The sequence below is a fragment of the Hypanus sabinus genome, chromosome 10 (genome assembly GCF_030144855.1).
Source record: "Hypanus sabinus isolate sHypSab1 chromosome 10, sHypSab1.hap1, whole genome shotgun sequence".
Lineage (NCBI taxonomy): Eukaryota > Metazoa > Chordata > Chondrichthyes > Myliobatiformes > Dasyatidae > Hypanus > Hypanus sabinus.
In genome coordinates, this window is record NC_082715.1 from 135,051,737 (window position 1) to 135,105,656 (window position 53,920).

The window sequence follows — 53,920 nt, forward strand, 5'->3', positions numbered from 1 at the left end:
AGTCCAAAATAGCCTCGTTCCTGGTTGGCTCAAGCACAAGCTGTTCCAAAAATACATCCCTTAGACACTCCACAAACTCCCTATCCTGGGGTCCAGCACCTACCTGATTCTCCCAGTCCACCTGCATGTTGAAATCTCCCATAACGACTGCATTACCTTTAGCACATGCCAATGTTAACTCCCTAATCAACTTGTACCCAATATCCACGCTACTGTTTGGGGGCCTGTACACAAGACCCATAAGGGTCTTTTTACCCTTACTGTTCCTCAGCTCAATCCACACAGACTCTACTTCCCCTGTTCCCAAGTCACCTCTTGCTAAGGACTGAATCTCATTCCTCACCAACAGGGCCACCCCACCCCCTCTTCCCATATTTCTGTCTCTACGATAGCACGTATACCCTGGTACACTCAATTCCCAGGCCTGATCCCCTTGCAGCCATGTCTCCGTTATCCCAACAATATCGTAGTTCCCCATTTTCATCTGAGCTTCAAGCTCATCTGTCTTATTTCTGACACTACACGCATTCAAGTATAGAATTCTTAGCCCATTCCTCCTCTCTTTGCTTAAAACACTGTCTACTGTACCTAACCCAGCTCCTTGAACTTCCATCGGGCAAATTGCACCCTGAATTTTGATGACCTTCTCAAGATCACCCAAACCTTGTACACATTTAACCCCATGCACCTTCTGACCAACCCTCTGGATCTGGATCCCTGCCCCCTGCACATCTAGTTTAAACCCCCCCCCCCGAGCAGCACTGGCAAACACTCCTGCAAGAATGTTAGTACCCCTCCGGTTCAGATGTGGACCGTCCCTTCGAAACAGATCCCAATGTCCCTGGAACAAAGACCAATTATCCAAAAACCTGAACCCTTCCTTCCTGCACCATGCTCTCAGCCTCGTATTAATGTGCATAATCATTCTATTCTTCGCCTCACTCGCACGTGGCACAGGTAGCAATCCCGAGATTGTCACCCTGGAGGTCCTGCCTATCAGCTTCACTCCTAACTCCCTGAACTCTCTAAGCAGGACCCCCTCACTCACCTTACCTACATCATTGGTCCCTACATGGACCACTACATCTGGGTTCATGCCCTCACTCTCAAGAATAGCCTGCACCCGATCTGAGATGTCCCGGACCCTGGCACCAGGGAGGCAACATACCATCCGAGACTCCCGATCTGCCCCACAAAATCTCCTATCTGCCCCCCTAACTATAGAGTCCCCTAAAACTATCGCTCTCTTCTCTTCCCTCCTCCCCTTTCTAGTTGAGGGTTCAACCTCTGTGCCAGAGGCAGGACCACTACAACTCATTCCTGGTATGTCATCCCCATCAACAGTATCCAGTACGGTATACTTATTGTTAATGGGAATGGCCGCAGGGGTGCTCTGCTCTCTCTGCCTGCTCCCCCTGCCTCTCTGGACCGTCACCCATCTGCCTACTTCTTGGTTTTTTGGTGTGACTACCTCCTGATAACTCCAATCTATCTCTGCCTCCGCCTCCCGAATGATCCGTAGTTCATCCAGCTCCTGCTCCAACTCCCTAACTCGGTCTGATAGGAGCTGCAGCTGGACGCACCTTTTGCAGGTGTGGTCATCAGGGACAACTGTGTTGACCCTGACCTCCCACATACTGCATACGGAGCACACCACTGCTCTGACTGTCTCCCCCATACCTGAACTGGATTAATAGAATAAGTCTAAAAAGCACCTAGCGACCTTACCTTCTTCCCCTCAGCGAGCAATCACACAAGCTTACCTAAGTCCCCTAACGCCGAAGCCCACTTAGCCAAAGCCCAGGACTCTGCTACCACGGACTCCGCTGCCCGCTCGACGCTGACGTCACTCGCGCCTGCACAGTTCCCCCTCCTCCACAGGTATTGACCAGGTAGGCTTAAATCCTACCTGCACGGTCGAATTCTCTGAGCTCCCAGCTGAATCACAAGCTGTAACTTGCTCCCGATTCAAAAGCCCACTTTGAAGTGGTAAACCCTTATGGTAAGCTTTCAACTGATTTGTTGCAAAGCATATGTAGTTCAAGCTCACTAAGGTTTGTATGGTGTGGGGATTTTAACACACATAGTTCACTGTTGTTCAGAGAATGATTGTAGAACTTTTTTGGGTATTTTCAATCTTGTGTGTGTTAATGATGGGAGGGACATGCATTAATAGTTATGAAATTGCTATGGATTTAACTTTAGTTTAGAACATTCTGGCTGGAGTGAATGAGAGGGATGTCATGGGAGATGAAACACTGAGTGATCATTTTCCTGTATTTATAACCTTGGTTTTGGATTTGTATAGGGGACAGGAGGCCACTTTTAGGAGGTGGAATTGTGATAAAGCAAATTGGGAGAAGTGTAAGATTTTATGTGATGAACATCTTTCAGGGCTGAATGTTGAGGACAGTGTGGATTTTTGCAATGAAAGGTTATGTCACATTATTCACCAAACTGTGGTGGAAGTGATCCCTATTAAAAAGGACCTCTAATAGGAGAAAGGCTGTACCATGGTGGACTGATGAGTGTGCAGAGGCAATTAGAGAGAGAAATAAGATACTTAGGAAAGTTAATAAGGTCACTTGGAGAGTGATACCAGTTAAGAATAAAAGGGCACAGGCTGTGGTGAGAAAAGTGGTGAAAGTTGTGAATAAGGTTTACTGGAGGTCATATTGTGTTAGCATTTGAAGGGATACTAAACTTGGAGCTGTTTGGGGAAATTATTAAGAAAATGGGCAGTGTGGATGGATTGATAGAGCTAATAACATTCAAGTATTAAAGATAATGATTGTTACTGAAATTGAGAAGGTTGAGTTTCTAGCTTGGTCAATTCATAATCAAGACCATTTAAGTGAAGAGGCTAAACAATGTAGGGATAAAGCTCTAAGTGAATACCCTGATGTGTTGGAATCTGGCAGTAGCAATGCTCGTGATGTAGAGTTTTCTTCGTGTGAATTTAAGAAAATGATTAATGATACGGGCCAGACAGCTTCAGGAAAGGATGATACAAGTATATGTTATTGTACATTTAAATTTGTGGCTGACAGTTCCATTGGGATAACAAAATTTTTGAATCGTATTTGGAGTTTAGGCCATCTTCCGTCCTCATGGAAAATGACAGTAGTAGTGCATATTCTGAAACCTGGGAAACCCCTGCTGGATCGTTCTGGTTTTAGACCAGTATCACTAACATCCTATTTGTGTGGACTTGTGTAACGTACCGTAATAGAGCAGTTGAATTATATATTTGAAACTCAAAAATGAAATGATCATCTGAAACTCTGACTTCCCCAACTTGACAAAGTCCATGATCCAGTAGCCTCTTTAAAATGTCTCTGACATGCGTGATATGCTCCACCATGGAGGACTTGGAGAAGATTAGGATATCATCCAAGTCAATGCAGGCATTCTTTTGGGAAGTGTCCCAGAGCATGAAGTTCATAATTGCTTGGAAAAAGGCTGAGGTGTTCACAAGGCCAAAGGGCATACGTAACCTGGTATTTATAGTGCCCTGTTGGTGTACTGAATATTGACTTCCACTCATTGCCCTCCTTGATATGGACCAGATGGTAGGCTCTCAGAGGTCTAATTTTGTGAATACGCTCGTAAGAAGAAGGGGTAGCAATTCTCGGTCATTATGCAGTTTAATCCGTTATAACAAATGCGCGGCCGCAGGCTCCTGTATTTCTTTTGTACGAAGAAGAAACCTGCACCCGCAGGTGAGGATGACCACCGAATGAAGCTTCCTTTATATATTCCTCCAGGGTGCATCTCTTTGGGCCTAAGAACACGAACAAATGACCCCATGTAACCTTCTGACAACTTTTACTGGCGGTTGGCAGTCCAACATAAAGTGCATTACCGCCACCAACTGGACTGGAGTGTGGTGTAGAGTTGGGAAATAAAACCCCTACTAGTTCTTTATCAAATGAAAACAAAGTTACCCACAAAATCTCTATAGATTGTAAATAATGAAAGACAATATTGTGAATTAAATTAAAGTCACTTCCATAACTTTGTAATGTATTTAAATGAATCCTATCAACCCCCAAAGATAGTAGTGCAGTCTGCATTTCCTTTCTTTCATCCTTGTATACTTCATATTGTAAAAAATGTGTTCAACTGTTTCATAATTACAACAACTTAATTACATCCCATAGTGGTGTTTTCCAAGAAGATACAAGATATACTTAAATATGCTGTGCCAAATTCCAAGTCAATATAATTTCTTGTTTTACCCCTTTTCCCATTAATCCAGCAGTTTACGTATTCTGTACAGTGTCTCCACTGATGTCCATTATCCCACAAATTTTGCCATCATCCTCCAATTCTTAGCCTCACCAACACCTTAGATTCTGGTTTGCTAAGTGGAAGGTTTACATCCACAGTTGGACTTTTAACAGCTTCTGTGGCCAAACAATCAAACTGCTTGTTCCCCTCAACACGTCTATGTACAGGGACCCACAAGGTGATTTGTAAACCAATACTTAGAATATAAAATGAAATTTGAAGAGCTTCCAGCAGTAAATCTCGCCTACTGATAGAATGACTAGTAAAACCAAAAAAGAACATGAACAAATTGCAACGTTGAAAAGACAGATTTCCTCAACCCACAGTAAGCCCAAAATTATGGCAACCAGTTCTGCTGTGGCTGTGTACACTGATAGATGGTCAAGATGTTTCTTTATTGTTACCTGTAATTCAGGCACAAAAATACCCACAACCACATTCCCTGTTAAATTATCTTTTGACCCATTAGTAGAAATGATTAGCATATAATAAAAATTTTCTTTAACATACTGATGAACCTAGACTGTCAAACATATCAGGATCTTAGATTTCATTAAATCATGCGCCACCTAAAAATCAACTAAATTCATTGGGGGAAAAAACCAAGGTAGGGTTACTGAAAAAGCTAGTGGGACATATTGCATAATCCAGCAAACCCATTTTCCTAGTGTGATAAGAACCCAGCCACGCAGAACTAAAAACTCTTCTTGTAATGTTGTGAACAGTTTGCAAAACACTTAACAGGGCGATCAGTTCTCTGCCCCCTCAAATTAATCCAGTATGTTAACAACTTCAACCTCCACAACTGTACGGGTAATTGTCTCATTTCAAACTGTAAAGCCAAAATTGGAGATGATCTTACTGCACCATAACACAGTCTTAAAGCCTGTGCTTGTATCACATCCAAGCATTTTAAATTGAAGATGAAGCTGATTCGTAAGACTTAATCAAGCAGAGATCTAATTAAACAAATAAATGATCAGAGATTTTCATGTAGCACCCCAAGAAGACTCACATAGACATCCAGGGATATTTAATGTCCTTTTTGATTTATCAATTACTTTACTGATATGGCACTTTCATGCCAGTTTGTTATCCAGCCACATGCTGAGGAATCTTACCACTGGCTCTTCAAGAGTTTGTCCAAACAATTTCAAATCAAGTGCAGGTCTATTGATCTTCTTTGTAAAACACGTAACTTGTATTTTAGCTACTGAAACATAAACACACATATAGTTGTCTACTGTTTGACTTTAACTGCAGTCAAATTGAAAATTTTACCTCTCCACTATAATACTCCATATGCAAAAATTGATTACCCACCCAAGTACCCATTTCAAAAAATATCATTAATCATAATATTAACCAATAAAGGGCTACAAATAATTCCTTGTGGGGTCCTATTCTCCATCTCATAGAAATCTAAATACATTTTTCCTACCCTTCCTGCATTGATGGTCCAAATAAAAAAAAAACTAATTTCCATAATGTAATCAAAAGACCATCACTCCATAAAGGTATCAGTTTTTTTTATCAATATCAAATAATACTGCTACTCCAACTTCTTTAATTACGCTTTCTGAATATCATCTTCCAAACACAAAACTGAATCCAATGCCATACCCCCTTTCTGAAATCTGCTCTGATAAAACACTATCATCTCTTTTCCAAAATATAATTCAACTGCTCTATTACTATACCTTACACAAGTCTACACAAATGGGATGTTAGTGATATTGGTCTATAATTGCAATGATCCAGCAGGGGTTTCCCAGGTTTTAGAATAGGAACTACTACTGCCATTTTCCATGAGGACGGAAGATGGCCTAAACTCCAAATACAATTCAAAATTTTTGTTATCCCAATGGAACTGTCAGCCACAAGTTTAAACATACAATAACATATACTTTTATCATCCTTTCCTGGAGCTGTCTGGCCTGTAACATTAAGCGTTTTCTCCTGCCTTCTCCCCATAACCTTTCAAGGCCTCACTTATTAAGAATCCATCAACTTCCAATTTAAAAATACCCAATGACCTGGTCTCGACTGCTGCCTGTGGCAACTAGATCTACAGGTTCATTACTAACTGAATAAAGAAATTCCTCCTCCTCCCCTTTCTAAAAGGATGCCCCTTTATTCTGGAGCTGCGCCCCACTGAAGGAAATCACCATTCAATTGATTTCAAGGAGATTCCCCGTCATTCTTCTGAATTCCAGCGAGTACAGGCACAGAGCCACCGAACATTTTTCATATGATAAACCTTTCAATCCTTGAACCATTCTCGTAAATACCCTTAGTGATTCCACACTTGGAATATTGCACATAGTTCCAGTCTCACAGCTACAGAAAGGATGTTGTTAAGTTGGAAAGGATGCAGAAAAGATTCGTACCAGGACTGGCGAGCTTGAGTTATAAAGGAAAGCCGGATACGCTGCAACTGTGTAAAAGGAGTGGGTTCTGACCAAAGCGAAAAAACGGCTGAAGTCGCTTTGCACTTCAGTGTGTCAAAAATTAAGCTTACAAAAATTAGCGAAAACTGCCAATATTTACAATAAGATATCTACCATGACACAATAAATAATTCCATACTATTTGTCCAGTGTGAACTCATCGCAGCTCGATCTCTGACAGCAAAGATCCCTGTCAATTATGCACAGTTAAAGGAAGACTGCACACGATTTAGACGCTGCACGCCACAATCATATTACAAAATAAACAAAAGTATCGACGTTACATACAGCACACAAGCAATATATACACATTTGCACATCTGATTACTAAAGAAAAAGAATATTCCCCTGTGTATGGCGGGGAAGTACCATAAAACCAAGACCTTATAAAAATGACAGCAGAACTGCAAGAATGTGTGTGTGCGCGTGCACCAAGTGTTCTCCGTTTCCGTCATACCTTATTTTCCTTTGAACGCAGGACGCTCAGGGTGATCGTATATAATATTATTAAGTGTGGAAGTGTTGCTATTTCAGGCCGAGGCCTGAGTTGCTCCAGCATTTTGTGTTAGTTGCTCCCAACAACGCAGAGATTCACATTTCACCGTCAGTGACCCATCGATCAACTGCGCAGGCGTAAGGGGTGCGGAAAGGTCCCAGAATTGCGCATGCGCAGGACTCAGCGGACAAACGGCCCTGGTGAATCGGCCGCAGGCGGGCTGCGGCTTGGGGATCCGTCAGTATTGGTGTCGGCACCGCGGCGAAGGGAAAACTCCTGTGAGTTCTGGTAATATGGTGGCCTCGTAAATTTGGTACAGTCTCGGTCCTTTCTCTCTGTCAGCTCCACCTCCCGATTCGGACTCCACTTTGATTTTTGCTGATATGCAATGGTGTCAACGCCATTTCTACTGCGCATGCGCAGTACTGGAAGCGTGACGGATAGATGGGTATCTTATTCGTGGGGATTTCTGGGTAAAGAGACAATCATGGCTGACAACTGGCTGATATATCCTCTTATTTACCCTTCTATCATGACCCCACTAAGGAGCACCAGGCTACTGCCTCCCATACCATCATCAACCTTATCAGCTCTGGGGATCTCTCATCCACTGCCACCAACCTCATAGTTCCCACACCCCGACTTCCCGTTTCTACCTCCTACCCAAGAACCAGCAACCTGCCTGCCCAGGGAGACCCATTGTCTCAACTTGCTCCTGCCCCACCAAACTAATTTCTGCATACCTTGACACTGTTTTATCCTCCCTTGTTCAATCCCTTCCCACCTATGTTCGTGACACTTCTCATGCTTTGAATTTTTTCAATGATTTTAAGTTCCCGGGCCCTCACCACCTTATTTTCACCAAGGACGTCCAGTCCCTATATACCTCCATCCCCCACCAGGATGGTCTCAAAGCTTTTTGCTTCTTTTTCGATTCTAGACCTAACCAGTTCCCCTCTACCATCACTCTCCAACGTCTAGCGGAATTAGTCCTTACTCTCAATAATTTCTCCATTGGCTCCTCAGACTTCCTCCAAACCAAGGATGTAGCCATGGACACCTGTTTGGGTCCCAGCTATGCCTGTCTTTTTGTTGGCTTTGTGGAACAGTCCATGTTCCAAGCCTATACGGGTATCCGCCCCCCTCTTTTCCTTCGCTAAATCGACGACTGCATTGGCGCTGCCTCCTGCACACATGCTGAGCTCAATGACTTCATTAATTTTGCCTCCAACTTTCACCCTCCCCTTTCTTGATCTTTCTGTCTCCATCTCTGGAGATGGCTTATCTACTGGTATCTGGTGAAAACCTACTGGCTCTCACAGCTACCTGGACTATTCCTCTTCCCACCCTGTCTCTTGCAAACATGCTTTTCCCTTCTCGCAATTCCTCCGTCTAAACTGCATCTGCTCTCAGGATGAGGCTTTTCATTCCACGACAAAGGAGATGTCTTTCTTTTATAAACAAAGGGGCTTCCCTTTCTCCATCATCAACTCTGCTCTCAAACACATCTTTTCCATTTCACGCACATCTGCCCTCACCCCATCCACCCGCCACCCCGCTTGGGATAGGGTTCCCCTTGTTCTCACCTGCCACCCCACCAGCCTCTGGGTTCAACATATAATTCTCCGTAACTTCTGCCACCTCCAATGGGATCCTACTACCAAGCACATCTTTCCCTTCCCCCCCCCCCCCCTTCTGCTTTCTGCCAGGATTGCTCACTACGCAACTCCCTTGCCCATTCATTCCAACCCCCATCCCTTCCTACTGATCTCCCTCCTGGCACTTATCCTTGTAAGCAGATCAAGTGCTACACCTGTCCTTACACTTCCTCCCTCACCACCATTCCGGGCCCCAGACAGTCCTTCCAGGTGAGGCAACATTTCACCTGTGAGTCGGCTGGTGTGGTACACTGCGTCCGGTGCTGAAGGTGTGACCTTTTATATATTGGTGAGACTCGACGCAGACTGGGAGACCGTTTCGCTGAACACCTACGCTCTGTCCGCCAGAGAAAGCAGGATCTCCCAGGGGACACACATTTTAATTCCACGTCCCATTCCCATTCTGATATGTCTATCCATGGCCTCCTCTACTGTCAAGATGAGGCCACACTCAGGTTGGTGGAACAACACCTTATATTCCGTTTGGGTAGCCTCCAACCTGATGGCATGAACATTGATTTCTCAAACTTCCGTTAATGCCCCCCCTCCCCTTCTAAACCCATCCCTTATTTATTTATTCATTCCCCCTCTCCCTTTTTCTCTCTCTCTGCCCCTCTCACAATCACTCCTTGCCTGTTCTCTATCTTCCTCTGGTGCTCCCCTCTCCCTTTCTCCCTAGGCCTCCCGTCCCATGATCCTTTCCCTTCCCCAGCTGTGTATCCCTTTTGCCAATCACCTTTCCAGCTCTTAGCTTCATCCCTCCGCTTCCTGTCTTCTAATACCATTTCGGATTTCCCCTTCCCCTCCTACTTTCAAATCTCTTACTATCTTTTCTTTCAGTTTGTCCTGACGAAGGACTCGGCCCAAAATGTTGACTGCAGATGCCTGGCCTGTTGTGTTCCATTAGTATTTTGTGTGTGATGGCTGACATTTTACCGCTTTCCGCACCAGTCCATAGCGTGTGTTTGGAAGTGCAGCTGGAGGGAATATGAGTGGATGGGTCTTCCAAACACTGCCGACCTCCAACTACCGAATTCGTAGGATTAGGGACTTGGAACAAAAATATCATTCCGATTTAATCCCCAATGAGGAACCTAATCTTCCAGTCACTGAAAATGCCAGTTAGTGCTGTACGGAGAAATAGAACAAAATCCTTCCTTCAGCTTTGGAATAGAGAAATGTGCTGCATAGGAACAGGCCATTCTGCCCACGTTATTCTGCTGAACCAGTGGGAAAGCAAAGCTAACTCACCTCCGACATACACTATGTCCATATCCCTCCATCCTCCTTGTTTCTATGTGTGCATCCAAACTTCTCTTAAAAGCCTGTAATGTATTTGTCTCTGCCACCATACTGGGCAGTAGATTCCAGGCATCCAGTACTCTGAGTAAAAACTTACCCCTCCCACCCCCCCCCCCCCCAACCTACCCACTCTCACCATCAATGTATGCCCTCTGGTATTTGACATTTGACATTTCAACCCTGGGAAACACAAAGCCTCTGTCCAGTCTATCTATGCCTCTCATAATCTTATAAAGATGTATCAAATCTCCCTCCCCCCCAACACTCCAGAGAAACCAACCCAAATTTATGCAGCCTCTTCTGATAGTATGTGCTTTCTAAACCATGAACTACTTGTGCACCCTCTCCAAAGCCTCAACATCCTTTCTAAAGTTGGCTGACCTGAACTGTACCCCAGATGTGGCCAAACCAAAGTTTTATAAAGTTGCAACTTAACGCACTGACTCTTGAACTCTGTGCCTCAACTAATAAAAGCAAGCATTCCATAAGCCTTCTTAACCACCTTGCCAACCTGTGAAGACACTTTCAAGGAGCTATGAACTTGGATCCCAAGATCTCACTGCTCAGCAACACTATTAAGGGTTATCCTTATATTTGCCTATCGAGGTGAAACGCCTCACATTTATCCGGGTCAAACTCCATCTGCCATTTCTCAGCCCATATCTGCAACTGATCTATATTGTGCTGTGTTCTTTGCCAGTTTTCTACACTGTCCATAACTCCATTAATCTTTGTGTTATCTGCAAATTTACTAGCCCACTCATCTATATTTTCATATACATTACGAACAGCAGAGATCCCAGCACTGATCCCTGTGAAACACCACTAATTACAGACCTCCAGCTGGAATAAGTCACTTCAACAATTACCCTCTGTCTTCTATGTGCAAACCTGTTCTGAATCTAAACAGCCAACTGGTATAAATCCCATGCATTTTAATCTTCAGGATTAGCCTCCCATGAGGGACTTTGTCAAAGGCCTTACTGAAATCCATGTAGACAACATCCACTGCCCTACTACACTCATTAATCTCTCTCATCACCTTGTCAAAAAACTCAATCAAGCTGCTAAGCCATTCTGACTCTCCCTAATTAGGCCATGGGTTTCCAAATGCTTATATAGGATATCCTTCAGAAATTTCTACAGCTATTTCCCTACGACTGACGTGAGACTCACTGGTCTATAGTTCCCTGGATTTTCCCTTGTTCCCTTCTTAAGTAGAGGTACAACATTAGCCGCTCTCCAGTCTCCAGGACTTGCCTCTTGCTAGAGAGAACACAGAAATACTGGTTAACGGTAACCTGGGGTAAGTCCCATCAGGCCCTGGGGATAAATCCACCTTAATACCCCTTAGGAGACACAAAACTTCCTCTTCCTTGACCTCTAAAACTCGGAACACAGATTGAAGATGTGCAGAAATGGCCCATTCTGATACAGACAGAAAAACAGAGAATTTGATGGTCAGTCCAGATGACTGATCTCTGCCCAGTTGGAAGAGGAGGATGTGTTCTTTCAACGTGGGTTGAATTTCGTTGTTACAGTGTGATGTCAGAGCTCACCATACAGACTAAATTTATCATTTCTAAAATTCTGTCCTTCACCTATTGATGTCTTTTATAAATTTTACAGGGTTAGGAATGTTGAAGAATTTGTGAATGGGAATCTCAAACTCGAGCACCTCAGGTTTGCTGTCTCTGTGCAGATTTTAAAGAGTGACCAGATATTTCCTCTGTAACACCAATATATTTATTGTGATCCTTGGAGATGAAGATCTATCACATTCCAGCTGGGAACGTACTTTGTGACTGAGATGAAGATTTCTGTTGTGACTCAGTGAAATCCACTAGAACTGACGTGCTGAGAACACTAGGTCTTCAACTGCATTGATTGTACAAGGTAGTCACTACGTCAATCATCTGACTTAATGAATTGCTATAGAATTGACAGTAGGGAGATATCATTCTCAGGAACTCACTCAGTTATCTGACTAACTGGCTCACTGTTCACCTTTGGTAGCGGCTGTTCACCTGAGAATGTGGGAAGGAATCTATTCAGTCATCTGACCTTCTGACACACCAATCAGTTCACACTGGGGAGATGCCGTTTAAGTGCTCGGACTGTGGGAAGGGATTTCCACGGTCATGTCAACTGAAGCTACATCAACGAGATCACACCAGTAAGAAACCATTCACCTTCTCAGACTGTGGGAAAGGATTCAATTCAGCATCTCAGCTGAAGGAACATGAGCGAGGTCACACTGCGGAGAGGCCGTTTACTTGCTCAGACTGTGGGAAGCGATTCACTTGCCCATCTCACCTGCAGAGACATCGGTCAGTGCACACTGGGGAAAAACCATTCACCTGCTCAGACTGTGGGAAGGGATTCACTTCATCATCCAACTTATCTAGACATCTGAAAACTCACACTGAGGAAAATCTGTTCAGCTGCTCAGACTGTGGGAAACGATTCACTCAGTCATCTGACCTTCTCAAACACCAGCCAGTTCACACTGGGAAGTGGTCGTACACCTGCTCAAATTGTGGGAAAGGATTCAGTGAGTTATCTTACCTTCAAAGACACCAGTCACTTCACACTGGGAAGTGGCCATTTACCTGTTCAAATTGTGGGAAAGGATTCAGTCGGTTATGTGATCTGAAAGGACATACGCGAGTTCATACTGGGGAGAGGCCGTTCACCTGCTCAGACTGTGGGAAGCAATTCATTTGGTCATCTCACCTGTATAGACACCAGCGACTTCACTCTGGAGAGAGGCCATTCACCTGTTCCGTGTGTGGGAAAGGGTTTGCTCGGTCATCCCACCTAAAGAGACACGAATTAACTCACAGTATGAAGAAACCATTCACCTGCTCAGACTGTGGAAAGGGATTTTCCGAATCATCAGACCTACTGGCACACCAGTCAGTTCACACAGGAGAGTGGTTGTTCACCTGCTCAATTTGTGGGAAAGGATGCACCTCATCATCTCAACTGAAAACACATCAGCGAGTTCACACTGGGGAGAAGCCGTTCATCTGCTCAGACTGTGGGAAGCGATTCGCTCAGGTATCCAGCCTGCAGACACACTTGCGAGTTCACACTGGTGAGAAGCCGTTCTCCTGCTCTGAATGTGGGAAGCGATTCATTCAGTTATCTGAACTGAAAATACATCAGCGAATTCACACTGGGGAGAAGCCATACACCTGCTCAGACTGTGGGAAGCGATTCGCTAGGTCATGTCTCCTGTACAGACACCGGCGAGTTCACTCTGGAGAGAGGCCATTCACCTGCTCCGTGTGTGGGAAAGGGTTTGCTTGGTCATCCCACCTAAAGAAACACCAATCAACTCACAGTAAGAAGAAACCATTCACCTGCTCAGACTGTGGAAAGGGATTTTCCCTATCATCAGACCTACTGGCACACCAGTCAGTTCACACGGGAGAGTAGTTGTTCACCTGCTCAGATTGTGGGAAAGGATGCATCTGGTCATCTCAACTGAAAACACATCAGCGAGTTCACACTGGGGAGAAGCCGTTCACCTGCTCAGACTGTGGGAAGGGATTCACTCAGTTATCCACCCTACAGGCACACCGGCGGCTTCACTCTGGGGAGAAACCATTCACCTGCTCAGACTGTGGTAAGCAATTCACTCAGATAACCAGGCTGCAGACACACCTGCAAGTGCACACTGGTGAGAGGCCGTTCTCCTGCTCTGAATGTGGGAAGTGATTCAGTCGTACATCCGGACTTACGAAACACTACCGAGTTCACAGAGAGGACACAATTTTAATATGCCTGATGCTGGATATTTAACCATCAAATTTGCTGAAGTCAGAGACGAATTCAAAAGAGACTGTTGGTGTTGAACTCCAGTAATTTTTGCTGCTGCTTATCACATCCAGTTCTACATCCTGGCCTCTGGAACTGAGAGGAGTTTCTTCTGCTGATGTTCACCTTTAATCCTTTAATGGGAATGGAAATTAATTTTCTGGATCCGTTATTAATAAATCATTTGTATTTTAAACTTTGCCTCAGGTACTTGCTGCATTTACAACTCACCCCATGTACAGTGGGGAGTCAACTCAGTCCAGCTAGACCAGGGGTGGCAAACTTTTTGACTTGAGGGCCACAAAGGGTTCTAAAATTTGACAGGGGGGCCGGACCAGGAGCAGATGGACGGAGTGTTTTGGTAATACACCTCATAAGAGAAAATAAAATATCATGGGATATGTAGAAAACATGTGCTTTAATTTCAGTTGAAAATGAACAAATGCATTACAACAAAATATCTGTCTTTGAAGTCCCATGGTATTTAGCTATTTATTGAAATGACTTTTAAAACACTGAAAATTAAATGAATAAAATAGCTTTTTTTAATAGTAACAGTTATTATTTCAAAGCACTGAAAATTCTGTTATCCTTCAAGATATTATCATCACTCTCCTCCTGACTGTCTTTATTTCAAAAACGGTAGGAGATGCAGGTCTACTTGTCCTGCTCCTTCTGATTCAATTGTCCCCTGTGCCAAAACTCAACAATGACCAGCACAAGGACAGAACAGTGACAGCACGCCAGTATGCGGAGCGCGTTATTGATCTGGAGCGCATTTTTTATTTTGAGAACGTACGTGCACCTGCGCACTACTCATGTCCATCACTTAACAGAAATGACATGTAACATGTAAGGCTTATTGAAAAAAATATTTTCAAATGCATTTTTTACATAACACAACGAAGAAACTTATTTTTAATTTCAGTGGGAACAGTGTTGTTGGTCTCCCTTTTTAGCCAGCGCATCAAAGTCTGGATTTAGTTTTGTTGTGGCGATTCTCAGGATGGATCTGAGGTGTTGGTCAGTTAACTTGGATCTGTGGCTGGCTTTGTTGATGTTCATGACGCTGAACGCCTGTTCACACAAATAGGTCGAGCCGAACAAAAAGTAAAGCGCAAATGTGGAGTAATACGCTGCACCTCAACAAAGGTCAATGTATATAGAGTGCGTCATCTATTGGGAAAACGCCAGAATTGCGGGGAAAAAACATTAACAAGGTTTATTAATATAACTTCATCAAGTTCTGCGGGCCGGATTAAAAGGCTTAACCGATATATGGCCCCCGGGCCGTAGTTTGCCCATGCCTGAGCTAGACCCTTCCAGTGTTTCTGTTCCATGATAATCCTTTTAAATCCATCCTGCTGTTCACCTCTCACTCACTCTTTGGTGATGTGTTCCGGACAGTCTCCACCATGGCTGAAGAGGTTTCCCTTGAATTTCCTGCTTGACTTTCTACAGGCTGAAGAAGAAGACAAACTGACTGCAGTTATGTTTCTCTCTCAGATCTCTTGCCTGAGAAAGAATATCCTTGTTGGCCAGAAGGGACTACAGTCTACAAATTATTGGATTTGAATGAATCAGGTACAGTGGAAGTAGACAAAAAGAACAACAGTCTACAAATCAGTGGATTCAGATGAATCGGGACAGAAATAGCAGACAATCCAAATGTCTTTGTTTCCCCCCATTTTGTGAACTCTGATCTGATTCTTGCTCGGGGATAATCTAATCAGAGCAATTGAATGTCGACATTAGGAGGTTCAAGTGATGACCTGCTGAATCTGAGATCATTCTCAGACAAGTAGCTATTTATTAAGTAAAGTTCTAGTCCTACCAAAGAAGCAATCTGTAATCATGTTAAATTGAGTGTTTGGGTCACCTTGTTTAACTGGTTTAGACCAGTCAGAGTTGAAAGGCACGAACACACAAAGGTGGGAGGGGCATTAACCATGGAACAACACTGGTTGTAGCCCTGCACTAGAGTCAGTAAGAAGGTGACCAAAGTAGGTCAGGTGACCTTGAGCCAATGGGATGGAAATACATTAGTTCAAATGATGAAGGTGTCACGTATTCAGGTAACAATAAATATATGAGTTAGGCAAGGGTTTATACAACAAATAACACGTTTATTAAACACTAAACAAACCCCCCAAAGGTAAACAAACACTAACGTAACCAGAAATCAGCTGCTGTGTGGCAGCTTAAACAGTTCTTAGAGCGATGCGGCTCAAACAGTTCTTAAAGCGATGTTGCAAAAACAGTTCTTTAAAGTAGGATTGCCACAAGTTCAAAATGCTCACAGTACATTTAAAAGGAGAGACTTTATAAGACGATTTAAATTCTCGTTCACATCGTTTTGGTTCGATCCCCGGCGTCGAACTTTTTGAATTTACGAAACGAAACGGCTTAAAGGCACTGACCTTTCCTTTATCACACTGTCCTCAATCTTTTCTGCTATCCCACAGAGATTAACACGAGAACAGTCAACAAATTCCTTCCGAATACGGATCAAACAAGGTCGAACCCGTTTCACTGTTGAAAATCGATTTTCCTCGATCTTTAACTCCCGAACTCTGATCTTCACTCTCCACTGATTCTCAACTAGCAGTATTGTAAAAAAACTGCTGGCAATGACCTTTTAAGCTTTAGGCATTAGATAAAAACTTCATTCTTCAACTAAACTGCGTCATCACATTAAATCACGCAGTGGCATGAAGTCAACATGGCAAATCCCGCCACGAACTGCCCCTCCTCACAGGGTGGGGTCTTCCTTTTATACCCTGTAAAAAAAACCTGTCACATGATCTCTACTGGTGGGGAAATAACGTCACTCCACCATCACAAGACCATTACCTCAAGTCCAGTATAGCTTCAACCCCAGTCACGTGATAAGGGTACCACTGTCATGTGTCACAAGTACATAACAAAGGAAACTATAAGGATCTGGAGCTCCAAATGCAAAATGGTGATAACTCTCCAGCAACCAGAGACCAACCATCACGGATGACGAGGACGCCACAGACACATGGAGATTGGGACACAAGGAACACCTGTCCAGCATAGACTCCTTTACTGGGTAATACCTTTTCACTTAATTGACTTCATGGAGGGTCAGGGAATTCTAGTGGATATGCACACAGTTAGCTAGTTTATGAACCACGTGTTCTTTAGTTGATACAATAAAGGCTACTTCTTGGTAAATACAGATTCTCTCTGACTCTCTTTTCGGTATTATAAGATCCGTATAATAAAATTGGCATCCCTGATGGTGGCTCGAGGATAAATCTTTCTCTTCGTTCAAGTCGGGTCATGAAGATAGGTAGTTAGAAGTTACTAACCCACATGAAAACCTCAAGGAAAATCTGCAAGCTCAAAGGTCTTGGGTTGTTTTGATTGGAAGGGATTCCTCTAGAAATTTGTGTTGAGGAAGTGGCCACAAGGGGACATCACGTGATGATGTAGGATCGAGACGTGGAAATCCAGCTCTCCCGTAAAAAACCAGAAAAACAATGTTTAAGTGAAGAAAAGTTAGTAAATACTTTCTAAAAGTTATTTATAAACTACTCAGGATTGTCCCAAGATATGTCTCATAAACAGAAGCAGAAGAAAACTACTACCTTGAAGACAACACAAGTTGGAAAAGAATCAAGGCCGGCCGCAATGGAAGGGCCGCGGGCTCAAGTGCATTTTACCTCCGGCGATACAGAACAGGAAACTGCGGCAACATCAACAGTCTCCAAAAAAAAAAGAGCAAAAGGAATTGCGCATGCGTGAAGGAAGGGGAATGCGCAAACACGAGCAATTTAAACTACAAATCCCAGCTACGATTGGAACTGAAAATGAAAGTGAATCTGAGGTAGATTCAGATTCTTTGGATAAATCAGACGAAGATGAAGAGACAAAATAAAGAAGAACAACAGGAAGAGATTGGAGGTGAAAGTTTTTCTGGAGACATAAGAAAATCTTTGGTGCAAATAATGCATGAATTAAAAGCATTAAAAGTAATAAAAATATTAAAAATATGAAGACTATGTTTGATAAAATGATAAAAAGACAGGACAAAATGGACAAGAAAATTAAAAATTTGGAAGAAACAAGTGACATCATTGATGGAATGAATAAAATGGAAGATAATATTTCTGCCTGGACATCAGAAAGAAAACAGTTGTTGGAAAAAGTGGACATGCTTGAAAATTTTAGCAGACAAAATAATATTAAGATTGTTGGACGTAAAGAAGGTATAGAGGGAGGGGATCCAATAATTTTTTTTCAAAAATGGATCCCGGAAAATTTGGAAATGGAAGAAGGAACCCAGTTAATTGAAATTGAAAGGGCTCACAGAACCTTAAGACCAAGACCTCAAGTTGATCAAAACCCACAATCAATCTTGATAAAATGCTTAAGATAGCAAGATAAAGTAAAGATCCTGAAGGCGGCTGCCCAACATGCCAGAAAGAGAAACGGGCCATTGATGATAGAAGGGAAAGCAGTTCTTTTCTATCCTGATATAAGTTATGACCTTTTGAAGAGAAAGAATGAATTTAATCCAGAGAAAAAAGTTTTATGGGAAAAGGGTTATAAATTTATATTGCGTCACCTGGCAATCCTGATAGTTTTTTTGGATGACGGAAAAAGAAGATTTTTTACTGATTATCGGGATGGGGAAGGGTTTGCACAAAAACTGCCAAATATTCGCTAACCACAGCCTAAGATTTAAAAGTGAAGTGGATTAAAGATGAAGACAGGGACAGTGAATGGAGTTGATGGACATATAAGAACAGAAGAATATTGAAATATATTAGTAATTATATGATACAGGGGGTAAAGGTTAAAATTTGAGAAATATTAATCGAGAGTAGCGATATTTTTTCTTTTCTTATACATACTTTTTTAAGTTACGGGGGAGCTGGGGGAACTTCGGATCGATTGCTACGGGAATCACGTGTGTAATCATGGCGATTGCCATGACCCGTACAACGGAGGGGGGTAATGTGTTTTCTTTTATCCACAACATTAGTAGGGGGGTATTCTGTTACTTTTTTCTTTATAATCTATTTTTCTTTTATTTTTCTTTCTTTGCCTGGATGATCACATAGCAACATGGAGAATTTTAAAAAGATTCTGAAAGTTGAAAGATTAGGTATTATTATAGATTGGAGTAACCCTGTTAAAAATAATGACTAATTTACTGAATTTTTAAAGTTTTAATGTTAATGGGCTTAATGGACCAGTGAAAAGAAAAAGAATTTTAACATACATTAAGAAAATGAAAATCGATATAGCTTTTTTACACGAAACAAACTTAACAGAGATAGAACATCAGACATTAAAGAGAGATTGGGTCGGAAATGTTATTGCAGCTTCATTTAATTCAAAGGCGAGGGGAGTTGCAATTTTGATTAATCAAACTTTACCAATTAAAATACAAAATGTATTAATTGATTCAGTGGGCAGATATGTAATTATACATTGACAAATTTTTTCAGAACTATGGACTCTTATGAATATTTATGCACCAAATGAAAATGATGTAAAATTTATTCAAGAGGCCTTTTTGAATTTGGCTGACGCACACGACAACATATTAATAGGTGGAGATTTTAACTTTTGTCTAGACCCAGTTTTAGATAGATCAACAACGGTTGTTACAAAATCAATAGTAGCAAAATTAACTTTATCATTGATGAAAGATTTAAATTTGATTGATATATGGAAAAGAATTAATCCAAAAGAAAGAGATCATTGGAAGAAAGAAATTTTCAGCTGCATTCCCCTTGAAAAAATTGCTTATAATTTAAGAAATAAATATGAAATATTTCTGAAAATTTGGCGCCCTTATTTACAAAAGTTAGGATTAAATATATAGATGCTCCGAAGATAAAGTTACTGGTTATTTGTGGAAATAAATATATATATATACTAAAGCTATTATGAACTCCATGGAGCATGTGGGGATCTTCTGATATCCAGGCATTCTTTCTTTCTTTCTTTCTTTCTTTTTTCTTTTCTTTTTATTCCTCTTCTATAGGGATATGCTGTGGGGAGGGGGGAAGGGTTGATAATTTTTTTTTCTTTCTGTAACCTATTTGAAAACTCAATAAAAAAATCTTATTTAAAAAAAGTAAGTGGCCACAAGATGAGGGGTTTGTCAGTCACCCTGGCTGCGAAAGGAAAACTACAGGGCATACCCTTTGGAAAATCACCTAAGGGAAGCTGCCGGAATTGTTTAAATTCAAGAGAATTGTTTAAACAATTACTAAAACTAGTTACAGTTGGCTATTTAATTGAGGACTTGCTACAATTACCACAGAGTGCTAAGGCAGAATGACACAGATTAGTAATGGAAAACAAATGTCAGCATAAAGCAAGTGAGATAGGTTACAACTAGAAATATTAGAAAATCGGCATAAAGCAGAAGCTGACTGAGGTAGGTTAAACGGAGAATACAAAAGGAGGTAGAAAGCTTGAGAGGGTTACTGATTTACAGGGTTAAAGGAGTATGGGCTTGATGCATGTGAACCAGTTTCAGTTGAAGTGTGAGAAATTACTTGAAGAATAATGTAAACAAGAGAAAGCAGCCAAGATAGCAAAAGGTGAAGTGGAAGGATTAAGGAAACAGTGCAGTGATTTAAAGATGGCAATGCATATGATTCAGGAATCAGCATAGGAAAGGAAGAGTAACACTGGCAATCATGCAAAGTGTTTAAAGCAGATACAAAAGCTGCAGGACCAACTTGCTGCACAGCGAGGAATAATATATGCTTTTGGATATGAAAGAGGGGAGGAAGGTGAATTTGGAGATATTGATTGGTATGATTTTGCAGATGAAGCTACTAGGTGACGGTTTTGATAATTAGGGATTTTTAAATTATGCTGAGGAACTATGACTGTCACCCTGGCAATGGCAACACTTTACATCAGTGAGATTGGGAGGGAGAAGGAACAACAGATTATGGATTTAACCAAGGAGCAGAAGAAAAATAAAGATTTCAAAAAATGAATAGAAGGAGCAGGGTCTGAAATATACAAAGACAACAAGGGAGTGTTTGTTAAAGATGAAGTAGTCCTGTATCATCTATGGGGACACCAGGGATGCAAAAGCACTCTGGAAAAGATAAAGGAAGTGTGCTGGAAGCCTAAGATGAAGGATGTCAAGAAATGCTTGATCTCTGCACCATATAAACCAGACAGAAAGGTGAAGAAAGGAGCCCTACAACACACCAGACCAGAGGAAGGGTCTTGGACTATTTTGCAGATAGATTAATGTTGGTTCATTACTCCCCACCCCAGGAGAGTACAAATACATTCTGGTAATAGTACAGACCTTTAGGGAATGGGTGGAAGGTTTCCTAGCTAGGACAAGCACAGCAAAGGCCTTTGTAAAAATCCTATTGGAAAGATATTCACTTGCTGGGGATCAAGGCAGACATTTCACAGCCCAGATAATGCAAGATGTCGTGGCAGTTTAATCGATCAAGCAGAGATTTCATACACCCTGTAGACCACAGTCTAGTGGAATTGTGAAAAGAATGAAGTGAACACTAAAAAATATGTTGCAAAACTGGTGCAGAAACATGGCAGGTAGTTTTGCCTTATGCCCTGATGATAATAAGGAATAGAGAGCCATCTTCAACAGGTTATAACACCCCTTATAAGCTTATAAGCTCATGACAAGAAGGGATATGAAAGGATTGGAGGATTTGTTAGGATTAGATGTCAGAATGTGAAATTGATGGGATTGTGTCGGAAAAGTGGCTACAACAATTGGTAGAGACAGTGAAAGAGGCCAATTATGTGGCAGCCCACCAAATAGAAAAATGAAGAATCAACAAAGTGAAGCCTACTGTGACTCAAAAGTCAGTCTCATAGAATTAAGCCCAGGACGGAGAGTGATGATTCAAATACACCAACTCACCTCATTTTTAAATCCAAGGTTTGCGGCGCTCTATGAAGTTATAGACAAAGCAAGTCATTCAGTGTACAAAGTACTGACTCTTCCATATAAAAGTGGGTGGTACCATGTCAACCAACTGAAATTGCTGGGGGAGAAACAGGAATGTTATCACCATTGACACATAATTGATGTAGCCCTGATTTGAAGATGGAACAACTTTTCCAAGAAAATGGGGACAGATCCCAGCAAGGGGTAATTTTCAGTTCCATCATCCTGAGAACTGGAGATTTTTGTCAAAAAAAAAGGAAAAGGAAAATATGCTAGTGCTTATCTCTCCTATCCTGAAATCACGTTGGGTGCCTTCAGTCCAAAGACAATTGGGAGTCCAGATTGGATGGTCTAGAAAAACAAATAGAAAATATAGACTTAAAATAACTTAAGATTTAAACTTGAAATAAGAATAGTAATTACTATTGTGTATTACAGATTTAATTCAACATGGAGAGAATAATGTATCTTGTTGCAATGGAATTAACCCTGACTGGGGCCATGGTCAGTCTTGCTCCGGAGCTATTACAAAAACATATCAATGGTGAGGTCATTGCTTGGAGAACACTCAGTGAACAAAAACAAATCTACTCAATGGAATTGGGTAATGTGGACTAACAAAGGAGAAATGGAGGACTCAAATTTGTATTGTACTGGGGTAGATGGCTTGACAAAACCTTAGGTATTCCAGAGATACAAAGCTACAATTCCTATGCAATAAAATTCTAGAGATGGCATTATTCAGTATCCCAGAGGGGATAATCATAAGCCAGTCTTTAGGTGCAATTACTCAGTAGCCTTCATGTAATGATGGCCATAGTAAGATTACAGTTCTGTGGGATCACACTCAAGTGAATATTGAGTGTAGTAGCGATCTATACAAGAGGTATGTCGACTGGGCTGGCCATTCCAAGCATTTCTCAAAGGTTGCTACTATCATTATAAACTGTCCACAGGAGAGTAGAATGGAGAACGCCCTAAAGGAGATGGGAAAGAGTTGCTGTCAGAGCCCAAGTCCTTACCAGGTTTTTAAAACTTTGAAAAATCTCTACCCCACAGCCTCTAGTGACGGAAACCACACCAGAGCCTAAATGTAGTGATAAACAGTGTAATACAAACGGGATAAGGTTAGTGTTAGAAGACGTGGAATTTGTCATTTCGGTACCAGGGTACCAGCATGTGCAGGTAAGTTTTAATCTCACTGAAGTAATGGTGCTCACCTACAATGGAGAAATTATTTACTCACCTTTTTGGAAGAAAACTAAGCAGTAGTGAATTTAAGTCCATCAAAAGTAGAAGGGGTAGCAAGAGTCATCACCATAAACATAGCAGAATTAGAAAGCCAGATACAGTCTCTCCAGCAGAAAATACGAGATATGACTAGAGAAAATTATAAAGGTCAGCTACAAACTAATCAGATTGGTCGAGATGCATCCCAAGGAAAAGAAGGCAGTCCCGAATGCCTGTGTTCAGTCTGTTGAGGCACCGCTAAGGATGGAGAGTCTGACCGAGTTACGGAGGGATTCGATCATTTCATATCAGATGGGTTTGTGTCCATAAAGGAGGGGTCAACCCCAGTCCCAGTGAGGATCTTTTGAGATACTGGAGCTTCTCAGCCCCTTATATTGGACAGTGTTCTGGAGTTTGGTGATGAGACAAAAACTGGTGAAGTTAATATTGTTAGAGGTATTGGGAAAGGGACTGGTTCCGTGCTTCTGCATAAGGTGATTTTGGAGACCGGATTAGTATCAGGACATGTTAAGATAGGGATAGAACCTGAATTACTGCTGAAGAATGGTTCTTTGTTGTTGGGCCATGACCTTGCAGGTGGTGAAGATTATCCAGCAGTGCAGCTAGCAAGCAAACCTGCCACTGATGATCCATATGTGGATTCTGATGTTTATCCCCACTGCGCAGTAAACCAAAGTATGACTAAAAGGTCTGCCGACACAGTTCTGGGCAATTTGATTCTGATGCCCATGATAGCCAAAATCAGGGTTCAGGTTATGATGATTGACTTCAACACCTTTTCTACCCTCTATTTTTCAACAGGATGTAGGTAGTAAGTCTGATGAGAAAGGTTTGTCTGGGAAGGAGTTTATAGCAGAACAGAATCGATATTCTGGGACTGAAGCTTTCAAAGAAACAGCTCTCTCAGATTATGAGATTAAGAAAGTGCCAGTAGGGTATTATAGCAAGGATGGAGTATTGATGAGGAAGTGGAGAGCACCCACTGTACCTGTGAGTGAGGAATGGGTAATTGTTCTCCAAGTTGTAGTTCCTAAGGTCGATATAGGACTGAGATTTTAACTTCGGCTCATAATATGCCTTCAGGTGGACACTTCGGAGTGAAGAAGACTGTGAACAAGATTATGAAGGCATTTTGCTGCCTAATTTAAGGAAAGACGTTATGACCTTTTGCAGGAACTGTCGCACTTGTCAAGTTGTCGATAAACCTAACCAGGCCATCCCAGTGGTCCCACTTCAGCCTATACCCATTTTTGGAGCAACTTTTTCCACAATCCTAGTGGATTGTGTTGACCCAGTGCCAAAGACTGCAGCTGGCCATCAGTATTTGTTAACCATTGTGTGCACTGCATCTAGGATCCTTGTAGTGATCCCTCTCAGGAATATTAAGGCTAAAACTGTGGTGAAAACCCTCATTAGGTTTTTTATCTTGGTTGGTCTGCCCAAAGAGATTCAATCCGACCAGGGCAGTAATTTTACGTCAAGAGTATTCCAGCAGATAGTTTATGAAGTGGGAGCTAAATAAATTACATCGTCTGCATATCACCTGGAATCCCAGTGAAATTTAGAAAGATTTCATTCTACCCTTAAAACAATGACTAAGACATACTGTATTGAGAATAGGAAAGATTGGGATGAGGGGGTACATTTGCTCCTGTTTGCTGTAAGGGACTCAGTGCAGGTGTTATTAGGGTTTAATCCATTTCAACTCATGTTTGGTCACCGAGCGAGAGGACCTTTGACCTTGCTCAGTGAACACTGGTCTGATGAGAAGATGCATGTCAGCTTGTTATGTTTTGGAATTCAAGGGTAGACTCAACAGGGTATGTAACCTTGCAAAACAGAACCTACAAGTTGTCAAAATAAAATGAAGATCTGGTATGGTAAACGAGCTCAAGAGCAGACATACCACGTGGGTGACAAAGTGCTGGTGCTGTTTCCAATATTGACCAATCTGCTTCAAGCACAGTTTAGTGGGCCGTACCAAATCATTTCTAAAATCGATACTTTGAATTATTAAAACAATTGACTGTAGAAAGCCCAGTCAATCTGATAAAACATTAATATGACTCAGAAACGGCATCTGTGAGTATTGTTGTGAGAACACATGAAACTGGAGAGCCTGAGGAAGCCTAACATTGACATGTTAGAAAACTTTATCAAGCCAAACATAGTCCCAGTGTAGCTCATGAATTCCATTATCCTGGAAAACATTGACACCAAATTAAGCCATCTGGAGCCAGGGCAGCAAAAACAATTGAAAAGGTTGCTTCTTGAGTATGCGGATTTATTTCCCAATGTGCCCAAGCAAACCACTGCTGCAGCGCATGATGTTTATGTATGTCAGTCTGACCCAATTAAGCAGCACCCCTACTGGATGAATTTAGAAAAGAGTAAATTGGCTGAGCAAGAGATTGAATACATGCTGAAAAATGGTATTGTTAGTCCGTCAACATCTGATTGGGTCTCACCTTGTGTTATTGTCCCCAAGCCTGACGGTAGTGTGAGATTTTGTACATTATAGGAAAGTAAATAGAGTGACAAAGACAGATGCTTACCCTATCCCTCGGGTGGATGATTGTATTGATAAGGTTGGAAAGGCTACATTCCTTATGATGATTGACCTGTTAAAAGTGTACCGGTGTGTTCTGTTGACAGAAAGAGCCAGAGAAATTTCTGCGTTTGTAACACCTTTTGGACTGTATGAGTTTTACCCTTTGCAATGAAAAATGCTGCTGAAACATTCCAAAAAATAATTAATTCTGTGATTAGAGAGTTAGAAAATACGGATGCCTACATTGATGATTTAGTTGTAGGGAGACACGTGGGAAGGACATATCTTGGCAGTAGAAAAACTGTTTGACAGGCTCTCCAAGGCCCACCTTATTGTCAACCTAGCTAAGAGTGAATTTGGCCATGCCGCTGTTACATGCCTTGGCTATGTAGTAGGTCAAGGCCAATTGGCTCAGGTTCAGTTAGTTGCTGAGGTTCCTATTCCAATAGGTAAGAAGGCTTTAAGAAGGTTTTTGGGAATAGTTGGACACTATCATAAGTTTAGTAAAAACTTTTCTGATCTCGCTGTTCCCCTAACTAATCTACTTAAGAAGGGTGAAAAATTGGTGTGGACTGAACCTTGTCAGGAGGCGTTTGATCAATTAAATACTATTCTACAAACGTATGTTATGAACCTGTGCTCAGAGCACATGATTTTACAAAGCCATTTTCTATAGCTGTGGATGCCAGTGATGAAGCTGCTGGAGCAGTCTTGTTACAAAAGGATGATGATGATGTTGAACATCCGGTAGCTTACTTTTCAAGGAAATTTAATGAACTTCAGAAGAATTATTCCACTATCGAGAAAGCGTTGTTGTCTCTCATTTTGGCCTTGCAACACTTTAATGTCCATGTTTGTCCCACACTGAAACCATCTGTGGTTTACACTGATCATAATCCATTAGTGCTTCTGAGTAAGATAAAGGACAAGAATAGAAGGTTGTTAAACTGGTGTCTGATTTTGCAGGAATATTACATGGTAATAAAACATGTAAAAAGTACCGATAACATTATCGCAGATTGTTTATCCAGGTGTTAAGTTAAAGTATGTATATGCTTCTGGAATGTGTTACCTGATAGTTACATATGTATTGCTTCACATTCTATAATCTGCAATTCTATAATTGTAATCTACAATTACAATTCTATAATGCTCTTTGATCAAAATTTTCCCTTTTGGAGTGAGGTGTGATGGACATGGACTGTGCCTTTAAAAGAGAGAGAGAGAAACTGACTACAGTACTGCTGCCTGCTTCTGGGTTGCTATGGTGAGAGAAGTGGAGTTATATGATAGACAATTGATGTTTACAGATGTTTTGCAGCGTGTTTATTTAAGCAAGGTCAGATGACTCTCTTGCAGAGAGACACAGAATGGAACACTGGTTCAGGCGGCCAGTTACAAAAAAGGAAGCCAAGGACAGAAAAGTAATTGGGTGAAACTTTCGAGTGTCCACAAGGGTGGGTTGAGGATCGATCAGTGTCTATCACGGTGTGTAGAAGGGCTGACCCTGTGAAGGCTGCCAGTGTGTTTACCCTTGCCTGGGTGGTAGCTTTCTCTCGAAGACGGTACTGTTTGTGATAAGCTACGTTTGGTTAACTCGAGAGTGGATTCGGAGTCCAATTATGGAAAACCAACAGCACCTGTTTATTCGTTCTTCTCCTTTTGTGGATTTCTCCTTGGCTTACAGATACCTCTCTCTTTCCCACCCCCCGCACCCAACGACTTCGTGCATTGAACTGAACTTTCTTACGTTACCATCATAAGACTTTATGCTATATTAAGTAGTTACTAATAGAGGATTTGAGCATCAAAACCAGACTCCAGGTGTATTCTATTACTGCCGGTTCTTTTAAACCATTTTGTGTCCATAACACCCTTCAAGATACAACCAATCTGATTATTGACCACATAGACGTAAATGTCTAAGGAAATGCATAAAACTGAGATATGTGTTACATATACTAGTTGGTTGCTACCATGATTGGATCTAATTTATTACAAATTGATGCACATGAAATACCAAAATGGGTATCCGATGAGCAGCTTGAAGAATGAGTTGTAGAAAGGGCACAATTGTGTCATACTGGAAGCCTCACAATACCCAACAGGGTACTGGGTACCTGCGATGATGGACAAGGAAGGTTTCATGTCAGTACAGTATTCCACATTCCCCAACATGGAATTAACTCAACCTACCATTGAAAAGGGTTTACAATGTTAGTAACTATGAGAATACATGGATTTCCTTAAGTAACCCACCAACACATGCTATTGTTATGAATGGTACTGGGAAAGAGACAGAATTATCAAGAGACCACTAGTCCTGTCCAGACAAAATGACAAAGCAGAAACTTACAAACAGTGGTTTCAGTACTTAAGAAAATTGTTCATTGTCTACTTTGCCTATGACTAATCAGTCTGTCTTACAATTTGCATTGGTGGGACAGACATTATATAGCAACAGTAGACGCAAGTTATACAAAGTGATGGAAGCATGCCCTTTGGAAAGTCTGAATGTTGCCATTGGGAATGCAGCATTGGATCTGGCCATTGGAGGACCAACTTTGCCGCAGCCAGCAGGAGAAAGTAATGAAGGAGAACTTCAAGATCCAATGCTCTGATGCAGATCAATATCTGTGAGACTATGTTACTACTGAATTGCCACCAATTCCTCACTTCACTGCAGACTGGACAAGTGTTGTGGAGGGGGCAAGGGAGATGATCCATCAATGAACTAAACACACTAAAGTAATTAAGACACATGCTGGTAAGGCGAAAGAAATATTGTGTGACCCAGGCTTTTGGAGTAACTTTTGGAACTGGGGAACAAATGTTCAAATATTTCTGTGGGTAAGAATAGTATTGCATGTTGCTGTAATACAAATTGTATGTACACTGATTATTGTAATTCTTAATGAATATCAGCTGAGAAGGTGAAGGCTGAAATAATGCAAAATCTAGAGGATAATATTTTCATGAAACAGTAAAGTCTTGTCAGTATGGTGTGTAAATTTAGTAAGTAAATGTTAGTATTATTTATAGAATGTAAATGTTACACACCTACTGGGGTTCCATGGCAGTCAACTGAATGAGAGAAGGAAAGGATCCTAAAGTAAATATCTTTGCATCAACAGCAGGGTGATCTTGGCCAGAAGGAACAGCAATCTACAAATCAGTGGATTCAGATGAATCAAGAACAGGGGAAGCAGACGAACCTATGGTCTTTGTTTCCCCCATTTTGTGAACTCTGAACTGATTCTTGCTCTGGGGTAAGGGTAATCTAACCAGAGCAATTGTATGTGGACACAAGGAGCTTTAGATAATGACCTGCTAAACCTGAGACCATTCTCAGATGAGTAGCTAGTTATTATGTAAAGTGCCAGACCTGCCAAAGAAGCAATCTGTAATCTCATTGGGTTGAAAGGCACATATACAGAAGGCTGGGGAGGCGGGGGGCTGAACCCATGGAACAACATTGGTTGTAGCCCTGGACTAGAGCTAGTAAGAAGATGAACCAGGTAGGTTTGGTGATCTTGAGCAATGGGGATAAGATCCATCAGCTAACTGATGATGAACATGATAAGAGTCTGAAGATCCAAATGTATAACAGCAATAACACTCCAGCAACCAGAGACCAACCATCATGGATGAGGAAGATCCCACAGATACATGGAGGTTGGGTCCACAAGAAACGCCTGGTCAGCGTATTCTCCTTTCCTGTGTAATACCTTTTCTCTTCATTGACTGTTCATGGGGGATTGGGGAATTCTGGTGGGTGTGCACACAGTTAATTGGTTTGTGAGCCCACGTGCTTTTTAGTTGAGACAATAAAGGTTACTTGTTGGGAAATACAGATTCTCTCTCCCCCTCTCTGATCATTATTACAAGGGGATAGCCATATAACACTCTCATTATTCCCTGCTCATTTAAATGGTTTGGATCATTGTACCTGCTTCCAAAGGACTGTATCTCACACAGCTTATTTGTTAAAATATGCCACTATCCTCTAAAGTCTGAAAGCAGAATGGAGAGCCATTTGTTGGATGTTTAACAGAGCAGACTGGTCAGTCAGCACAGGGCAGAGCTCTGATATGATAGGGAGCATATGATAGAGCATATGATAGGGAGTAGGGAAATAAAGCAGGGGGTGCGTGGCAATGAATAAAGAGCAACATTTGGAAGCTGATTGACAGAAAAAAATTGGGTTGACTGTTGACACAATGCCTGTTGACATTGAGTACAGTGCTTGTTGGGTTAAACTGGCTACTGAGTTCTCATAACATTGATTGGTGCCATTTGGCAGAGTGAGGGCAATTCTTGTGAACACTTTCAATGGCTCTGTTCTTACCCAGAAATCTCTGAACTCCAGAACTTACTATCACTGTGAATCGGGTACACATGCACTGGGAGTTTAAAGTTGTGTCAAAGGGTGTGTATGAATTCAGTGGGGAAAAGACTCCAGGAATGGAATTGATTGAACTTCCAGACAGAACTAAAATCTTGTTCTTAATTGGGAATTCATACCTTGAGCATGAATACCTTGATACCTAATCACTTTAGTGTTCATGCATTTTGATTTTTTTTGATATTTTATATACATTTTTGATGTTTTTCTCTATTAATAAGGCTTAGTATGGGTATGTATTTTTTATTATTTTGAAATTCCAATAATTAATCTCTGTGTGTTTTTCGTATGAGGTTTAAGTTTTTTTCTCAGTTGCTTTGTCTCGGTTGGAATGCAGCTAATCTTGATATAGATTGGAGCTAGAATAGCAGGATTTTTTGGGGGGGATGACGTTATTAGTAGTAGCTGCCAGCTCTCTATTGGTCGGCTTTCTGGCTTTGGGAGGAGGGAGGGGAAAAAAGCTCTTTTTCTGGAAGTTGAGTTGGGTTCACAGCCAAATCTGTTGCTTGGTTACCTTATCTCAAGGTTCGTTGCCTGGTTTTGGTATACATTCCAGTATGGTCATGATCCTAACCTTTCTTTTAAATAGTACTAAAAATGGATCAAATTATTAATTTACTTAGTTTTAATGTGAAAAGGTTAAATCACCCTGTGAAACAGAATAAGATTTTTGCCTATATGAAAAACTTAAGGTCCCAATTGTATTTTTACAAGAAACTCATGTATGTAAACGTGACAATGTCACAAATGTGACAATCCACGCCTTTTCATCCCTCTTTTCGAGCTAAATCTAGAGGGGTTTCAATCTTTATAGATAATACTGTTCCTTTTGTTCAACGAGCTAAATCTAGAGGGGTTTCAATCTTTATAGATAATACTGTTCCTTTTGTTCAACGTAAAGTAGTGCCTGATATTAATCGGCTAATAAATTAATAGTATTCACTAATCTTTATTCCCCAAATATAATGACCCATGATTATTTCAGTGTTTTTTTTCACTCTTGCCAGATTTGAGTCTTTATTCATTAGTTTTTGGAGGAGACTTTGATTGCTGATTAGATCCAGTTTTAGATAGGTAATCTTCCAAACCAGCTATCCTTAACAAATCACCTTTATTTATTCAATCTTTCCTAGTTAAATGCGGTATTGTTGAATCTTGTACCTTCTACGTGATGGCAGCAGTGAGTGTAAGGGTTGGGTCTGAAGTCCGCATTCCGGTTCTTGATCAGTTCCGCGGACTCCGGGTCCTTTGACCACCCCTCGTTTCGCCTTGAACTCAAATAGTCACACCTGAGGATCATCTTAGCTTGGTCGGGCTCAAGGAGGCACATCTGATGCCTATCAGTTGGCTGTGAACATAAGGGACTCTGGGCTTGAGTATAGTTGGGGGTTGTCCTGTCCATCTGGGCTTGTAGCACCACCGTTAGCGACGAGTTCTGTGAGTGAGTTATGGACTGGGCTGCTCTGTAGCCCACCCGAGTCTTCCGGCCGCAGTGAGTCTTGAAGTCACCCTGGACCTAGCTCCCTTCCTATCCTTTGCCTCCGTCGGGTAAGCCAGGCCAGATTGCTGTTGCCCAGCGGAGAGCTCTGCCTCTTCCTATACCTTGCCTCCAATGGGTTGTGCCCCACGACCTGCCCAGGCCACTGTGCCCTGCCTGGGAGGTCCCGGTCCTGTCCAAGAGTTCTGTGGCCTGCCCAGAGGACTCTGCCCCTTTCTATCCATCGCCTCCAACGGGTTGGGTCCCACGACCTGCCCAGGAGCCCCACGACCTGCCCAAACCCCTGTGTCCTGCCTGGGTGGTCCAGGTCCTGCCCAAGAGTTCTGTGGCCCGCCCAGGGAGCTATGCTCCCAGCATTCCTAGTCCCATGAACCCATCCTCAAGCCAAGCCTCAAGACCTCAGCCTCAAGACTCTAGACACCAGCCTCTAGCGAAGCCCTCGAGACCAATGCCTCTCGCCAAGCCCTCGAGACCCCTGCCTCTAGCCAAGCCTCAAGAAACCAACCTCAAGAACCCATCCTCAAGCCAAGCCTCAAGACCTCAGCCTCAAGCAAGCCTCAAGACTCAAGCCTCTAGACACCAGCCTCTAGTGAAGCCCTCGAGACCAATGCCTCTAGCCAAGCCCTTGAGACCCCTGCCTCTAGCCATGCCTTGAGACCACCTTGGACCCCAAGATCTCTCTGAACTCCAAGATCATCTCTGAACTCCAGGATCTCCACAAACGCCACGGTCTCCACACCTCGTCCTATCCTTTAGCTTGTTCCGTCCTGCCCCTAGTACTTCAGTGCCTGTGTCCTGCATTTGGGTCCAGTCTCACCTCCCCTTATGACAGTGAGAAAAGAGCATAGCCTTGGTAATAGGGCTAGATGATGATGGATGCTGCTTTTCTATGGCAACATCTCATGTAGATGTGCTCAATGGTTGGAAGGGCTTTACCTGTGATGTACTGGGCCAAATCCATTACCTTTTGTAGGATTTTCCACTCAAAGGCATTGGTGTTCCCATTCCAGGCCATAATGCCGCCAGTCAGTACACATCTAAAGAAATTTGACTAGGTTCATGATGACATGCCAAGCCTCCTCAAACTCCTGAGGAAGCAGAGGCACTGTTGTGCTTTTCTTGCAATAATATTTATATGACGAGTCCTGGGCAGGTCTTCTGAGATAGTGACACCCAGGAATTAAAAATTACTGACCCTCTCCATCTTTCATCCTGCAATGATTACTGGCTGATGAATCTATGGTTTCCCACTCTTGAAGTCTACAATCAGTTCCTTGGTCTTTATTGGCCTTGAGTAGAGGTTGTTGTTATTACACCACTCAGCCAAGTTTTCAGTCTCCTTCTGTATGCTGATTCATCAGCTCCTTTGATACAACCCACAACAGTGTTGTCGTTTGCAATTTGTATATGGTGTTGGAGCTGTACTTAGCCACACAGACATAGGTGAAAATGAGTAGAACAGGGGGCTAAGTACACATCCCTGCATTGATCCTGTGCTGATGGAGATCATGAAGATGTTTTTGCCAATCTGAGCTGAATGGGGTTGTACAGGTGAGGAAATACAGGATCAAATTGCATAAATGGAGCAGGATTTAAATACCTCCTTCTCCGATGAGACTTGGGGCTCGATTCTCAAATCGGTTAATTCAACCTCTCTTTGTGCTCGCCATTGCCTTTTACAGTTTAAGTTTGTTCATAGAGCCCGTATGTCTAAATCTAAATTATCTCGATTTTACCCTAACATTAGTCCGCTTTGTGATAAATGCAAGAGGGGTGAGGCCTCTCTCATTCAGGTTTTGTCCTAGCTTGGAGAAATTTTGGAAAGATGTCTTCATAACGTTATCGTATATTCTGAATCACCACCTAGAACCGAACCCTTTAATTGCTTTGTTCGGTTTCTGGGGTGAGACAGATTTACGTCTGAGTTCAACTAAGTGTCGAATATTATCTTTTGCCTCTCTCCTGGCGAGACGTTTAATCCTCCTTAGATGGAGAGATGTTGCCCCGCCCACGCATGCTCAATGGCTTAATGATATTATGGCCTGCTTAGATCATGAAAAAATTCATTATTCAGTTCTTAATTTGGATTTAAAGTTCCATAAGGTCTGGGGACCTTTTATCGAGTACTTTCATAACCTTCCTCTTAACTGAGGTTTTTTTGTCGGTCCCTTGTTTTCAGCTCCTTTTTCTTTTGGTAGTAGGCATTAATATATTCTGTTGCTAAGTGTATTTACAGCTTTGGGGGTTTGATAGTCCTGATTTATATTCTCTATATTGTGTTGTGGTTGGTCTGGAGTTTTTTTTTCTGTTGCAGGGCTTGGGGAGGATGCTAATTTTACTTGTCTTCAATTTGGGTGCTTTTTCAATTATCTTTCTTTGTATCATATTGTTATTGTATGTTTATTTTTGCACTGTATCAATGTTCTTCATTTTGATCTGGGTTTTTTTATCTGTAGCTATGTAGAAAATGTATAAAAAATTAATTAAAAAAAAATTGCATAAATGGGTATTGAGGTCCAGGTCTTGAGGTTTACTGATTAGTTTTGGGTGGATGATTGTGTTAAATGCCAAGCTGTAATTGATAAAGAGCATCCTAGTGTATGTATCTTTGCAACTTTTATTCACAAGCAAACAATGACTCAAAACACTTGTTAAATGTGCCCTGGGGATTCTGTTTCAGCTTCTCTTTGAAATCCATCGGATTCCAGGCCCTGAGAAGCTTCACTGGAGATTAGATGGTCAACTGCTTGAATTGTGAGAGGGATTCACTACATCATCTGACCTGATGAGACATCAGAGAATTCAGAGCAAGGAGAAATCATTCACTTCTTCTGAGTGTGAAGGGATTCAGTTGTTCATCTAGACTGCAGACACACCAGCGAGATCACAGTGGGGAAAGGTCGTTCACCTGCTCTATGTGTGGGAAGGAATATTTTCACACTTCCAAACTGCAAAACCCCAGTGAATTCACACTGTAGAGAGGCTATTCCTTTGCTAGGTGTGTAGGATGGGGTAAATGCAGTCACTTAGTCTGAAGATATATCAGGGAGTTCACAGCACAGAGACAGTACACATGTTCTGACTGTAGGATGAAATTCATTCAGTTGTGCAACTGAAGACACATTAGAAAATTCACACTGGAGAGAGGCCATTCATCTGCTCCATATGTGGGATGGGATTCATTCATCTGAGTGACTAACACATCAGAGAGTTCACACCAGCTGTTCAACTGCTCTTTATCCATGAGGGAATTTCCTGTCACCATAAACCACCAGGCTCCTGAACCAGAAAGGATAACTTTAGTCAATTTCACTTGCTCCAACACTGAACTTCCCAAAACTTACGGACTCCATTTCAAGGATTCTTCATCTCATTTTCTCAGTAATTATTGCTTTTTTTAAAAAAAAAATATTATTCTCTCTTATTTTTTATTTGCAGTTTACTGTGTTCTGCACATTAGCTGCTGTTCCATCCTGTTGGGTGTGGTCTTCCACTGATTGCACTGTGTTTCTTGGATTTACTGGGAAGAGGCCATTCAGTGGCTGAGACTGTGAGAAAGAATTCATTCAGTTCTCCAACATTGTGAGGCAATAGTGAGTGCTCTCTGATCCTATGTGAGCAAAGGGGTTTACTCAGTCATCCCACCAGCTCAAGCACCAGCAGGTTCACATCAGGGAGGAAGTTCAAATAGGCTGTGTGTTAGAATTTTAACCTTCATAGCTCTTGAATCCAGTTGCAAGTTGAGTAGTGACTGTTGTTGTCAGATTGTACAGTTTTTGCTGTTGTTCATCACACCGGGAGTTGGACCATGGTCACTGGGCACGAGATGGGTTTACTCTGATCACATTCGCCTTTAATTATACTGGAATGTAACATTGCGGATATGTCATAAATAAATATAGTTCTATTTAAAAACTTGTGTTTCGGAAACTCACTGACTCTGAAAAACACTAATGTACAGTGGAGAGGCCATTCTGCCCCTCTGGTCCCTGCCACTGTTTCTGTTCCATGTCCTCCCATCACCATGTAGTGATGTTCTTTTCTCTATCTCTGTTCACTCAGCTTTCCCTTCAATGTGTCCCTGCTGCTCACCTTCTGGCTGTCCCTGTGGTGATGGGTTCTGAATAGTCATCACTGTCGGTGAGGAAGTGACGTCACTGATTAACTAGTCTCTGACAACTTGCACTCATTCTTCCTTCAAACTTAATTTACCAATCTTGTGTCCAAGGGCAACAGTCCAGCCCATCTCACTAAAATACTCTGAAACTTCTGCTCAGAATTCTCAATTATATATGCACATTGATCAATTGAAAACTTGTGCACTCCCACTCCTCATCTCAGGGCCACTCCCTTCTTCCCAGTCTTTGGGTCACTACTCTCACCATTTATTTGGGTCATTCCACACTTATCTCCCTTGTCCCTTCTCTGGGTCATTAACTTTCCTCTCCCCTGCATCTCTGGGATGCCCCCCTCAGATCCCCCACCTCTGGATTGACCCTAATTTCTCCAATATCTCTGTCATCTATTTAACCCCTCACCCTTCACTAGGTTATTCCCTTTTACTCTACCCTGTCAATTGGAGGGCTCGTTCCCATGATCAATCTGGGTCTCCACCTCTAGGCCACCCTCTTCCCCTCAATTCCACCACTTCCAGCACAGGTCACAACTATCTCCCTTTTTAATCCCCACTTTTCCCACTGTTATGTTTTGGTCATATCCCACTGCCCTCCAGGAAATGTGTGGTATTTCACAGCTGCTTAGGGAGATGTTCTGATCACTGTGACCCTGCGGTGACTGATGGTTGTGAACTCAGCAATGGCAATGTCAATGAAAGTGAAGAGTGGGTGATTAGATTTTCTCACTGGAAGTCGTTAATGTGTGGAACATTTATGGTGTGAATGCCATAGGTCACTTGATGCCCAAAACAGAGATGTTTGCTATCGTTATAAATCTAGACAGAATAGAAGAAACAACAGTCTCACCTTGCAGAAGAATCCAGAACCAGATGATGTCCAACAAAAGTGATCTGTTAAAGAACCAAAAGTGACACAAGGAGTTTGTTTATCCTGTGCAGCTCTAATTGACATTTTAATTCAGCAGAAGTTGGTCCCAGTTCTTTCTTGTAGGCCTCAGTATCAACTATTCCTATTATCTACCAAGGTATGGACATCAGCTGGTTGAGAATATCAGATCTGATCTCAATGTTCCACTTCAATTGGTGGAAAATCAAGAACAAGATCTCAGTTCTTTCTGAGAATTCAATCACATCCATTCCTGGAGCCTTTTTCCCGATGAATTTGACACACCTTTTGACACAATTTTAAACTCCCAGCACATGCATACTCGATTCACAGTGATAGTAAATTCTGAAGCGCAGAGATTTCTGGGTAAGAACGGAGCCATTGAAGGTGTTCACAAGAATTGCCTCCACTCTGCCAAATGGCACCAATCAATGTTATGAGAACTCAGTAGCCAGTTTAACACAACAATCTCAACAGGCACTATGTCAACAAAGTCAACGCAATTTTTCTTCTTTCAATCAGCTTCCAAATGTTGCTCTATTATTCACTGCCACGCACCCCCTGCTTTATTTCCCTGCTCCCTATCATATGCTCTTACACCTACCACTGAACAAAGCCCAGAGCTCTGTGATGACCAGTCTCGAACCCCGCTCTATTGAACATCCAACTAATGGTTATCCATTCTGCTTTCAGACTTTAGAGGACAGTGGTTTATTCTAACAACTCAGCTGTGTGAGCCAACAGTCCTTTAGAAGCAATGAAAATGACCCAAACCATTTATATGAGCAAGGAATAACGAGACACCCTTGTAATAATGATCAGAGAAGCGGAGAGAATCTGTATTTCCCAACAAGTAACCTTTATTGTCTCAGCTGAAAATTACCCCTTGCTGGGATCTGTCCCCATTTTCTTGGAAAAGTTGTTCCATCCTCAAATCAGGGCTACATCAATTGTTATGTGTCAATGGTGATAACATTCCTGTTTCTCCCCCAGCAATTTCAGTTGGGTGACATGGTATCACCCACTTTTATATGGAAGAGTCAGTACTTTGTACATGGAATGACTTGCTTTGTCTATAACTTCATAGAGCGCCGCAAACCTTGGATTTAAAAATGAGGTGAGTTGGTGTATTTGAATCATAACTCTCCGTCCTGTGCTTAATTCTATGAGACTGACTTTTGAGTCACAGTAGGCTTCACTTTGCTGCTTCTTTTTTTCCTATTTGGTGGGCTGCCACATAATTGGCCTCTTTCACTGTCTCTGCTAATTGTTGTACCCACTTTTCCGAAACAATCCCATCAATTTCGCATTCTGACAAATCTAATCCTAAATAATCCTCCAATCCTTTCATATCCCTTCTAGTCATGAGCTTATAAAGGGTGTACCTGTTGAAGAAGCCTCTCCATTCCTTAGTATCATCAGGGCATAAGGCAAAACTACCTGCCATGTTTCTGCACCATTTTTGCAACATATTTTTTAGTGTTCACTTCATTCTTTCCACAATTCCACTAGACTGTGGTCTACAGGGTATATGAAATCTCCGCTTGATGCCTTAAACTGCCATGACATCTTGCATTATCTGGGCTATGAAATGATGCCTTGATCCCCATCGAGTGAATATCCTTCCACTAAGATTTTTACAAAGCCCTTGCTGTGCTTGTCTTAACTGGGAAAGCATCCACCCACTTCATAAAGGTCTCTATTATTACCAGCATATATTTGTACCCTCTTAGGGTGGACAGTATGGGACCAACATAATCTATATGCAAATTAGTCCAAGACCCTTCCACTGGGCTGGTGTGTTGTAGGGCTCCTTCCTTTACATTTCTGTCAGGTTTATATGGTGCAGAGATCAAGCATTTCTTGACATAATGCTGCACGTTATCCTTCATCATAGGCTACTTCATCTTTAACAAACTCTCCCTTGTTGTCCTTGTATATTTTAGAACCTGCTCCTTCTATTACTTGTTTGAATTGTTTATCTTTCTTCTGGTCCTTGATTAAATCCATAATCTGTTGTTCCTTCTGCCTCCCAATCACACTGATGTAAAGTGCTCCCATTGGTAGGTTGTTGGTGGGAGCTCCTCGGCGAAATTAAAACATTTTTAATTATCAAAACCATTATCTAGTAGCTTCATCTGTGAAATCATACCAATCAATATCTCTACATTCACCCTCCCCTCTTTTAGATCCAAAAGCATATATTATTCCTCGCTGTATATTGAGTTGGTTCTGCAGCTTTTGTATCTGCTTTAAACACTTTGCATGATTACCAGTGTTATTCTTCCTTTCCTGTGCTGATTCCTGAATCACATTCATTGCCATCTTTAAATCACTGCACTGTTTCCTTAATCCTTCCACTTCACTCTTCGTTGGTTCAGGGGCTTCCTCTTGTTTACATTTTTCTTTAAGTAATTTTTCACACTTCAACTGAAACTGGTTCATATGCATCAAGTCCATACTCCTTTGACCCTGTAAATCAGTAACCCTTTCTCTCAAGCTTTCTACCTCCTTTTGTGTTCTCCATTTAACCTACCTCAGTCAGCTTCTGCTTTATGCCAGTTTTCCAATATGTCCTGTTGTAAGCTATCTCACTTGGCATCTGCCATATGCTGACATTCGTTTTCCGTTTCTAATCTGTGCCATTCTGCCTTAGCATTCTGTGGTAATTGTATGAAATCTTCAATTAAACAGCCAACTGTGACTGGTTTTTGGTAATTGTTTGGTAATTGGTTCCTGCGCGACAGCTTTTCTTGGGCGATTTTCCAAAGTACATCCCCAGTAGTTTTCCCTTCGCAGCCAGGGTGACTAACCATCCCATCATATTGTGGCCAGTTCCTCAATACAAATTTCTAGAGGAATCCCTTCCAATCAAAACAATCATCAAAACAATCCAAGTCCTTCTAACTTGCAGATTTTCCTGAATTCTTCATCCGGGTTAGTAACTGCTGACTATCCTATCTCCACAGCCAGACTTGAATGAAAAGGAAGATTTATCCTCGAGCCGCCAACAGGGATGCCAATTTTGTTATAAGGATCTTGTAATAATGACCATTATTGCATGATCAGAGAGGCAGACAGAATCTGCTTTTACCAACAAGTAACCTTTATTGTCTCAACTAAAGAACACATGGATTCACAAACTAGCTGTGTGCATATCCACTAGAATTCCCTGATCCTCCATGAACAGTCAATGAAGAGAAAAGGTTATTACCCAGTAAAGAAGTCTTCGCTGGACAGGTGTTCTTTGTGGTCCCGATCTCCACGTGTCTGTGGGGTCCTCCTCATCCGTGATGGTTGGAATCTGGTTGCTGGTGTTACGTAACAGCAGCAATAGATCACAAATTGAGTCCGGTTTTAATGCTAAATCATTATATTTATTAACATCTGCTCAAAAATATAGAAAATTAAACAAACTACTATCTTAAACAGAAGTGTTACGCGTCATAGCTCCCAAACGGTCAAGATTATGAACAGTTCTTAACAAATCTTACTCAAGCACAGTCTGAGAATAGCAATTTAGCAGCTTCCAGTAATCCACAAGGTAGGGTGAGAGGAGAAACTTGTAAATTCACAATGCAACGAAGAGGCGATCACGAAGTCTTCAAAGGGGTCCATGCTGGGTAAACAAAGTAGCAGTCACCGAAGTTCTTATCTGTCAAGTCGTTCCGAAATCCACATAGAGATATCACAAAGTGACAGTCATGGACTATCTCTTAGCACAAGTGGTTACCACATAACATACCTGAAACCATGTAAGGGTTAACAAAAGTGGTTGCCACAAAATATTCCAACAAATCCACATGTGGATCACACGAAGTGACAGTCATGTCTCCAAAATGCACAGTGTGTCGCTGATTAACCCAATCCTTTGGGCATGGGTAAGTATCACACTTTACCCTTTTCGGTAGCAAGCAGTTTCCTGATGTCTCGCATTTCACAGGCTTAACTCCCTCACTCTTTCCTTCGATATGAAAGACTCCAGCAATCTGTCCGTATGTCTTTTTATACCGACATCATATGACGCTCACATAAAACGAAACTGTGGATTCCCAGTAGAACAAAACTGCGGACTACCAATAAACAAAACTATGGACACGTCACACTGGAGAGTTATCACCATTATGTATTTGGAGCTCCAGACTATTAACTTCATCAGTTGAATAGATGGGTTTCCATCCCATTGGCTCTGCGTCACCTGACCGACTTTGGTCACTTTCTTACTGGCTCTAGTCCAGGGCTACAACCAATGTTGTTCCATGGTTTCTGCCCCCTCATGTTTGTATATTTGTGCCTTTCAACTCTGACTGGTCCAAACCAGTTAAACGAGGTGACTCAGACACGTGATTACAGATTGCTTCTTTGGTAGGTCTGGAACTTTACATAATAAATAGCTTCTAGTCTGAGAGTGAATACAGGCTCAGCAGGTCATCACTTGAACCTCCTTATTTCCACATTCAATTGCTCTGATTAGATTATCCCCGAGCAAGAATCAGATCAGAGTTCACACAATGGGGGGAAACAAAAATATTTGGATTGTCTGCTATTTCTGTCCTGATTCATCTGAATCCACTGATTTGTAGACTGTTGTTCTTTTCGTCTACTTCCACTGACCTCCATTCATTCAAATCCAAAAATTTGTAGACTGTAGTCCCATCTGGCCAACAAGGATATTCTTTCTCAGTCAAGAGATCTGAGAGAGAAACATAACTGAAGTCAGTTTGTCTTCTTCAGTCTGTAGAAAGTCAAGCAGGAAATTCAAGGGAAACCTCTTCAGCCATGGTGGAGACTGTCTGGAACCCATCACCAAAGAGCGAGTGAGAGGTGAGCAGCAGGATGGATTTAAAAGGATTATCATGGAACAGAAACACTGGAAGGGTCTAGCTGGACTGAGTTGACTCCCAACTGCACATGGGGTTAGTTGTCAATTCAGCAAGCACCAGGGGGAAAGTTTCAAATACAACTGATTAATTAATCACACATCCAGAATATTAATTTGCAGACCCATTAAAGGTGAACATCAACAGAAGAAACTCCTCTCCTGTCCAGTAGCCAGGATGTAGAACTGGGTGTGATAAGCAGCAGCAAAAATTACAGAGTTCAACACCAACAGTCTCTTCAGAATTTGCCTCTAAATTCAGCAACTTTGATGGTTAAATATCCAGCATGAGCCATATTTAAACTTTGTCCTCACTGTGAACTCGGTAGTGTGTCGTAAGGTCAGATGACCGAAAGAATCGCTTCCCACATTCAGAGCAGGAGAACGGCCTTTCAGCAGTGTGAACTCGCAAGTGCGCCTTTAGGTTGGATACCTGGGCGAATCGCTTCCCACAGTCTGAGCAGGTGAACGGCTTCTCCCCAGTGTGAGCTCGCTGGTGTATCTGTAGGTTGGATAACTGAGTGAATCCTTTCCCACAGTCTGAGCACGTGAACGGCTTCTCCCCAGTGTGAACTCGCTGATGTGCTTTCAGTTGAGATGATGAGACGCATCCTTTTCCACAATCTGAGCAGGTGAACAACCACTCTCCCGTGTGAACTGACTGGTGTGTCAGTAGGTCTGATGACTGAGAAAATCCCTTTCCACAGTCTGAGCAGGTGAATGGTTTCTTCACACTGTGAGTTGATTCGTGTCTCTTTAGGTGGGATGACCGAGCAAACCCTTTCCCACACACGGAACAGGTGAATGGCCTCTCTCCAGAGTGAACTCGCCGGTGTCTGTACATGTCAGATGACCAAGTGAATCGCTTCCCACAGTCTGAGCAGGTGAATGGCTTCTCCCCAGTGTGACCTCGCTGATGTATTTTCAGTTCAGATAACCGATTGAATCCTTTCCCACAATTTGGGCAGCAGAACAACCCCTTCCCAGTGTGCACTGACTGGTGTCTATGAAGGGCAGATAACCAACTGAATCCTTTCCCACAACTTGAGCAGGTGAACAACCACTCCCCAGTGTGAACTGACTGGTGTCTGAGAAGGTCAGATGACTGAGTGAATCCCTTCCCACAGTCTGAACAGGTAAATGGTTTCTCCACAGCGTGAATTGACCGATGTTTCTGCAGGTAAGATGGGCGAGTGAATCGCTTCCCACAGTCTGAGCAAGTAAACAGCCTCTCCGCAGTGTGACCTTCCTCATGTACCTTCAGCTGAGATGATGAAGTGAATCGCTTCCCACAGTCTGAGCAGGTGAATGGTTTTTCCCCAGTGTGCACTGACCGATGTCTCTGCAGGTGAGATGGGCGAGTGAATCGCTTCCCACAGTCTGAGCAAGTAAACGGCCTCTCCGCAGTGTGACCTCGCTCATGTACCTTCAGCTGAGATGCTGAATTGAATCCTTTCCCACAGTCTGAGAAGGTGAATGGTTTCTTACTGGTGTGATCTCGTTGATGTAGCTTCAGTTGACATGACCGTGGAAATCCCTTCCCACAGTCCGAGCACTTAAACGGCATCTCCCCAGTGTGAACTGATTGGTGTGTCAGAAGGTCAGATGACTGAATAGATTCCTTCCCACATTCTCAGGTGAACAGCCGCTACCAAAGGTGAACAGTGAGCCAGTTAGTCAGATAACTGAGTGAGTTCCTGAGAATGAAATCTCCCTATTGTCAATTCTCTAGCAATTCATTAAGTCAGATGATTGACATAGTGACTCCCTTGTACAATCAATGCAGTTGAAGACCTAGTGTTCTCAGCACGTCAGTTCTAGTGGATTTCACTAAGTCACAACAGAAAACTTCATCTCAGTCACAAAGCACATTCTCAGCTGGAATGAGATAATTCTTCATCTCCAAGGATCAACAATAAATATATTGGTGTTACAGAGGAAATATCTGGTCACTCTTTAAAATCTGCACAGAAACAGCAAACCTTAGGTGCTCGAGTTTGAGATTCCCGTTCACAAATTCTTCAACATTCCTAACCCTGTAAGATTTATAAAAGACATCAATAGGTGAAGGACAGCATTTTAGAAATGATAATTTTAGTCTGTATGGTGAGCTCTGACATCACACTGTAACAGTGAAATTCAACCCACGTTGAAGGAACACATCCTCCTCTTCCAACTGGGCAGAGATTAGTCATCTGGACTGACCATCAAATTCTCTGTTTTTCTGTCTGTATCAGAATGGGCCATTTCTGCACATCTTCAATCTGTGTTCCGAGTTTTAGAGGTCAAGGAAGAGGAAGTTTTGTGTCTCCTAAGGGGTATTAAGGTGGATTTATCCCCAGGGCCTGATGGGACTTACCCCAGGTTACCGTTAACCAGTATTTCTGTGTTCTCTCTAGCAAGAGGCAAGTCCTGGAGACTGGAGAGCGGCTAATGTTGTACCTCTACTTAAGAAGGGAACAAGGGAAAATCCAGGGAACTATAGACCAGTGAGTCTCACGTCAGTCGTAGGGAAATAGCTGTAGAAATTTCTGAAGGATATCCTATATAAGCATTTGGAAACCCATGGCCTAATTAGGGAGAGTCAGAATGGCTTAGCAGCTTGATTGAGTTTTTTGACAAGGTGATGAGAGAGATTAATGAGTGTAGTAGGGCAGTGGATGTTGTCTACATGGATTTCAGTAAGGCCTTTGACAAAGTCCCTCATGGGAGGCTAATCCTGAAGATTAAAATGCATGGGATTTATACCAGTTGGCTGTTTAGATTCAGAACAGGTTTGCACATAGAAGACAGAGGGTAATTGTTGAAGTGACTTATTCCAGCTGGAGGTCTGTAATTAGTGGTGTTTCACAGGGATCAGTGCTGGGATCTCTGCTGTTCGTAATGTATATGAAAATATAGATGAGTGGGCTAGTAAATTTGCAGATAACACAAAGATTAATGGAGTTATGGACAGTGTAGAAAACAGGCAAAGAACACAGCACAATATAGATCAGTTGCAGATATGGGCTGAGAAATGGCAGATGGAGTTTGACCCGGATAAATGTGAGGCGTTTCACCTCGATAGGCAAATATAAGGATAACCCTTAATAGTGTTGCTGAGCAGTGAGATCTTGGGATCCAAGTTCATAGCTCCTTGAAAGTGTCTTCAAAGGTTGGCAAGGTGGTTAAGAAGGCTTATGGAATGCTTGCTTTTATTAGTTGAGGCACAGAGTTCAAGAGTCAGTGCGTTAAGTTGCAACTTTATAAAACTTTGGTTTGGCCACATCTGGGGTACAGTTCAGGTCAGCCAACTTTAGAAAGGATGTTGAGGCTTTGGAGAGGGTGCACAAGTAGTTCATGGTTTAGAAAGCACATACTATCAGAAGAGGCTGCATAAATTTGGGTTGGTTTCTCTGGAGTGTTGGGGGGGAGGGAGATTTGATACATCTTTATAAGATTATGAGAGGCATAGATAGACTGGACAGAGGCTTTGTGTTTCCCAGGGTTGAAATGTCAGATGTCAAATACCAGAGGGCATACATTGATGGTGAGAGTGGGTAGGTTTGGGGGGGGGGGGGGTGGGAGGGGTAAGTTTTTACTCAGAGTACTGGATGCCTGGAATCTACTGCCCAGTATGGTGGCAGAGACAAATACATTACAGGCTTTTAAGAGAAGTTTGGATGCACACATAGAAACAAGGAGGATGGAGGGATATGGACATAGTGTATGTCGGAGGTACTTGGGTGAGTTAGCTTTGCTTTCCCACTGGTTCAGCAGAATAACGTGGGCAGAATGGCCTGTTCCTATGCAGCACATTTCTCTATTCCAAAGCTGAAGGAAGGATTTTGTTCTATTTCTCCGTACAGCACTAACTGGCATTTTCAGTGACTGGAAGATTAGGTTCCTCATTGGGGATTAAATCGGAATGATATTTTTGTTCCAAGTCCCTAATCCTACGAATTCGGTAGTTGGAGGTCGGCAGTGTTTGGAAGACCCATCCACTCATATTCCCTCCAGCTGCACTTCCAAACACACGCTATGGACTGGTGCGGAAAGCGGTAAAATGTCAGCCATCACACACAAAATACTAATGGAACACAACAGGCCAGGCATCTGCAGTCAACATTTTGGGCCGAGTCCTTCGTCAGGACAAACTGAAAGAAAAGATAGTAAGAGATTTGAAAGTAGGAGGGGAAGGGGAAATCCGAAATGGTATTAGAAGACAGGAAGCGGAGGGATGAAGCTAAGAGCTGGAAAGGTGATTGGCAAAAGGGATACACAGCTGGGGAAGGGAAAGGATCATGGGACGGGAGGCCTAGGGAGAAAGGGAGAGGGGAGCACCAGAGGAAGATAGAGAACAGGCAAGGAGTGATTGTGAGAGGGGCAGAGAGAGAGAAAAAGGGAGAGGGGGAATGAATAAATAAATAAGGGATGGGTTTAGAAGGGGAGGGGGGGCATTAACGGAAGTTTGAGAAATCAATGTTCATGCCATCAGGTTGGAGGCTACCCAAACGGAATATAAGGTGTTGTTCCACCAACCTGAGTGTGGCCTCATCTTGACAGTAGAGGAGGCCATGGATAGACATATCAGAATGGGAATGGGACGTGGAATTAAAATGTGTGTCCCCTGGGAGATCCTGCTTTCTCTGGCGGACAGAGCGTAGGTGTTCAGCGAAACGGTCTCCCAGTCTGCGTCGAGTCTCACCAATATATAAAAGGTCACACCTTCAGCACCGGACGCAGTGTACCACACCAGCCGACTCACAGGTGAAATGTTGCCTCACCTGGAAGGACTGTCTGGGGCCCGGAATGGTGGTGAGGGAGGAAGTGTAAGGACAGGTGTAGCACTTGATCTGCTTACAAGGATAAGTGCCAGGAGGGAGATCAGTAGGAAGGGATGGGGGTTGGAATGAATGGGCAAGGGAGTTGCGTAGTGAGCAATCCTGGCAGAAAGCAGAAGGGGGGGGGGGGGGGAAGGGAAAGATGTGCTTGGTAGTAGGATCCCATTGGAGGTGGCAGAAGTTACGGAGAATTATATGTTGAACCCAGAGGCTGGTGGGGTGGCAGGTGAGAACAAGGGGAACCCTATCCCAAGCGGGGTGGCGGGTGGATGGGGTGAGGGCAGATGTGCGTGAAATGGAAAAGATGTGTTTGAGAGCAGAGTTGATGATGGAGAAAGGGAAGCCCCTTTGTTTATAAAAGAAAGACATCTCCTTTGTCGTGGAATGAAAAGCCTCATCCTGAGAGCAGATGCAGTTTAGACGGAGGAATTGCGAGAAGGGAAAAGCATGTTTGCAAGAGACAGGGTGGGAAGAGGAATAGTCCAGGTAGCTGTGAGAGCCAGTAGGTTTTCACCAGATACCAGTAGATAAGCCATCTCCAGAGATGGAGACAGAAAGATCAAGAAAGGGGAGGGTGAAAGTTGGAGGCAAAATTAATGAAGTCATTGAGCTCAGCATGTGTGCAGGAGGCAGCGCCAATGCAGTCGTCGATTTAGCGAAGGAAAAGAGGGGGGCGGATACCCGTATAGGCTTGGAACATGGACTGTTCCACAAAGCCAACAAAAAGACAGGCATAGCTGGGACCCAAACAGGTGTCCATGGCTACATCCTTGGTTTGGAGGAAGTCTGAGGAGCCAATGGAGAAATTATTGAGAGTAAGGACTAATTCCGCTAGACGTTGGAGAGTGATGGTAGAGGGGAACTGGTTAGGTCTAGAATCGAAAAAGAAGCAAAAAGCTTTGAGACCATCCTGGTGGGGGATGGAGGTATATAGGGACTGGACGTCCTTGGTGAAAATAAGGTGGTGAGGGCCCGGGAACTTAAAATCATTGAAAAAATTCAAAGCATGAGAAGTGTCACGAACATAGGTGGGAAGGGATTGAACAAGGGAGGATAAAACAGTGTCAAGGTATGCAGAAATTAGTTTGGTGGGGCAGGAGCAAGTTGAGACAATGGGTCTCCCTGGGCAGGCAGGTTGCTGGTTCTTGGGTAGGAGGTAGAAACGGGAAGTCGGGGTGTGGGAACTATGAGGTTGGTGGCAGTGGATGAGAGATCCCCAGAGCTGATAAGGTTGATGATGGTATGGGAGGCAGTAGCCTGGTGCTCCTTAGTGGGGTCATGATAGAAGGGTAAATAAGAGGATATATCAGCCAGTTGTCAGCCATGATTGTCTCTTTACCCAGAAATCCCCACGAATAAGATACCCATCTATCCGTCACGCTTCCAGTACTGCGCATGCGCAGTAGAAATGGCGTTGACACCATTGCATATCAGCAAAAATCAAAGTGGAGTCCGAATCGGGAGGTGGAGCTGACAGAGAGAAAGGACCGAGACTGTACCAAATTTACGAGGCCACCATATTACCAGAACTCACAGGAGTTTTCCCTTCGCCGCGGTGCCGACACCAATACTGACGGATCCCCAAGCCGCAGCCCGCCTGCGGCCGATTCACCAGGGCCGTTTGTCCGCTGAGTCCTGCGCATGCGCAATTCTGGGACCTTTCCGCACCCCTTACGCCTGCGCAGTTGATCGATGGGTCACTGACGGTGAAATGTGAATCTCTGCGCTGTTGGGAGCAACTAACACAAAATGCTGGAGCAACTCAGGCCTCGGCCTGAAATAGCAACACTTCCACACTTAATAATATTATATACGATCACCCTGAGCGTCCTGCGTTCAAAGGAAAATAAGCTATGACGGAAACGGAGAACACTTGGTGCACGCGCACACACACATTCTTGCAGTTCTGCTGTCATTTTTATAAGGTCTTGGTTTTATGGTACTTCCCCGCCATACACAGGGGAATATTCTTTTTCTTTAGTAATCAGATGTGCAAATGTGTATATATTGCTTGTGTGCTGTATGTAACGTCGATACTTTTGTTTATTTTGTAATATGATTGTGGCGTGCAGCGTCTAAATCGTGTGCAGTCTTCCTTTAACTGTGCATAATTGACAGGGATCTTTGCTGTCAGAGATCGAGCTGCGATGAGTTCACACTGGACAAATAGTATGGAATTATTTATTGTGTCATGGTAGATATCTTATTGTAAATATTGGCAGTTTTCGCTAATTTTTGTAAGCTTAATTTTTGACACACTGAAGTGCAAAGCGACTTCAGCCGTTTTTTCGCTTTGGTCAGAACCCACTCCTTTTACACAGTTGCAGCGTATCCGGCTTTCCTTTATAACTCAAGCTCGCCAGTCCTGGTACGAATCTTTTCTGCATCCTTTCCAACTTAACAACATCCTTTCTGTAGCTGTGAGACTGGAACTATGTGCAATATTCCAGGTGTGGAATCACTAAGGGTATTTACGAGAATGGTTCAAGGATTGAAAGGTTTATCATATGAAAAATGTTCGGTGGCTCTGTGCCTGTACTCGCTGGAATTCAGAAGAATGACGGGGAATCTCCTTGAAATCAATTGAATGGTGATTTCCTTCAGTGGGGCGCAGCTCCAGAATAAAGGGGCATCCTTTTAGAAAGGGGAGGAGGAGGAATTTCTTTATTCAGTTAGTAATGAACCTGTAGATCTAGTTGCCACAGGCAGCAGTCGAGACCAGGTCATTGGGTATTTTTAAATTGGAAGTTGATGGATTCTTAATAAGTGAGGCCTTGAAAGGTTATGGGGAGAAGGCAGGAGAAAACGCTTAATGTTACAGGCCAGACAGCTCCAGGAAAGGATGATAAAAGTATATGTTATTGTATGTTTAAACTTGTGGCTGACAGTTCCATTGGGATAACAAAAATTTTGAATTGTATTTGGAGTTTAGGCCATCTTCCGTCCTCATGGAAAATGGCAGTAGTAGTTCCTATTCTAAAACCTGGGAAACCCCTGCTGGATCATTGCAATTATAGACCAATATCACTAACATCCCATTTGTGTAGACTTGTGTAAGGTATAGTAATAGAGCAGTTGAATTATATTTTGGAAAAGAGATGATAGTGTTTTATCAGAGCAGATTTCAGAAAGGGGGTATGGCATTGGATTCAGTTTTGTGTTTGGAAGATGATATTCAGAAAGCGTAATTAAAGAAGTTGGAGTAGCAGTATTATTTGATATTGATAAAAAAAACTGATACCTTTATGGAGTGATGGTCTTTTGATTACATTATGGAAATTAGTTTTTTTATTATTTGGACCATCAATGCAGGAAGGGTAGGAAAAATGTATTTAGATTTCTATGAGATGGAGAATAGGACCCCACAAGGAATTATTTGTAGCCCTTTATTGGTTAATATTATGATTAATGATTTTTTTTGAAATGGGTACTTGGGTGGGTAATCAATTTTTGCATATGTATTATAGTGGAGAGGTAAAATTTTCAATTTGACTGCAGTTAAAGTCAAACAGTAGACAACTATATGTGTGTTTATGTTTCAGTAGCTAAAATACAAGTTACGTGTTTTACAAAGAAGATCAATAGACCTGCACTTGATTTGAAATTGTTTGGACAAACTCTTGAAGAGCCAGTGGTAAGATTCCTCAGCATGTGGCTGGATAACAAACTGGCATGAAAGTGCCATATCAGTAAAGTAATTGATAAATCAAAAAGGACATTAAATATCCCTGGATGTCTATGTGAGTCTTCTTGGGGTGCTACATGAAAATCTCTGATCATTTATTTGTTTAATTAGATCTCTGCTTGATTAAGTCTTACGAATCAGCTTCATCTTCAATTTAAAATGCTTGGATGTGATACAAGCACAGGCTTTAAGACTGTGTTATGGTGCAGTAAGATCATCTCCAATTTTGGCTTTACAGTTTGAAATGAGACAATTACCCGTACAGTTGTGGAGGTTGAAGTTGTTAACATACTGGATTAATTTGAGGGGGCAGAGAACTGATCGCCCTGTTAAGTGTTTTGCAAACTGTTCACAACATTACAAGAAGAGTTTTTAGTTCTGCGTGGCTGGGTTCTTATCACACTAGGAAAATGGGTTTGCTGGATTATGCAATATGTCCCACTAGCTTTTTCAGTAACCCTACCTTGGTTTTTTCCCCCAATGAATTTAGTTGATTTTTAGGTGGCGCATGATTTAATGAAATCTAAGATCCTGATATGTTTGACAGTCTAGGTTCATCAGTATGTTAAAGAAAATTTTTATTATATGCTAATCATTTCTACTAATGGGTCAAAAGATAATTTAACAGGGAATGTGGTTGTGGGTATTTTTGTGCCTGAATTACAGGTAACAATAAAGAAACATCTTGACCATCTATCAGTGTACACAGCCACAGCAGAACTGGTTGCCATAATTTTGGGCTTACTGTGGGTTGAGGAAATCTGTCTTTTCAACGTTGCAATTTGTTCATGTTCTTTTTTGGTTTTATTAGTCATTCTATCAGTAGGCGAGATTTACTGCTGGAAGCTCTTCAAATTTCATTTTATATTCTAAGTATTGGTTTACAAATCACCTTGTGGGTCCCTGTACATAGACGTGTTGAGGGGAACGAGCAGTTTGATTGTTTGGCCACAGAAGCTGTTAAAAGTCCAACTGTGGATGTAAACCTTCCACTTAGCAAACCAGAATCTAAGGTGTTGGTGAGGCTAAGAATTGGAGGATGATGGCAAAATTTGTGGGATAATGGACATCAGTGGAGACACTGTACAGATTATGTAAACTGCTGGATTAATGGGGAAAGGGGTAAAACAAGAAATTATATTGACTTGGAATTTGGCACAGCATATTTAAGTATATCTTGTATCTTCTTGGAAAACACCACTATGGGATGTAATTAAGTTGTTGTAATTATGAAACAGTTGAACACATTTTTTACAATATGAAGTATACAAGGATGAAAGAAAGGAAATGCAGACTGCACTACTATCTTTGGGGGTTGATAGGATTCATTTAAATACATTACAAAGTTATGGAAGTGACTTTAATTTAATTCACAATATTGTCTTTCATTATTTACAATCTATAGATTTTGTGGGTAACTTTGTTTTCATTTGATAAAGAACTAGTAGGGATTTTATTTCCCAACTCTACACCACACTCCAGTCCAGTTGGTGGCGGTAATGCACTTTATGTTGGACTGCCAACCGCCATTAAAAGTTGTCAGAAGGTTACATGGGGTCATTTGTTCGTGTTCTTAGGCCCAAAGAGATGCACCTTGGAGGAATATATAAAGGAAGCTTCATTCGGTGGTCATCCTCACCTGCGGGTGCAGGTTTCTTCTTCGTACAAAAGAAATACAGGAGCCTGCGGCCGCGCATTTGTTATAACGGATTAAACTGCATAATGACCGAGAATTGCTACCCCTTCTTCTTACGAGCGTATTCACAAAATTAGACCTCTGAGAGCCTACCATCTGGTCCATATCAAGGAGGGCAATGAGTGGAAGTCAATATTCAGTACACCAACAGCACACTATAAATACCGGGTTACGTATGCCCTTTGGCCTTGTGAACACCTCAGCCTTTTTCCAAGCAATTATGAACTTCATGCTCTGGGACACTTCCCAAAAGAATGCCTGCATTGACTTGGATGATATCCTAATCTTCTCCAAGTCCTCCATGGTGGAGCATATCACGCATGTCAGAGACATTTTAAAGAGGCTACTGGATCATGGACTTTGTCAAGTTGGGGAAGTCAGAGTTTCAGATGATCATTTCATTTTTGAGTTTCAAATATATAATTCAACTGCTCTATTACGGTACGTTACACAAGTCCACACAAATAGGATGTTAGTGATACTGGTCTAAAACCAGAACGATCCAGCAGGGGTTTCCCAGGTTTCAGAATATGCACTACTACTGTCATTTTCCATGAGGACGGAAGATGGCCTAAACTCCAAATACGATTCAAAAATTTTGTTATCCCAATGGAACTGTCAGCCACAAATTTAAATGTACAATAACATATACTTGTATCATCCTTTCCTGAAGCTGTCTGGCCCGTATCATTAATCATTTTCTTAAATTCACACGAAGAAAACTCTACATCACGAGCATTGCTACTGCCAGATTCCAACACATCAGGGTATTCACTTAGAGCTTTATCCCTACATTGTTTAGCCTCTTCACTTAAATGGTCTTGATTATGAATTGACCAAGCTAGAAACTCAACCTTCTCAATTTCAGTAACAATCATTATCTTTAATACTTGAATGTTATTAGCTCTATCAATCCATCCACACTGCCCATTTTCTTAATAATTTCCCCAAACAGCTCCAAGTTTAGTATCCCTTCAAATGCTAACACAATATGACCTCCAGTAAACCTTATTCACAACTTTCACCACTTTTCTCACCACAGCCTGTGCCCTTTTATTCTTAACTGGTATCACTCTCCAAGTGACCTTATTAACTTTCCTAAGTATCTTATTTCTCTCTCTAATTGCCTCTGCACACTCATCAGTCCACCATGGTACAGCCTTTCTCCTATTAGAGGTCCTTTTTAATAGGGATCACTTCCACCACAGTTTGGTGAATAATGTGACATAACCTTTCATTGCAAAAATCCACACTGTCCTCAACATTCAGCCCTGAAAGATGTTCATCACATAAAATCTTACACTTCTCCCAATTTGCTTTATCACAATTCCACCTCCTAAAAGTGGCCTCCTGTCCCCTATACAAATCCAAAACCAAGGTTATAAATACAGGAAAATGATCACTCAGTGTTTCATCTCCCATGACATCCCTCTCATTCACTCCAGCCAGAATGTTCTAAACTAAAGTTAAATCCATAGCAATTTCATAACTATTAATGCATGTCCCTCCCATCATTAACACACACAAGATTGAAAATACCCAAAAAAGTTCTACAATCATTCTCTGAACAACAGTGAACTATGTGTGTTAAAATCCCCACACCATACAAACCTTAGTGAGCTTGAACTACATATGCTTTGCAACAAATCAGTTGAAAGCTTACCATAAGGGTTTACCACTTCAAAGTGGGCTTTTGAATCGGGAGCAAGTTACAGCTTGTGATTCAGCTGGGAGCTCAGAGAATTCGACCGTGCAGGTAGGATTTAAGCCTACCTGGTCAATACCTGTGGAGGAGGGGGAACTGTGCAGGCGCGAGTGACGTCAGCGTCGAGCGGGCAGCGGAGTCCGTGGTAGCAGAGTCCTGGGCTTTGGCTAAGTGGGCTTCGGCGTTAGGGGACTTAGGTAAGCTTGTGTGATTGCTCGCTGAGGGGAAGAAGGTAAGGTCGCTAGGTGCTTTTTAGACTTATTCTATTAATCCAGTTCAGGTATGGGGGAGACAGTCAGAGCAGTGGTGTGCTCCGTATGCAGTATGTGGGAGGTCAGGGTCAACACAGTTGTCCCTGATGACCACACCTGCAAAAGGTGCGTCCAGCTGCAGCTCCTATCAGACCGAGTTAGGGAGTTGGAGCAGGAGCTGGATGAACT

The 53,920-nt window shown here is 42.3% G+C and overlaps 2 protein-coding genes across 7 annotated transcripts; one reads left to right on the plus strand and one right to left on the minus strand.

Annotated features, from left to right (window-relative positions):
* Positions 1 to 7,372: 7,372 nt before the first annotated feature.
* Positions 7,373 to 14,220, plus strand: LOC132401148 (zinc finger protein 229-like). Its single transcript, XM_059983042.1, has 2 exons — positions 7,373 to 7,517; positions 11,829 to 14,220. The coding sequence occupies exon 2, from the start codon at positions 12,297 to 12,299 to the stop codon at positions 13,641 to 13,643; it is 1,347 nt and encodes a 448-aa protein (XP_059839025.1). The 5' UTR covers positions 7,373 to 7,517; positions 11,829 to 12,296; the 3' UTR covers positions 13,644 to 14,220.
* A 139-nt stretch (positions 14,221 to 14,359) lies between these two features.
* LOC132401150 (zinc finger protein 229-like) lies at positions 14,360 to 50,839 on the minus strand. 6 transcript variants are annotated; one of them, XR_009514501.1, is made up of 5 exons: positions 47,929 to 50,837; positions 39,907 to 40,003; positions 36,654 to 36,697; positions 21,940 to 22,317; positions 14,360 to 15,486 (listed from the first exon to the last, which is right to left on the minus strand). XR_009514501.1 is itself a non-coding variant. In XM_059983043.1 (2 exons), exon 2 carries the CDS (start codon positions 43,136 to 43,138, stop codon positions 41,870 to 41,872), a length of 1,269 nt encoding a protein of 422 aa, XP_059839026.1. In that variant the 5' UTR covers positions 43,139 to 43,607; positions 47,929 to 50,128; the 3' UTR covers positions 40,012 to 41,869. The 6 variants fall into 6 exon arrangements, 1 of the variants encoding a protein (XP_059839026.1); XR_009514499.1 differs by having other exon boundaries at positions 14,360 to 17,507; XR_009514498.1 differs by lacking the exon at positions 14,360 to 15,486 and adding an exon at positions 26,525 to 26,677 and having other exon boundaries at positions 18,688 to 22,317; positions 47,929 to 50,839.
* Positions 50,840 to 53,920: the final 3,081 nt, after the last annotated feature.

Bases quoted from the DNA above. Each gene is read 5' to 3' on its own strand.
- LOC132401148 (XM_059983042.1), top strand. From the start codon at position 12,297: ATGCCGTTTAAGTGCTCGGACTGTGGGAAGGGATTTCCACGGTCATGT.
- LOC132401150 (XM_059983043.1), bottom strand. From the start codon at position 43,138: ATGCCGTTTAAGTGCTCGGACTGTGGGAAGGGATTTCCACGGTCATGT.